The sequence below is a fragment of the Styela clava genome, chromosome 12 (genome assembly GCF_964204865.1).
Source record: "Styela clava chromosome 12, kaStyClav1.hap1.2, whole genome shotgun sequence".
NCBI classification, from domain to species: domain Eukaryota; kingdom Metazoa; phylum Chordata; class Ascidiacea; order Stolidobranchia; family Styelidae; genus Styela; species Styela clava.
The window spans coordinates 43,479-115,567 of NC_135261.1; the positions used below are offsets into that span (position 1 = coordinate 43,479).

Sequence of the window (72,089 nt, forward strand, 5' to 3'; positions counted from 1 at the left end):
AATTGTTATATTTAGAACTGTCCTTCGATTCTGGCAAAATATCAAGGTATAGGTAGCACATTTTTAAGCTACCAATAATGGTGGTCGAATATTCTTTTTCAGAATTAAGCCTACGTTAAATGCAGACAACCTAATTGGCATTTTTCCTCGAGGTACGCTTCAATAATATCATTGGCATAGTTGAACAGCACAAAACCTGAAAGTTTGCTCGAAAAAAAAATCGGAGTTTGTTAGCCTGGACGCGTGTAGCGCAAAAGGGAGTTTTGGTCTAGTGTAGTGAATTGGGTACTGGGTCGGGAGTAGGAAGTATGGGGAGACAGGTCGGTGGGTTGAGGATAGGAAGGCTGAGGGAGATAGGGCAGTGGATCGACGTTAGGAAGACTGAGGGAGATAGGGCAGTGGGTCGAGGATAGGAAGGCTGGGAAGAAAGGAAAGTGGGTGGAGGATAGGAAGGCTAAGGAAGATAGGGCGGTGGTTCGAGGATAGGAAGGCTGAGATAGGTAGGACTCTGGGTCGAGGATAGGAAAGCTGAAGAAGATCGGGCGGTGGGTAGAGGATAGGAAGGCTTAAGAGTGAGTCTGCGAGTGATAGGGCAGTGGGTCGAGTAAAAAAAGCTGAGAGAGGTAGGGCAGTGGGTCGAGGATAGAAAAGCTTAGGGAGATAGAACAGTGAATCGAGAATAGGAAGGATGAGGAAGATAGGGCAGTGGGTCAATGATATGAAGGTTGAGAAAGATGGGAAGGCTGTGGGAGATAGGGCAGTGGGTCGAGGATATGAAGGCTGAAGGAGGTAGGGCAGTGGGTCGAGGATAGAAAAGCTAAGAGAGGTAGGAAAGTGGGTCGAGGATATGAAGGCTGAGGGAGATAGGGCGGTGGTTCGAGGATAGGAAGGCTGAGATAGGTAGGACTCTGGGTCGAGGATAGGAGAGCTGAAGAAGATCGGGCGGTGTGTAGAGGATAGGAAGGCTTAATAGTGAGTCTGCGAGTGATAGGGCAGTGGGTCGAGGATAGAAAGGCTGAGAGAGGTAGGGCAGTGGGTCGAGGATAGAAAAGCTTAGAGAGATAAAACAGTGAATCGAGAATAGGAAGGCTGAGGAAGATAGGGCAGTGGGTCAATGATATGGAGGCTGAGAAAGATGGGAAGGCTGTTAGAGATAGGGCAGTGGGTCGAGGATATGAAGGCTGAAGGAGGTAGGACAGTGGGTCGAGGATAGAAAAGCTAAGAGACGTAGGAAAGTGGGTCGAGGATATGAGGGCTGAGGGAGATAGATCAGTGGGTCGAGGATGGGAGGGCTGAGGGAAATTTAGAAGTGGGTCTAGAATAGGAAGGCTGAGTGAGATAGGTCGGTGGGTCGATGATAGGAAGGCTGAGCGAGATAGAAGGATGGGTCGAGGATAGGAAGGCTGAGGGAGATAGGGCATTATGGCCTAACCCCTCAACAAGTAACACTTACTACGTTCCAATGTCCGCCATCTTGGTTTGCATACTTCAAGAGCACCAATTTAAGTACTGTACAGTACAGTATAATGTTCCGACTTAACACCGAAACTCGGATTCATTCCGTTCGGTTGAAATTCTCAAGAACGGAACAATCGTCGATATGATGTGTATATCTGCGGGTTCAATCTATATGCGGTTGCTAAAACCCATGGGTTAGGGTTAGTATGGGTTCAAATATCTCTAAAACAAAAAATTCCCATAGCTGCAACAGTATGCAGGTGCAATTGTCGTGGGTTCAGTTGTACGTGGGTTCAAATATACCTGGGTTCGAATGTAATGGAACCTATGCCTATATGTGTGCTTGAGGAGTATTCATTTCAAAATGTCTTCTGTTTTTTTGAAATGAATTTAGGCATACACGTTGAGAGTTCTGATTTCGATAAATGTAACCAAGAGTTCACTTATCTACAGAGTATAACGATGAATTACTTATGTCAGATACGCATACTATTAATTAGTTAATAGAAACATGACCACACTGTATTCGGGGTTACTGATAAACTGAATAACCATTTAGGATTACGATAATTATCACTGATAAGTTGAATAACCATTTAAAATCACGATGTCGTTTAATCGTTTTACTATTTGTTTTTTATTGTAGCACTTACATAAGGCAGGGTTAGATCTAGATTACAAGAATCAACGATTTCAGCCGAGTTTGAGCTGAAATGTGATGCAAGTTTTCCGTTTTTATCTGCCTGAGATACTCCATGCCAGATTTAAGAGAATGAATTTATCTTTGTTAATATATATGATGACAATATGATAGCTTCAAGACAACAATAATCCGTCAGTTAGTTATAGGATATATATTTTATATTTTCACCAGCTTTATGTGGCTATGAGTTTAAAAGTTGATTGAGCACAAAAAGAAATCAGTACCAATATGTTTATTCAATTAACAAAGGATTTACAATTGATTATGGAAATTTATTGCTAATTCAGTAGCGTAGTTTGGCTGGGATATCATGTTGATCAACTACAATATGCATGCTACAATATGGTAAAGGTACCCACTTTTGACTAAACCACATAACAGCATAACGCGGTACCAAGTCCATGTTTTACAACCTATAGGTAAACCTACTGATTCACTTTCATATACACAAATTCTATCTTATGCAACCTGATAAAATCAAATTATTATGCTGCTATTTGCGGTACCGGTACCCATGCCATAACTGTAAATTAATCTGCTGGCACTCAGCCGAGCAGTTGCTGTGTTTATCTCGCCTCGAAGGTGCTTGGAGTCTCTCTTTTGCATTATCGAGCGTCTTGCCCGCAATACGTTGTTTAAAAATAACAATCTGGCAAGCGAGTACGAATTTAATACTTGTTGTAATTTATTTTAGATAAAGCAGCTCACAGCAATATTTGCCTCCAAACGTGAAACGTTTTGCACTGATAGACAGATGCGCAGCATTTTATATTTGCAATGACACGTTTCGTAAATATTTACGTTCCATTAAAGTGCTATAAACGTGTCTTAAAATGCGCAAAAATGAAGAATATTTTTAAAATCAACATAAACTTAACTTATAAATACAGCCAACGATGCCCTCTTCCAGGGTTCATCAAGAAAGTGTCATAGGTTTTGACGCAGCTTACTGCAAAACAAGCGATGTACAGCGGCACGTGGTACCCCATAAATCCATGGAGACAATTATGAATTCAGGAACAATTTTTGTTTTCTGCATTAATATTGGAATCGTTCGAAGGCCACAAAAATTAGTTCGTGGGCTGCAGTTTGTCGACTCCTGTCCTAAACTAAGTACTATTTTAAATATGTCTACCTTCTAACTTAATACTTATCATTATGTAAGTGAACGCAATACATATGTCTTACGTTCGTTCCTTCGTCCACCGTATGACGCTTTTGAGGTGGACGTTAGCATTGGTGGGAGTCAGCCGGTTCGCACCGGTTCTATAGAACCGTCTCACGGAATTTTATGAGATCAATGAACCGCTTAGCTTCAATGGTTACTTACTACGCATTACGTACTTACATAAAAAGAATAAGGACAGAAACGTAAATGGCCAACTAATCCCATTCCCGACATGGAATGGTAACCGGGCATTAGGCCGTGGTCAGCCACATGGTTAAGCCGATTTTCCTCTCTTCCGGTTTAAATATGTTAATCCTATTCTAACGTCCACCATGAAAGCGTCATATGGTGAACCGAGAGAGCGGGCATCGGTACGAAGATAGAAAATTGTTATATTTAGAACTGTCCTTCGATTCTGGCAAAATATCAAGGTATAGGTAGCACATTTTTAAGCTACCAATAATGGTGGTCGAATATTCTTTTCCAGAATTAAGCCTACGTTAAATGCAGACAACCTAATTGGCATTTTTCCTCGAGGTACGCTTCAATAATATCATTGGCATAGTTGAACAGCACAAAACCTGAAAGTTTGCTCGAAAAAAAATCGGAGTTTGTTAGCCTGGACGCGTGTAGCGCAAAACGGAGTTTTGGTCTAGTGTAGTGAATTGGGTACTGGGTCGGGAGTAGGAAGTATGGGGAGACAGGTCGGTGGGTTGAGGATAGGAAGGCTGAGGGAGATAGGGCAGTGGATCGACGTTAGGAAGACTGAGGGAGATAGGGCAGTGGGTCGAGGATAGGAAGGCTGGGAAGAAAGGAAAGTAGGTGGAGGACAGGAAGGCTAAGGAAGATAGGGCGGTGGTTCGAGGATAGGAAGGCTGAGATAGGTAGGACTCTGGGTCGAGGATAGGAAAGCTGAAGAAGATCGGGCGGTGGGTAGAGGATAGGAAGGCTTAATAGTGAGTCTGCGAGTGATAGGGCAGTGGGTCGAGTAAAAAAAGCTGAGAGAGGTAGGGCAGTGGGTCGAGGATAGAAAAGCTTAGGGAGATAGAACAGTGAATCGAGAATAGGAAGGATGAGGAAGATAGGGCAGTGGGTCAATGATATGAAGGTTGAGAAAGATGGGAAGGCTGTGGGAGATAGGGCAGTGGGTCGAGGATATGAAGGCTGAAGGAGGTAGGGCAGTGGGTCGAGGATAGAAAAGCTAAGAGAGGTAGGAAAGTGGGTCGAGGATATGAAGGCTGAGGGAGATAGGGCGGTGGTTCGAGGATAGGAAGGCTGAGATAGGTAGGACTCTGGGTCGAGGATAGGAGAGCTGAAGAAGATCGGGCGGTGGGTAGAGGATAGGAAGGCTTAATAGTGAGTCTGCGAGTGATAGGGCAGTGGGTCGAGGATAAAAAGGCTGAGAGAGGTAGGGCAGTGGGTCGAGGATAGAAAAGCTTAGGGAGATAGAACAGTGAATCGAGAATAGGAAGGCTGAGGAAGATAGGGCAGTGGGTCAATGATATGGAGGCTGAGAAAGATGGGAAGGCTGTGGGAGATAGGGCAGTGGGTCGAGGATATGAAGGCTGAAAGAGGTGGGTCGAGGATAGAAAAGCTAAGAGAGGTAGGAAAGTGGGTCGAGGATATGAAGGCTGAGGGAGATAGATCAGTGGGTCGAGGATGGGAAGGCTGAGGGAAATTTAGAAGTGGGTCTAGAATAGGAAGGCTGAGTGAGATAGGGCGGTGGGTCGATGATAGGAAGGCTGAGCGAGATAGAAGGATGGGTCGAGGATAGGAAGGCTGAGGGAGGGCAATATTGCCTAACCCCTCAACAAGTAACACTTACTACGTTCCAATGTCCGCTATCTTGGTTTGCATACTTCAAGAGCACCAATTTATGTACTGTACAGTACAGTATAATGTTCCGACCTAACACTGAAACTCGGATTCATTCCGTTCGGTTGAAATTCTCAAGAACGGAACAACGTCGTAAGTCGAGGACTCCCTGTAAGTATATGATGTGTATATCTGCGGGTTCAATCTATATGCGGTTGCTAAAACCCATGGGTTAGGGTTAGTATGGGTTCAAATATCTCTAAAACAAAAAATTCCCATAGCTGCAACAGTATGCAGGTGCAATTGTCGTGGGTTCAGATGTACGTGGGTTCAAATGTACCTGGGTTCGAATGTAATGGAACCTATGCCTATATGTGTGCTTGAGGAGTATTCATTTCAAAATGTCTTCTGTTTTTTTGAAATGAATTTAGGCATACACGTTGAGAGTTCTGATTTCGATAAATGTAACCAAGAGTTCACTTATCTACAGAGTATAACGATGAATTACTTATGTCAGATACGCATACTATTAATTAGTTAATAGAAACATGACCACACTGTATTCGGGGTTACTGATAAACTGAATAACCATTTAGGATTACGATAATTATCACTGATAAGTTGAATAACCATTTAAAATCACGATGTCGTTTCAATCGTTTTACTATTTGTTTTTTATTGTAGCACTTACATAAGGCAGGGTTAGATCTAGATTACAAGAATCAACGATTTCAGCCGAGTTTGAGCTGAAATGTGATGCAAGTTTTCCGTTTTTATCTGCCTGAGATACTCCATGCCAGATTTGAGAGAATGAATTTATCTTTGTTAATATATATGATGACAATATGATAGCTTCAAGACAACAATAATAAAGTGGGTGGAGGATAGGAAGGCTAAGGGAGATAGGGCGGTGGTTCGAGGATAGGAAAGCTGAGATAGGTAGGACTCTGGGTCGAGGATAGGAAAGTTGAAGAAGATCGGGCGGTGGGAAGAGGCTTTAATGGAACGTAAATATTTACGAAACGTGTCATTGCAAATATATTATGCTGCGCATCTGTCTATCAGTGCAAAACGTTTCACGTTTGGAGGCAAATATTGCTGTGAGCTGCTTTATCCAAAATAAATTACAACAAGTATTAAATTCGTACTCGCTTGCCAGATTGTTATTTTTAAACAACGTATTGCGGGCAAGACGCTCGATAATGCAAAAGAGAGACTCCAAGCACCTTTGAGGCGAGATAAACACAGCAACTGCTCGGCTGAGTGCCAGCAGATTAATTTACAGTTATGGCATGGGTACCGGTACCGCAAATAGCAGCATATTAATTTGATTTTATCAGGCTGCATAAGATAGAATTTGTGTATATGAAAGTGAATCAGTAGGTTTACCTATAGGTTGTAAAACATGGACTTGGTACCGCGTTATGCTGTTATGTGGTTTAGTCAAAAGTGGGTACCTTTACCATATTGTAGCATGCATATTGTAGTTGATCAACATGATATCCCAGCCAAACTACGCTTGGAAAAATGACCGTGTTTTCACGCATTCCCTGCACTGAATTAGCAATAAATTTCCATAATCAATTGTAAATACTTTGTTAATTGAATAAACATATTGGTACTGATTTCTTTTTGTGCTCAATCAACTTTTAAACTCATAGCCACATAAAGCTGGTGAAAATATAAAATATATATCCTATAACTAACTGACGGATTATTGTTGTCTTGAAGCTATCATATATATTAACAAAGATAAATTCATTCTCTTAAATCTGGCATGGAGTATCTCAGGCAGATAAAAACGGAAAATTTGCATCACATTTCAGCTCAAACTCGGCTGAAATCGTTGATTCTTGTAATCTAGATCTAACCCTGCCTTATGTAAGTGCTACAATAAAAAACAAATAGTAAAACGATTGAAACGACATCGTGATTTTAAATGGTTATTCAACTTATCAGTGATAATTATCGTAATCCTAAATGGTTATTCAGTTTATCAGTAACCCCGAATACAGTGTGGTCATGTTTCTATTAACTAAAAAATAGTATGCGTATCTGACATAAGTAATTCATCGTTATACTCTGTAGATAAGTGAACTCTTGGTTACATTTATCGAAATCAGAACTCTCAACGTGTATGCCTAAATTCATTTCAAAAAAACAGAAGACATTTTGAAATGAATACTCCTCAAGCACACATATAGGCATAGGTTCCATTACATTTGAACCCAGGTATATATTGAACCCACGTACATCTGAACCCACGACAATTGCACCTGCATACTGTTGCAGCTATGGGAATTTTTTGTTTTAGAGATATTTGAACCCATACTAATCCTAACCCATGGGTTTTAGCAACCGCATATAGATTGAACCCGCAGATATACACATCATATACTTACAGGGAGTCCTCGACTTACGACGTTGTTCCGTTCTTGAGAATTTCAACCGAACGGAATGAATCCGAGTTTCGGTGTTAAGTCGGAACATTATACTGTACTGTACAGTACATAAATTGGTGCTCTTGAAGTATGCAAACCAAGATGGCGGACATTGGAACGTAGTATGTGTTACTTGTTGAGGGGTTAGGCCATAATGCCCTATCTCCCTCAGCCTTCCTATCTTCAACCCATCCTTCTATCTCGCTCAGCCTTCCTATCATCGACCCACCGACCTATCTCACTCAGCCTTCCTATTCTAGACCCACTTCTAAATTTCCCTCAGCCTTCCCATCCTCGACCCACTGATCTATCTCCCTCAGCCTTCATATCCTCGACCCACTTTCCTACCTCTCTTAGCTTTTCTATCCTCGACCCACTGCCCTACCTCCTTCAGCCTTCATATCTTCGACCCACTGCCCTATCTCCCACAGCCTTCCCATCTTTCTCAGATTCCATATCATTGACCCACTGACCTATCTTCCTCAGCCTTCCTATTCTCGATTCACTGTTCTATCTCCCTAAGCTTTTCTATCCTCGACCCGACCTGTCTCCCCATACTTCCTACTCCCGACCCAGTACCCAATTCACTACACTAGACCAAAACTCCCTTTTGCGCTACACGCGTCCAGGCTAACAAACTCCGATTTTTTTTCGAGCAAACTTTCAGGTTTTGTGCTGTTCAACTATGCCAATGATATTATTGAAGCGTACCTCGAAGAAAAATGCCAACTAGGTTGTCTGCATTTAACGTGGGCTTAATTCTGGAAAAGAATATTCGACCACCATTATTGGTAGCTTAAAAATGTGCTACCTATACCTTGATATTTTGCCAGAATCGAAGGACAGTTCTAAATATAACAATTTTCTATCTTCGTACCGATGCTCGCTCTCTCGGTTCACCATATGACGCTTTCATGGTGAACGTTAGGATAGGATTAACATATTTAAACCGGAAGAGAGGAAAATCGGCTTAACCATGTGGCTGACCACGGCCTAATGCCCGGTTACCATTCCATGTCGGGAATGGGATTAGTTGGTCATTTACGTTTCTGTCTTTATGCTTTTTATGTAAGTACGTAATGCGTAGTAAGTAACCATTGAGGCTAAGCGGTTCATTGATCTCATAAAATTCCGTGAGACGGATCTATAGAACCGGTGCGAACCGGCTGACTCCCACCAATGCTAACGTCCACCTCAAAAGCGTCATACGGTGGACGAGGGAACGAACGTAAGACATATGTATTGCGTTCACTTACATAATGATAAGTATTAAATTAGAAAGTAGACATATTTAAAATAGTACTTAGTTTAGGACAGGAGTCGACAAACTGCAGCCCACGAACTAATTTTTGTGGCCTTCGAACGATTCCAATATTAATGCATAAAACAAAAATTGTTCCTGAATTCATAATTGTCTCCACATGGATTTATGTGGTACCACGTGCCGCTGTACATCGCTTGTTTTGCAGTAAGCGGCGTCAAAACCTATGACACTTTCTTGATGAACCCTGTAAGAGGGCATCGTTGGCTGTATTTATAAGTTAAGTTTATGTTGATTTTAAAAATATTTTTCATTTTTGCGCATTTTAAGACACGTTTATAGCACTTTAATGGAACGTAAATATTTACGAAACGTGTCATTGCAAATATATTATGCTGCGCATCTGTCTATCAGTGCAAAACCTTTCACGTTTGGAGGCAAATATTGCTGTGAGCTGCTTTATCCAAAATAAATTACAACAAGTATTAAATTCGTACTCGCTTGCCAGATTGTTATTTTTAAAGAACGTATTGCGGGCAAGACGCTCGATAATGCAAAAGAGAGACTCCGAGCACCTTCGAGGCGAGATAAACACAGCAACTGCTCGGCTGAGTGCCAGCAGATTAATTTACAGTTATGGCATGGGTACCGGTACCGCAAATAGCAGCATATTAATTTGATTTCATCAGGCTGCATAAGATAGAATTTGTGTATATGAAAGTGAATCAGTAGGTTTACCTATAGGTTGTAAAACATGGACTTGGTACCGCGTTATGCTGTTATGTGGTTTAGTCAAAAGTGGGTACCTTTACCATATTGTAGCATGCATATTGTAGTTGATCAACATGATATCCCAGCCAAACTACGCTTGGAAAAATCACCGTGTTTTCACGCATTCCCTGCACTGAATTAGCAATAAATTTCCATAATCAATTGTAAATCCTTTGTTAATTGAATAAACATATTGGTACTGATTTCTTTTTGTGCTCAATCAACTTTTAAACTCATAGCCACATAAAGCTGGTGAAAATATAAAATATATATCCTATAACTAACTGACGGAATATTGTTGTCTTGAAGCTATCATATTGTCATCATATATATTAACAAAGATAAATTCATTCTCTTAAATCTGGCATGGAGTATCTCAGGCAGATAAAAACGAAAAACTTGCATCACATTGCAGCTCAAACTCGGCTGAAATCGTTGATTCTTGTAATCTAGATCTAACCCTGCCTTATGTAAGTGCTACAATAAAAAACAAATAGTAAAACGATTGAAACGACATCGTGATTTTAAATGGTTATTCAACTTATGAGTGATAATTATCGTAATCCTAAATGGTTATTCAGTTTATCAGTAACCCCGAATACAGTGTGGTCATGTTTCTATTAACTATTTAATAGTATGCGTATCTGACATAAGTAATTCATCGTTATACCCTGTAGATAAGTGAACTCTTGGTTACATTTATCGAAATCAGAACTCTCAACGTGTATGCCTAAATTCATTTCAAAAAAACAGAAGACATTTTGAAATGAATACTCCTCAAGCACACATATAGGCATAGGTTCCATTACATTCGAACCCAGGTATATTTGAACCCACGTACATCTGAACCCACGACAATTGCACTTGCATACTGTTGCAGCTATGGGAATTTTTTGTTTTAGAGATATTTGAACCCATACTAACCCTAACCCATGGGTTTTAGCAACCGCATATAGATTGAACCCGCAGATATGCACATCATATACTTACAGGGAGTCCTCGACTTACGACGTTGTTCCGTTCTTGAGAATTTCAACCGAACGGAATGAATCCGAGTTTCGGTGTTAAGTCGGAACATTATACTGTACTGTACAGTACATAAATTGGTGCTCTTGAAGTATGCAAACCAAGATGGCGGACATTGGAACGTAGTAAGTGTTACTTGTTGAGGGGTTAGGCCATAATGCCCTATCTCCTTCAGCCTTCCTATCCTCGACCCATCCTTCTATCTCGCTCAGCCTTCCTATCATCGACCCACCGACCTATCTCACTCAGCCTTCCTGTTCTAGACCCACTTCTAAATTTCCCTCAGCCTTCCCATCCTCGACCCACTGATCTATCTCCCTCAGCCTTCATATCCTCGACCCACTTTCCTACGTCTCTTAGCTTTTCTATCCTCGACCGACTGTCCTACCGCCTTCAGCCTTCATATCCTCGACCCACTGCCCTATCTCCCACAGCCTTCCCATCTTTCTCAGCCTCCATATCATTGACCCACTGCCCTACCTCTCTCAGCCTTTTTTACTCGACCCACTGCCCTATCACTCGCAGACTCACTATTAAGCCTTCCTATCCTCTACCCACCGCCCGATCTTCTCCAGCTTTCCTAACCTCGACCCAGAGTCCTACCTATCTCAGTCTTCCTATCCTCGTACCACCGCCCTATCTTCCTTAGCCTTCCTATCCTCCACCCACTTTCCTTTCTTCCCAGCCTTCCTATCCTCGACCCACTGCCCTATCTCCCTCAGTCTTCCTAACGTCGATCCACTGCCCTATCTCCCTCAGCCTTCCTATCCTCAACCCACCGACCTGTCTTCCCATACTTCCTACTCCCGACCCAGTACCCAATTCACTACCCTAGACCAAAACTCCCTTTTGCGCTACACGCGTCCAGGCTAACAAACTCCGATTTTTTTTTCGAGCAAACTTTCAGGTTTTGTGCTGTTCAACTATGCCAATGATATTATTGAAGCGTACCTCGAGGAAAAATGCCAATTAGGTTGTCTGCATTTAACGTAGGCTTAATTCTGGAAAAGAATATTCGACCACCATTATTGGTAGCTTAAAAATGTGCTACCTATACCTTGATATTTTGCCAGAATCGAAGGACAGTTCTAAATATAACAATTTTCTATCTTCGTACCGATGCTCGCTCTCTCGGTTCACCATATGACGCTTTCATGGTGGACGTTAGAATAGGATTAACATATTTAAACCGGAAGAGAGGAAAATCGGCTTAACCATGTGGCTGACCACGGCCTAATGCCCGGTTACCATTCCATGTCGGGAATGGGATTATTTGGCCATTTACGTTTCTGTCTTTATGCTTTTTATGTAAGTACGTAATGCGTAGTAAGTAACCATTGAAGCTAAGCGGTTCATTGATCTCATAAAATTCCGTGAGACGGTTCTATAGAACCGGTGCGAACCGGCTGACTCCCACCAATGATAACGTCCACCTCAAAAGCGTCATACGGTGGACGAAGGAACGAACGTAAGACATATGTATATATGTATTGCGTTCACTTACATAATGATAAGTATTAAGTTAGAAAGTAGACATATTTAAAATAGTACTTAGTTTAGGACAGGAGTCGACAAACTGCAGCCCACGAACTAATTTTTGTGGCCTTCGAACGATTCCAATATTAATGCAGAAAACAAAAATTGTTCCTGAATTCATAATTGTCTCCATGGATTTATGTGGTACCACGTGCCGCTGTACATCGCTTGTTTTGCAGTGAGCGGCGTCAAAACCTATGACACTTTCTTGATGAACCCTGGAAGAGGGCATCGTTGGCTGTATTTATAAGTTAAGTTTATGTTGATTTTAAAAATATTTTTCATTTTTGCGCATTTTAAGACACGTTTATAGCACTTTAATGGAACGTAAATATTTACGAAACGTGTCATTGCAAATATAAAATGCTGCGCATCTGTCTATCAGTGCAGAACGTTTCACGTTTGGAGGCAAATATTGCTGTGAGCTGCTTCATCTAAAATAAATTACAACAAGTATTAAATTCGTACTCGCTTGCCAGATTGTTATTTTTAAATCCGAGTTCCGGTGTTAAGTCGGAACATTATACTGTACTGTACAGTACATAAATTGGTGCTCTTGAAGTATGCAAACCAAGATGGCGGACATTGGAACGTAGTAAGTGTTACTTGTTGAGGGGTTAGGCCATAATGCCCTATCTCCCTCAGCCTTCCTATCCTCGACCCATCCTTCTATCTCGCTCAGCCTTCCTATCATCGACCCACCGCCCTATCTCACTCAGCCTTCCTATTCTAGACCCACTTCTAAATTTCCCTCAGCCTTCCCATCCTCGACCCACTGATCTATCTCCCTCAGCCTTCATATCCTCGACCCACTTTCCTACCTCTCTTAGCTTTTCTATCCTCGACCCACTGCCCTACCTCCTTCAGCCTTCATATCCTCGACCCACTGCCCTATCTCCCACAGCCTTCCCATCTTTCTCAGATTCCATATCATTGACCCACTGACCTATCTTCCTCAGCCTTCCTATTCTCGATTCACTGTTCTATCTCCCTAAGCTTTTCTATCCTCGACCCGACCTGTCTCCCCATACTTCCTACTCCCGACCCAGTACCCAATTCACTACACTAGACCAAAACTTCCTTTTGCGCTACACGCGTCCAGGCTAACAAACTCCGATTTTTTTTCGTGCAAACTTTCAGGTTTTGTGCTGTTCAACTATGCCAATGATATTATTGAAGCGTACCTCGAGGAAAAATGCCAATTAGGTTGTCTGCATTTAACGTAGGCTTAATTCTGGAAACGAATATTCGACCACCATTATTGGTAGCTTAAAAATGTGCTACCTATACCTTGATATTTTTCCACAATCGAAGGACAGTTCTAAATATAACAATTTTCTATCTTCGTACCGATGCTCGCTCTCTCGGTTCACCATATGACGCTTTCATGGTGGACGTTAGGATAGGATTAACATATTTAAACCGGAAGAGAAGAAAATAGGCTTAACCATGTGGCTGACCACGGCCTAATGCCCGGTTACCATTCCATGTCGGGAATGGGATTAGTTGGTCATTTACGTTTCTGTTTCTATGCTTTTTATGTAAGTACGTAATGCGTAGTAAGTAACCATTGAAGCTAAGCGGTTCATTGATCTCATAAAATTCCGTGAGACGGATCTATAGAACCGGTGCGAACCGGCTGACTCCCACCAATGCTAACGTCCACCTCAAAAGCGTCATACGATGGACGAGGGAACGAACGTAAGACATATGTATATATGTATTGCGTTCACTTACATAATTATAAGTATTAAGTTAGAAAGTAGACATATTTAAAATAGTACTTAGTTTAGGACAGGAGTCGACAAACTGCAGCCCACGAACTAATTTTTGTGGCCTTCGAACGATTCCAATATTATGGAAATAACAAAAATTGTTCCTGAATTCATAATTGTCTCCACATGGATTTATGTGGTACCACGTGCCGCTGTACATCGCTTGTTTTGCCGTAAGCGGCGTCAAAACCTATGACACTTTCTTGATGAACCCTGGAAGAGGGCATCGTTGGCTGTATTTATAACTTAAGTTTATGTTGATTTTAAAAATATTTTTCATTTTTGCGCATTTTAAGACACGTTTATAGCACTTTAATGGAACGTAAATATTTACGAAACGTGTCATTGCAAATATATTATGCTGCGCATCTGTCTATCAGTGCAAAACGTTTCACGTTTGGAGGCAAATATTGCTGTGAGCTGCTTTATCTAAAATAAATTACAACAAGTATTAAATTCGTACTCGCTTGCCAGATTGTTATTTTTAAACAACGTATTGCGGGCAAGACGCTCGATAATGCAAAGGAGAGACTCCAAGCACCTTCGAGGCGAGATAAACACAGCAACTGCTCGGCTGAGTGCCAGCAGATTAATTTACAGTTATGGCATGGGTACCGGTACCGCAAATAGCAGCATATTAATTTTATTTTATCAGGCTGCATAAGATAGAATTTGTGTATATGAAAGTGAATCAGTAGGTTTACCTATAGGTTGTAAAACATGGACTTGGTACCGCGTTATGCTGTTATGTGGTTTAGTCAAAAGTGGGTACCTTTACCATATTGTAGCATGCATATTGTAGTTGATCAACATGATATCCCAGCCAAACTACGCTTGGAAAAATCACCGTGTTTTTACGCATTCCCTGCACTGAATTCGCAATAAATTTCCATAATCAATTGTAAATCCTTTGTTAATTGAATAAACATATTGGTACTGATTTCTTTTTGTGCTCAATCAACTTTTAAACTCATAGCCACATAAAGCTGGTGAAAATATAAAATATATATCCTATAACTAACTGACGGATTATTGTTGTCTTGAAGCTATCATATTGTCATCATATATGTAGGCGCCAAATCGGAGTCGCTATCTAGCGCCAACACACGTTAACGGACGGTTGCTCTATGAATCGTTTCGAGACTCCACAATAAATATACGCGTACAAATTGCCTTTTGAAATTTCTTGTTGTCACGAAAAAGGTACGTTTAAAATGCAGTGTACGTACGATTGAAATTCAATTACATTTGAAAGTACGAATCAGTATACAGTTGTCAATTTGTACGGTTTTCTAAACAGAAATGAAAAACAGTCTCAAAATATGTCACACAATAAAACTTACCAAATATCTAACTAATTAGCACTTAAAAAGCACAATATTTATCAATTTAGAATCACAAATTGATTGAAAAAGCCAAAAATACAGCACAATTGTTTACCTTAATATTGTAGTTTCATATCACTAAATAAAGCATGAAATACGATAAATCAAAGACTTACTTGACGATGTAGCCTTCAACTCAACGAACAACCAATTATTTGACTGGAAGCTATTATTTTAACTAGCTCTATATTTGATCAGATCTAAAAATAAACACACAAAATATCATGAAATAACTACTTGCAACTGTTTTCCTAGCCTACTGAGAATAACGAACATCTAAACGCGAATAGAGCTGGGAAAGATTCAAAGGTAACCTTATACTAAATATATGACTTAAAAAACCCGGTTCCTTGAGACCTCAAACAGCTAAAAATCTAACAAAACTGGAGAGCAGACAATCACTGCCAACACTCCCGCCCAAAAAGCAGCGAGCGAAAGAACGAGCGTTGCCAGAAATAAGCAACAACACAAAGAGAGCTGGCCTAGCAACACAGGACAAATTAGCATAATTCTATGTTCTAATTCGTTAACAGTCTGCAAATCGGGGTAGGTTGTCATCAGAAAAATATCATAAATTACACTACTACTAAACCCTACTTGAGCAGCATTACATATGCCCAATACAAACCTAGAAATAATTACAAAACAATACTAGAAACATGGCAACATCAATGTGTGAGGTTATGTTGCAATCGCAGAATACGCAAATCACAAAATCAGTCAAGTGTGAAACAAACGAAAACAAATGCGAGGCGGTTTCATCCCGGCCCCTTGGAAATTTGAAATTTGCATCTACAAATTTACAAGATTTCCACACACTCAAAACACATCAAACACACTCAACAACCATGCTAGAAAGAAATTCTTTAAAACGAAATTGAAAAGGTATCAAATCATGCTTCATCACACTCACGCAGAAGTACAAGTTTTGTCACAGGGCGTTGGAATATGGAATATTTGGTTTGAACACCCACGGAACGAACCCTACCCTTGCTATCCTGGTAAGTTTCAATGACTCGTCCCAGCAACCAAGTGTTTCGTGGTTGATTCTCATTCACAACAAGTACAATGTCATCCTTTTGAAGATCTCGTTGCACTTTGTTCCATTTTTGTCGACATTGAAGAAGCGGAAGGAATTCCTTTCTCCAACGTTTCCAGAAAACATCCGCAAGATATTGGACTTGCTTCCAACGCTTTCGAGCATACATGTCCTTGGGGTCAAACACACCTGGAGGAAGCATTGGTTCCTCTTTCATCAGTAATAAATTATTTGGACTTAATGGAGTTAAATCTTTAGGGTCGTTCGATACTGTAGTTATCGGTCGTTCATTCACAATATTTTCGCATTCGCACATAAGAGTTCTTAAACTCTCATCTGTCAACACTTGTTCACAGCAAATAGCATTAAAAATTTTCCTTATAGTTCTAATCTGTCTCTCGAACACACCACCATGATGAGATGAAGCAGGCGTTTGAAATATCCATTTGATGTTTTTCTGTAACAAATAATCATGAATTTGGTTTTTGTTCCAAGATTTAATCGCATCTCTGAGTTCTCGTTCACCAGAGGGGAAGTTAGTGCCATTATCAGATCGCATCTCAATAACTTGACCTCTCCTTGCTATGAATCTTCTAAGAGACATAATGAAAGCACTAGTGTCCAGACTGTTTGCTATTTCCACATGTACAGCGCGCGACACTAAACAAGTAAAAAGCACACCATAACGTTTAACCTCACTCCTTCCTTGCTTGATCAAGAATGGACCGAAACAATCCACTGCAACATATGTGAAAGGAGGTTTATCCGGTATCAAGCGATTCTCAGGTAAGTCCGCCATTAATTGAGATTCAGGAGGACGTTGTCTCTTCCTGCAAGGAACACATCCTCTCAAAACACTTCGCACCAAAGCATTACCTTTTACGATCCAATACTTTTGATTTATTTCAGCTAACAAATATTCACGACCGTTATGACCAGTTGTTCTGTGGACATAATCTATTATCAAAGAAGCAATTTTACTTTCTTTTGGAATAATAATTGGATGCTTCGCATTAAACTCAACATTTGCTGCTCTGATCCTACCTCCTACACAAAGTAGTCCGTTTTCCAAGAATGGTTGTAAATTACATAAAGAGCTTGATTTTGGAATTTGTTTTCCTTTGAACAAAACATCAATTTCTTTTAAAATGTATTTTCTTTGTTCATGCTTTATAATTTCCACCTCAGCCAGAATCATTTCTTCTACAGTTAAAGATTCAACAGGTCCAGATTTCAAATTGCAGTTTGATCCCACAATTAACTTTAATTTGTTTATGTAACGTAACATCCAAGCAATTATTTTCTTCAAGTGATACCAATTTGAATATTTAGCAACGACATCATCAAGAACACATGGTTGATCTTTCACAGCAGCAAAACATTTTTCAGGCAATTCTTTCTTAATTTCCAAATTTCCATCAGACACAGAATGTAAGAAATCAGGTTGTTCAGGCCACTCATCATGACATTTCCATAAAAAACTTGGACCAGATTTCCATTCCGGATAATTCAGGAAAGCATCCACTGACATAACTCTGGAGGCAACATCAGCCGGATTCAATTTAGATGGCACATAATACCATTGGTTAATTTCAGAAACTTCCTTGATTAGATTTACTCTGTTAGCAACAAAAGTTTTAAATACTTTATCCTCATTAGCCAAATAGCGTAACACCGTCGTACTATCTGTCCAAAAATAAGATGCCAAAATTTCAATTTTGAGCTCATTTCTGAAAAATTTATCAGTGCGCGCAGAAATCGTTGCTGCACACAGTTCGAGTCTAGGTATTGTCGAGCCTTTCAATGGTACTAGCCTAGATTTTCCACAAAGTAACACACAGTGTATTTGTCCAGATGAATTCAACATCCTGAGATAAGACACAGCGCCATATGATTTTTCAGACGCATCCGAAAAATGATGAATTTGAGTTTCTACAACTTCACCGTAATCCACGGGTACAAAACATCTTGGTACATTAAATTCCTTCAGTTTAGGCAACTCAGAAAGCCATTTTAGCCATTCTTGTTCAACTCCCGGCGGTATTGGGTCATCCCAACTGAACTTCTGTCTGCAAAGCATTTGCATTAAAACCTTCACAGGCTGAAGCACTGGCTGTACCAGGCCCATTGGGTCAAAAATAGAATTCACGACACTTAACATGCCACGTCTATTACAAGGTCTCTCTTTAGGATTAACAGAGAAACACAAGATGTCTTCATCAACACTCCAAATCATACCTAGAGCATGTTCAAGAGGTAAAGCGTCAACAGCTAAATTTAAATTTTTCAAATTCTTTGATCTCATATCTTCAGGAATTTCGGCAATAACATTGCGATTATTACTGATCCATTTTAAAACTTCAAATCCGCCCTTTGCGCAGACAGCAGAAATATTTTTCACAAGAGAAACGGCACTTTCTGCATTTGGTCTTGAATCGAAAAAATCATCCACATAGAATGAATCGTTAATTGCATTTATAACACTTATATCAAAATCATGTTTATTGTCTTCGGCAGATTGTTTCAATGCATAATTACAGCAACTTGGGCTGCAAACCGTTCCAAATGGATAAGCTGTCATGCGAAATTCTTTCATGGGTTTATTTATGTCGCTGTCTTCCCACCAGAAAAATCTAAGATAATTTCTGTGTTTTTCGGGTACCTTCACTTGTAAAAACATTGAGCGAATATCTCCCTGTACAGCAACCACATTTTTGCGAAACCTTGACAGAACACCAACCAAGTTATTGGCCAGGTCCGGCCCCTGTAACAGAACGTCGTTAAGGCAGATTCCTTGAAATTTAGATGAGCAGTCAAATACTACACGAATTTTCTTCTTTTCAGGGTGATAAACGCCATGATGATTAATATACCAAATTTGACCTTCACTTTCAGTAGAATCAGAAACTTCTTCTGCATAGCCCATAGTTAACATATTTTCCACAAAATCTTTATATTCGGAATAAAAATTTGGATCCCTAATAAATCGACGCTTGAGCGATTCGGTTCGCTGTTTCACTTGCAAATAATTTGAAGGTAATTTCGAATTTGGATTTATAAATGGCAAATCAATTTCATAGTGTCCGTCATCTTTCAACTTAATAGATTCGCTCACCCTATCAAGAAACATTTGTTGTCGAGGGGAGATTTCTTCCTTTTCATTATTAGCCGAATCAATGAAATCCGTGCACATTTGCCACAATGGATGCACTTCATTTTTCACAAAATAATTACATGGATTACCTTGATTGTCATTCTTCTTAGGGGGACAACTAATCCAGCCAACAGTCTCAGATGCAAAATAGTCATGAGGGCCATAGGCAACTTCCAATGGTTTGTGCAATTTAGGATTATCCTTGCCAATTAAAAGACCCACTTCAGATTTAATATTTGGTATAACAACATTCTTAAATTCAATAAATTGATCCACGTCCTTTTGAGAGGGAATATCAGATTGCTCAACACCAATTTTATCGTTTGAAAATAATGGCGTCAATGGCACATATTCAGATTCATCAAAGTCCGAAATTTCAAGACCTTTCACAATGATACTTTGTTTACTTTCAGTTTCATTATTTATTGTACGAACATTCAAATTTATCTTGAGACCATCAACATTTAACTTGTGCATAAGAGACTCACTTATGAATGAGCAAGTGGAACCATTATCAAAAAATGCGTTTGTCACAATAGCATTTTTGTCACCATTAACACGTACTTTAACAGGAATCACATTGAGCAAAATCTTTTCATTTTTAGATGTATTAACAAAAGCATTAAATTTGGTTTCAGTTTCAGGTGTTTGAGAGCCAAAATTTTTCAAAACAGGAGATTCATCACCTTTTGTCCCAGAATGATTAATTTGAGTTTTGGCTGGAGGATGAAGAACCGTTGTATGTCTTCTCTTGCATCCTTCAACCTTACAAGGCTTTGTTTGCTTACAGTCTTTGCTCCAGTGACCAGGTTCGAGGCATGAAAAACAAAGATTTCGGTTCCTGACAAACTCAATTTTATCTTCATAGCTCAATTCCCGAAATTTAACACACTGATTCAAAAAATGATCTTTATTGCATTTAACACATTTTCGTACAGGCCTATCAACAACTGATATAGCAAATGTTGATCTATAGGGTTTCAGACCTTTCACAGGGTTCGATTGCTTTGGAGATGAGTTCTAATCATTAGAAGGCAGATTCGTGTTTTCACGAGTTCGTTTTCGAACATAATTCGCCAAATGTTCAACTGTTAAATTCACCTTCTTTTCATTTAAAACGTCATCAACTACAGACAGCCACCCTGCCCTCCAAGAATGAGGCATTCTCATGGCCATCTTATCAATTGTCATAATAGATACATTATTATATTCAATTCCCTATTCATACAGGACATCAGCTCTGCGGCAAACATTGTTAGGGCATCTTTATCAGCCAATTTTAAATTAGGACCACAGGAAACTGAATTTATACAAGCTTCCCCTATTTGATATTTTCGTCCATATGTTTCATCAAGCAACTGAATTGCTTCATTATAACATTCAGATCCACGATGCTGGCAACCTTTGACCAGTGCATGAGCAGGACCTTTTGTATATTTAAGCAAATACACCATTTTTTCTTTAGGGCTTTGAACTCTACTTCCAATTACAGTGTCAAATATATCCAAAAAATATCTGTACTCCGCAGCATCTCCAGAAAAAGTAGGGGGTTCCGAAGGTGGTAAACCAAACTGAGGTTGGGGTACATAAATTATTTGAGGGTATGACAAAACTTGATTAGGCATAACAGGCATTTGGGTCACACCTGTTAAAGGGACATTATTTGACATAGTCACTACCGGTACAGAACTTGTTTTAGGAGCAGTATAGATTGGAATCTGACTAGCATTTGAAATAGGTGAGGTGAATGGTAAACTCACACTCATTTCAGGTATTCGAGTCACATTGTTCATAGTACACGCACTCACCCGGGGAGCTACGGTACTATCATTCAGCATATAAGAACAGGTAGTAGCCACTCCTGAACTAACACTCAACACATTTCTGGGATTCAATGACCCAGTAGTACAAATTATTTGTTCGGGCACATGAGACACATTCTCAACTGCGACATCACCACCCATAGTCACACTAACATTTTGTGGATTGCAAATTTCAATTTCAGAGGCAGTAATAACCGACTCACCATTTTCCCCGGCGATTGTCCTCCTTCTACTCATGGTACTCAACATATTCGTTCTGGTGACTTGTGTGATCTGCGGTTGTGAAAATTGTGCAGTTGTTACAGGTAACATTACAGGTGATTTTTTATATCGGGTTCAGGTTCTGATGGTGTAGTTACAGAATTTTGTGTCGATTGTTGATTAGTAGTATCATTAGCAATAACAGCAGATGGGGATTTATTACCAATTATCCCACTTTCTGCTAAAGTTTCATTAAAGTCCATGTCCAATCCCAGCAGTTCTCGTCGACTTCTGTCTTCGATTTCTTGCAGGGTTCTTTGTTTACGTCGATCGAATGTAACGTTTTCGATCGTTCTTTTTTGTTGTATTTCCTGGCGACGACGCATAAATGCTTCTCGCTTACGTTGATTTCCAATTCTAATTTCTTCCTCTTGACGTTGACTTTCGTGCCTCAATTCTTCTTCTTGACGTTGCTTTTCTTTTTTCAATTCTTCTTCTTGACGTTGTTTTTCTTTTCTTAATTCTTCTTCTTGACGTTGTTTTTCTTTTCTTAATTCTTCCTCCTCAACTTGTTGTTGTTGCAGGAGTTCTTGCCACTCCTTTTCCAGTGTCAAGTCTTCAATTTGGTTATTTTCTTCCCAAATTTCTTTTTCTTGTTGCAACCGGTTACCGAGCTGTTGTTTCTCTAGCTCAGTTTTTCTTTGCTGACTTATTTTTCGTGCTTCATAGATGTTTTCTATTTGCGACTCACTAAGAGCTGATTTATGTGACTGGACAACAGATGTTGATCGATAACTTGCACTACGAAACGTTTTCAAGCTTCGTCTATTTGAATTTCTTGACAAACAATCCCGAGTTAAAACAGTTGATTTCTTTTGTTTCACTTTTGATCTTGTGGTCATTACATGTGTGTTTGTTGACATTTCTTCAGCAACACAAGATGCTACAGACTTCTCTTTATTAGTGCTCTTTCGCGAACTTAGGTGAGAAACTGAATCCACATCAGGTATTCTTAGGAACAATTCTTTAATCACACCACTAGAATGATCACTCACAACATTTTCACTTGCCAATGCAAGACTTGATTTAGGTTGTGTTTCAACTGACATTGCAATTATTGTTGTTTCATGAACGTCTGATTTTGCAAAACCGTCATTTGTTGTTGAATCATCTTCATTGTCCTTGACATTTAAGTGAGCATCAGCCGTTGCCATTTTTATTTAACTTCAACCAGGCAACTTCAGAATTAATGTCCAATTTTCCTTTCAGCTTTTGTGCAAACGTCAAAAAACTTATGTAGGCGCCAAATCGGAGTCGCTATCTAGCGCCAACACACGTTAACGGACGGTTGCTCTCTGAATCGTTTCGAGACTCCACAATAAAAATACGCGTACAAATTGCCTTTTGAAATTTCTTGTTGTCACAAAAAAGGTACGTTTAAAATGCAGTGTACGTACGATTGAAATTCAATTACAGTTGAAAGTACGAATCAGTATACAGTTGTCAATTTGTACGGTTTTCTAAACAGAAATGAAAAACAGTCTCAAAATATGTCACACAATAAAACTTACCAAATATCTAACTAATTAGCACTTAAAAAGCACAATATTTATCAATTTAGAATCACAAATTAATTGAAAAAGCCAAAAATACAGCACAATTGTTTACCTTAAAATTGCAGTTTCATATCACTAAATAAAGCATGAAATACGATAAATCAAAGACTTACTTGACGATGTAGCCTTCAACTCAAAGAACAACCAATTATTTGACTGGAAGCTATTATTTTAACTAGCTCTATATTTGATCAGATCTAACAAATAAACACACAAAATATCATGAAATAACTACTTGCAACTGTTTTCCTAGCCTACTGAGAATAACGAACATCTAAACGCGAATAGAGCTGGGAAAGATTCAAAGGTAACCTTATACTAAATATATGACTTAAAAAACCCGGTTCCTTGAGACCTCAAACAGCTAAAAATCTAACAAAACTGGAGAGCAGACAATCACTGCCAACACTCCCGCCCAAAAAGCAGCGAGCGAAAGAACGAGCGTTGCCAGAAATAAGCAACAACACAAAGAGAGCTGGCCTAGCAACACAGGACAAATTAGCATAATTCTATGTTCTAATTCGTTAACAGTCTGCAAATCGGGGTAGGTTGTCATCAGAAAAATATCATAAATTACACTAGTACTAAACCCTACTTGAGCAGCATTACATATGCCCAATACAAACCTAGAAATAACTACAAAACAATACTAGAAACATGGCAACATCAATGTGTGAGGTTATGTTGCAATCGCAGAATACGCAAATCACAAAATCAGTCAAGTGTGAAACAAACGAAAACAAATGCGAGGCGGTTTCAATATAAATTAACAAAGATAAATTCATTCTCTTAAATCTGGCATGGAGTATCTCAGGCAGATAAAAACGGAAAACTTGCATCACATTTCAGCTCAAACTCGGCTGAAATCGTTGATTCTTGTAATCTAGATCTAACCCTGCCTTATGTAAGTGCTACAATAAAAAACAAATAGTAAAACGATTGAAACGACATCGTGATTTTAATTGGTTATTCAACTTATCAGTGATAATTATCGTAATCCTAAATGGTTATTCAGTTTATCAGTAACCCCGAATAGAGTGTGGTCATGTTTCTATTAACTAATTAATAGTATGCGTATCTGACATAAGTAATTCATCGTTATACTCTGTAGATAAGTGAACTCTTGGTTACATTTATCGAAATCAGAACTCTCAACGTGTATGCCTAAATTCATTTCAAAAAAACAGAAGACATTTTGAAATGAATACTCCTCCAGCACACATATAGGCATAGGTTCAATTACATTCGAACCCAGGTACATTTGAACCCACGTACATCTGAACCCACGACAATTGCACCTGCATACTGTTGCAGCTATGGGAATTTTTTGTTTTAGAGATATTTGAACCCATACTAATCCTAACCCATGGGTTTTAGCAACCGCATATAGATTGGACCCGCAGATATACACATCATATACTTACAGGGAGTCCTCGACTTACGACGTTGTTCCGTTCTTGAGAATTTCAACCGAACGGAATAAATCCGAGTTTCAGTGTTAAGTCGGAACATTATACTGTACTGTACAGTACATAAATTGGTGCTCTGGAAGTATGCAAACCAAGATGGCGGACATTGGAACGTAGTAAGTGTTACTTGTTGAGGGGTTAGGCCATAATGCCCTATCTTCCTCAGCCTTCCTATCCTCGAACCATCCTTCTATCTCGCTCAGCCTTCCTATCATCGACCCACCGCCCTATCTCACTCAGACTTCCTATTCTAGACCCACTTCTAAATTTCCCTCAGCCTTCCCATCCTCGACCCACTGATCTATCTCCCTCAGCCTTCATATCCTCGACCCACTTTCCTACCTCTTTTAGCTTTTCTATCCTCGACCCACTGCCCTACCTCCTTCATCCTTCATATCCTCGACCCACTGCCCTATCTCCCACAGCCTTCCCATCTTTCTCAGATTCCATATCATTGACCCACTGACCTATCTTCCTCAGCCTTCCTATTCTCGATTCACTGTTCTATCTCCCTAAGCTTTTCTATCCTCGACCCACTGCCCTACCTCTCTCAGCCTTTTTATTCTCGACCCACTGCCCTATCACTCGCAGACGCACTATTAAGCCTTTCTATCCTCTACCCACCGCCCGATCTTTTTCAGCTCTCCTATTCTTGACCCAGAGTCCTACCTATCTCAGCCTTCCTATCCTCGAACCACCACCCTATCTCCCTCAGCCTTCATATCCTTGACCCACTTTCCTACCTCGCTTAGTTTTTCTATCCTCGACCCACTGCCCTACCTCCTTCAGCCTTCATATCCTCGACCCACTGCCCTATCTCCCACAGCCTTCCCATCTTTCTCAGCCTCCATATCATTGACCCACTGCCCTATCTTCCTCAGCCTTCCTATTCTCGATTCACGGTTCTATCTCTCTAAGCTTTTCTATCCTCGACCCACTGCCCTACCTCTCTCAGCCTTTTTTACTCGACCCACTGCCCTATCACTCGCAGACTCACTATTAAGCCTTCCTATCCTCTACCCACCGCCCGATCTTATTAAGCTTTCCTATCCTCGACCCAGAGTCCTACCTATCTCAGCCTTCCTATCCTCGAACCACCGCCCTATCTCCCTTAGCCTTCCTATCCTCCACCCACTTTCCTTTCTTCCCAGCCTTCCTATCCTCGACCCACTGCCCTATCTCCCTCAGTCTTCCTAACGTCGATCCACTGCCCTATCTCCCTCAGCCTTCCTATCCTCAACCCACCGACCTGTCTCCCCATACTTCCTACTCCCGACCCAGTACCCAATTCACTACACTAGACCAAAACTCCCTTTTGCGCTACACGCGTCCAGGCTAACAAACTCCGATTTTTTTTCGAGCAAACTTTCAGGTTTTGTGCTGTTCAACTATGCCAATGATATTATTGAAGCGTACCTCGAGGAAAAATGCCATTTAGGTTGTCTGCATTTAACGTAGGCTTAATTCTGGAAAAGAATATTCGACCACCATTATTGGTAGCTTAAAAATGTGCTACCTATACCTTGATATTTTGCCACAATCGAAGGACAGTTCTAAATATAACAATTTCCTATCTTCGTACCGATGCCCGCTCTCTCGGTTCACCATATGACGCTTTCATGGTGGACGTTAGAATAGGATTAACATATTTAAACCAGAAGAGAGGAAAATCGGCTTAACCATTTGGCTGACCACGGCCTAATGCCCGGTTACCATTCCATGTCGGGAATGGGATTAGTTGGCCATTTACGTTTCTGTCTTTATGCTTTTTATGTAAGTACGTAATGCGTAGTAAGTAACCATTGAAGCTAAGCGGTTCATTGATCTCATAAAATTCCGTGAGACGGATCTATAGAACCGGTGCGAACCGGCTGACTCCCACCAATGCTAACGTCCATCTCAAAAGCGTCATACGGTGGACGAGGGAACGAACGTAAGACATATGTTTATATGTATTGCGTTCACTTACATAATGATAAGTATTAAGTTAGAAAGTAGACATATTTAAAATAGTACTTTAGGACAGGAGTCGACAAACTGCAGCCCACGAACTAATTTTTGTGGCCTTCGAACGATTCCAATATTAATGCAGAAAACAAAAATTGTTCCTGAATTCATAATTGTCTCCATGGATTTATGTGGTACCACGTGCCGCTGTACATCGCTTGTTTTGCAGTAAGCGGCGTCAAAACCTATGACACTTTCTTGATGAACCCTGGAAGAGGGCATCGTTGGCTGTATTTATAAGTTAAGTTTATGTTGATTTTAAAAATATTTTTCATTTTTGCGCATTTTAAGACACGTTTATAGCACTTTAATGGAACGTAAATATTTACGAAACGTGTCATTGCAAATATATTATGCTGCGCATCTGTCTATCAGTGCAAAACGTTTCACGTTTGGAGGCAAATATTGCTGTGAGCTGCTTTATCCAAAATAAATTACAACAAGTATTAAATTCGTACTCGCTTGCCAGATTGTTATTTTTAAACAACGTATTGCGGGCAAGACGCTCGATAATGCAAAAGAGAGACTCCAAGCACCTTCGAGGCGAGATAAACACAGCAACTGCTCGGCTGAGTGCCAGCAGATTAATTTACAGTTATGGCATGGGTACCGGTACCGCAAATAGCAGCATATTAATTTGATTTTATCAGGCTGCATAAGATAGAATTTGTGTATATAAAAGTGAATCAGTAGGTTTACCTATAGGTTGTAAAACATGGACTTAGTACCGCGTTATGCTGTTATGTGGTTTAGTCAAAAGTGGGTACTGTTAGATCTCCAGCGCCGGTAGTGTATATTTCTTTATTGCTGACACGTTTGCATCTTTTCGTTTGTCAACGTCGCAAACGTCTCAATTCATTACTCGCATTTGATGTGTTTCTTTATTATCTGTAGACCGAGCCGAGAAGGTTTCTGTCTGTCTACTGCAATTTGCGTGTTTACATCGTTATTGTATCGCCTGGCGTTAGAGCCGAAATTATAAATGTGCACAGCTAGTTTGCTGTTGCAATGCGTTACTTCTATGGCGATTTATCGTTAGGAAAGCTGTATCATATTATTTATAGTGGGCTAATTATGGTTCTCTTTGTTTCATGCTTATTTAACTTGCTAATAGTTTAAAATTTGCTGCATTGAATTCTGGAATATTGAACTGCAATTTGTGAATCTGCCCTGCGTTTTGATTGTTTTGTGAACAATTCTTTGTGAGTTTTCTGTATTTCATTTCATTTGGCTTGTTATGTAGTAGTCCTATTTGGATGACATACTGTTGGTATTATATATATTTATTGCCACAATTAATGCTGTAGGGTTAAGTACTGTTACTGTAGTGCTTATTTGTTCGTGTTTATTTCAGTGTTCTGCAGTTACATAAAAGATTCGATATATTGTTGACCTTGGCTAAAAACAGTCGGTAAGCGATATAATTTGATTGCATGTTGGGTATTTATGCGCAAATTCATAGTATTTATAGTGTATTTTGTTTTCTTTAGAAAACCTCTCTCTCTCTATCTCAACTCAATCTATCTGTATTCGTCATCTGTTTCCGTGATCTATTTGGCTCCATCTGACATCTCGATTTTATAATTTATGCTGAGCAAGTGCTTGATATTTCCACGAAATATTACAATTCTCCTGTGTTTGAAGTTGTGTATTGTGGGCTTGTGGACTTCAGCTTGCTTATCTCAGTTATAAGGCAGAGATAATTTGGAGAGGATTGTCGGGACCGAACATAGACTGATATTGCTGTATTGTGATAGACTACTAGAGCGTTTAGACTGGAAAATATTGGCGCACGGTTCAGCGCCCTTCGTCTTTGTGTAGCAAGCAGGGTGCATAAGGTCACACCCCGTCAAGCTTCTACATAAAAAGTTTTCGACTGTGTTTTCGACTTCTGCAAGTTTTCGACTTTTGCCTTTTTGCTGATTGCAAAAAGTTCAGACTATTGCCTTTTCTGCTGGGTGCAAAAATTTTTCCACTAGTGCCTTTTTGCTGGGTGCAAAAAGTTTTCGACTCATTTATTGTGTCTTGCAACAAGACGTCGATAATTAACAAGATACTGTTCAAGGTTGCAAGACTTTCATCGTTCAAGCTATAATGGAATCCAAGGCCAAGCAGCAGTTGGACATTTTGCGATCTGCTTTGCAGGAAAAGTATTTGATAGCTGAACGTTTGATGCTTCTACGTGAAAACGCTGAAAAGTTGTCAGTAGTAAGGCTAGAAGTTGATGAAGTGTTCCAGCAGCTAATCTCTTTAATTGACATGATTCCTGAAAGTGCAGGTAAAGAGATTACTGACTTTCCTGTGACTAATGATTTGAAGCGTGAAAAATCGGAATTTGATTCACGCATCTCGGAATGGTTCGAAAAATTGAAAACGCATTCAACTGTGCAACCAGAAAATGTATCGTCAAAGTATGCGGGTAGTATTTGTTCTGACAATACATCGAGAGCTTCCTTCAAGAGAAGATTGCAGTGCAAAGTGAAACGCGATCTAGCAATTGTACAGCTTCGTCACACGGATGAAAAGCTAGAGGAGGAAGCTTTGAAACGTAAAATGGATCTTCGTGATGCACAGCGTAAAGTGGAATTGACTGAAGTGGAATTTTTATTGTGGGATACGAAATCAACTGGTGATTCAATGAAAGGTGATGGAGATTTCAATAATTTGAGTCCTATTAATGTGTTGCCAGGTACGAGCAGGGCAAGTGATAAAAAGCCTTCAGTGCCATTGGCGAGCCGCAGAGAAGAGACTGCAAGTAATGAGCAAAAACCTTCATCACCCAAATTGGTGAACTCACTTCAGGTTGGTGATAAAATTCCTTCTACAACTGTGCATAAAAATGTAATGCAAGCTGATGTTTCATCATTGAACAGGCGTCGATCTGCTTCGCTACAGAATGAAGCCACACATACTAGAATAAATACCAAACATGATGGCTATGCTGCCTCTGATTCGTGTCATGAACGAGTACGTTTTGCAAGGTCGCATAATGTACACACATATTCTCAGACTCCATTGAGAAGAGATGATAATGCTGTTCCAAATAGAACTGGAAATGGTCAAAGCTATAACTTTCAGCCTGTGAATCGTGCGATGGCTCAGGATTGTTCATTTGCGGCTGAACCAGATGGAATGGCTGGCCGTGAACACCATCACGTTTTCCGAATAAATGAAAGTAGTGTCAATGAGTTTCCAGATGTGCAGACTCGTGGATATAGGACACTTCAGGAAAATCGTGAGTCGGTTAATGATTATGTTTATGAATCTGGGCCACAACATTATTCACAGCGGAGAACAAGAGAATCATCTCCAGTTATACAGCATCACCATTATCATGGACGTGAAGAATTCTTCTTTCGGAAGCCTAAGTTACCTGTGTTCAATGGAGATCCTTTGAAGTATATGTCTTTCATAACAAATTTTGACATCCACCTGGCACCGAAACTAGAAACAAATAGCCAGAAGCTTGTGTGTTTGTTGCAATATTGTGAAGAGAGAATTCGTGCACAATTAGAATACTTCACAAAGAAGCCTGAGAATGGATACAAGCTTGCTAGGCAGAGGCTGTTTGAAGAATATGGTCAGCCTCATATTATCGCTGGTGCATGTGAAAGAGTTCTAAAAGAGTTTCCAAGTGTGCGTGATGACAAGCCAGAGCAGCTATTGCAAATATCACAAGTAATGGAGCAATGCCTGTGAACTCTAGAAGACATTGATGAGTTTGCAAATGTAAACACCCTGGACACTATGGGAATGCTGATGGCTAAACTTCCTGAAGATGTTCAGGATGGCTGGCCACATGAAGCCCTCAGAATTCAAAGAAAGACTGGTCGTCAGGCAAAATATTGTCACTTGGTCGATTATGTTTGTAATTGGGCGGATGTGAAAAATTCAATGTATGAGAAAAAGCTTAATGAGATTCGTCACAAAAAGATTCCTGTGAGTGTGAGGAGAAACAGAGCTGCAACCTATAATATTGATGCTGAGGCCAAAAGGGAACACATTGATCAAAAACGGGATTTGGGATGTGTATGTTGTCTCAAACCGCACAATTTGTGGAACTGCCCGGAGTTCCAGAGTAAATCGCATGAAGAAAAGGTCAGTCTTTTGAAGGAGCAGAAATTGTGTTTCAAGTGTCTGTCTCATGGTCATCTTGCTCGTAATTGCAAGAAGGCCAGTCAGTGCAAAGTACATGGATGTAAAGGAAATCGACATCACACACTGCTTCATAGATTTATTGAAATTCAGGAGAAATCGAAAAAGCCTGAAGAGGGACCTGCTGTATATTCATTGGCAAAGTCGTCAAAGTGCAATGGGAAAAGTATCGGGCAAGATGTTTATTTATGTGTGGTGCCGGTCAATGTTCGAAATGGTGAAAAGGCCGCTCAAACATACGCCTTGCTGGATCCGGCATCTACAGTTACTCTGTGTAGTGAACGTTTGATGGAATATCTCGAAGTAACAGGAAATACAAGAGATATCACATTACGCACAATTGGACAGAGGCCAATAAAATACAAGGGTATATCTGGCAGTTTAGTTGTATCGTCGCTAGATGGTGGTGCTGAACATGAAATCACAGATGTGCTCTCGGTTGAAAAAATTCGTGCTAAGCCGAATAAAGCGCCCGACCAAAGGTTCCTCAAAATCATGCCGCATCTTCAAGATGTAAGATTGCCTATCTTGGAAGGAGGAACAGTGAATCTTCTGATTGGTGCTGACAATGCGGAACTCGTCTGTTTCCAAGATGTTCGAAATGGACCGAGGAAATCACCTAAGGCAGTGAAGACTGTTCTTGGCTGGTCGCTGTTCGGACCCAGTTTTGAGTCGCCATCAGATATCAGAGAAGTTCATTTTGCATCTGATCATTATGTCAATTTCGTCAAGTGTAATGATTTGGAAACACAAAAGGAAATTGAAACTCTGTGGACAACAGATTTTGGCAATGAAACTTCAGTTCTTGATATTCAAAATTCTCGAGAAGATCGAGCAGTGTATGAAATTATGCAAAATTCGGTGAAACATATTGGTGGTCATTTCCAACTTCCTTTGCCATGGAGAACCGGGATGCAGTATCTACCGGATAACAAAGAGATGGCAAAGAAAAGACTTTGTAGCCTCAAAAATAGACTGATGAGAGATTCCGATTTGCATAAAAGGTATGTCGAAGTTATTCAAGGATATATCAAGGCAGGATATGCCAAAAGAATTTCATATGCCGAAATTGATACGTCCAATACAGTTTGGTATCTTCCTCATTTTCCTGTCATGAACCAGCATAAGCCTGGAAAAGTTCGTGTAGTTTTTGATGCTGCAGCCAAATATGGAAATGTGTCTCTGAATGATTGCTTAATGTCCGGACCAGATTTGGTATCGTCACTCGTGGGTGTAATTTTGAGATTTCGCAGGGGACGAGTGGCATTAGTGGCAGATGTAGAAGCAATGTTCCACCAGGTTAGAGTGGCACCTCAGGACACGGATGCACTAAGGTTTTTATAGTGGGATGACGGGGACATTTCAAAGGAACCCGTTCCACATCGTATGCGAGTTCATATATTTGGGGCTGCATCGAGGCCGTCTTGTGCTGCATTTTGTTCGAAACAGGTGGTGGAATTTGGAAACGAACACAAACCTAGAATTTCAGAAATTGTTAATGAAGATTTCTATGTCGATGACTGCTTGACAACTGCTGAATCGGTCGATGAAGGCATAGAGATTGTCAAGGAATTGACACAATTGATGTCAAAAGGAGGATTCAACTTGACTAAATGGCTCACCAATAATGATGAATTACTTACTGTCTATGACTCCAGAAGAAAAGAGAGCTAAATGTGTTCAAAATCATGTCATTGATGGCAATGTCAAAGAACGAGTTCTTGGTATTCAGTGGAATGTGGCAAATGATGAGTTTGGGTTCAAGGTTAATATTGTTGACAAACCAAATACCAGGAGAGGTATACTTTCAATTGTAGCATCTGTTTTTGACCCACTTGGTATAGTGGCTCCAATAACGCTACTTGCCAAGTTATTGTTGCAAGAACTTTGCAAGCAAAATTTGGGATGGGATCAAGAAATTGCAGATGATGATGATGTTAAATGGCGAAACTGGCTACATCAACTGCAAAGCTTAGAACAGGTGAAGATACAGCGATGCTATCAGCCATTTGATTTTGAAAAAGTTGTTTCCTATGAACTACATCACTTTGCTGATGGATAAGAATTAGCATATGGAGCTGTTTCATATCTACGAATAATCGATAAAAATGGCCAAATTCATGTGGCATGTTTGGTTGGAAAGGCAAGACTTGCTCCATGTTCTCGTGTAACTATACCCAGACTTGAATTAACAGCTGCAGTTCTCGCTGTAAAGTTGGATCTTGTCCTAAGGAAAGAACTGAAGATGAATGAATGCAGTTCAACTTTCTGGACTGATTCCACAGCCGTACTTCAAAGTATAAGAAATTCGAAGAAACGATTCTCCACATTTGTTGCTAATCGTTTAGCAAAAATTGATAGAAATACTGATGTATCACAGTGGCGCCATGTTCCAACGAAGATGAATCCAGCTGATGATGCTACGCGTGGTCTTAGAGTTGATGCATATTTAAAGTCAGGACGATGGATCAATGGGCCCGAGTTTTTGCGTCTTTCTGAAGACAAGGGGCCAAAGATGCCGGACTGTTTTCCTGATCCACCGTCTGAATTTTGTCCAAAGCCAGTTCCAGAAACAAAGTCGGCATTTGTAATAAAGGAAGAGTCTTCTGTCATGGACAGGTTCATAGGATTCTTTTCTACATTCTACCGTTTGAAGAAAGCAACTTGTTGGCTCATACGATTCAAGAAATATTTGTGTTCTCATAAGAAGTCAATAGACAAGCTTACTGAATTGCCAGCAAGACTGACTGTGCAGGAACTGAGCTATGCTGAAAGAGATATTATTGAATATGTTCAAAGACAAAGCTTTCGTGGAGAATTGAAATGTATATTAAATGGTAAATTTATCAGTAAAGGTGATTGCTCTCGCCGGATGTTGAAACTTAATCCTGTTCTAGAAGATGGTTTGATGAAAGTAGGAGGACGCTTGGAAAATGCACCAATTATGCATTCATCAAAGCATCCCATCATATTGCCTCATAAATCACATCTTACGGATCTAGTCATCAGGGATCATCACAACAAAGTTGGTCATTCAGGTATGGGTCATACATGGACCTCATTAAGAGAAAAGTACTGGATTATCAAAGGTGGAGTTGCAGTAAGAAGGGTCATCGGAAATTGTGTTTCTTGTCGAAAGCGAAATGCCCGCCCTGGAAAGCAATTTATGGCAGATCTACCTTCCTGTCGACTGAAATCAGATGAACCAGTGTTCAGTCATGTTGGTGTTGATCTATTTGGACATTTTCTTGTTCGACAGGGAAGGAGTGATGTGAAAAGATGGGGTTGTGTGTTCTCGTGTATGACAACTCGTGCTGTTCACATCGAGGTGGTAAATAGTTTGTCTGCTGATTCTTTCATATTTGCACTCCGACGATTTATTGCTCGAAGGGGTCAGTGTACTCATATATATTCGGATAATGCTGGGAATTTTGTATTAGCAGAGAAAATATTTGAAAATTCCCTAAAGATGTGGAACGATTCTCAAGTTCATGGATACTTACGTCAAAAGGGTATAACATGGCATAAATCACCGCCTACAGGTTCAAATCATGGAGGTGCATGGGAACGAATGATTCGGTCAATTCGTCGAATTTTCAATGCTGTTACTCAGGGTCAAACTATGACAGATGAAGTTTTTAGGACCGCCTTGATCGAGTGTGAATCATGCTTGAACAGTCGTCCAATAATTCCTGTAACATTTGACCCAAGGGATGAAGAGCCTTTAACACCGAATCACTTGTTATTACTTCGGTCAAATCAAAATATGCCTCCTGGAGTTTTTGACAAGAATGATTGCTATGTTAAACGTCGATGGGCACAATCTCAATATCTTGCAAATGAATTTTGGAGAAGATGGATTCGAGAGTATCTGCCTACGATTATTGAGCGACACAAGTGGTTTCAGAAAGAGAGAAATTTCAAGAAAGAAGATGTTGTCCTGGTGGTAGACGATTCTCAACCTCGATCAAGATGGGCAATGGGAAGAATCGTGGATGTATATCCAGACAAGACGGGACTGATACGAACAGTGCTTGTTAAAATTCGTAATAGCTTGGTAAAGCGTCCCATCACCAAGCTAGTTCTTGTTGTTGAAGGCACTAAATGACTATTGAGGCTTGGAGATCATGTTGTGTTTTGAAATTTATTTCCTATGTACATAAATTTGTGGGGGGGAATGTTAGATCTCCAGCGCCGGTAGTGCCTATTTCTTTATTGCTGACACGTTTGCATCTTTTCGTTTGTCAACGTCGCAAACGTCTCAATTCATTACTCGCATTTGATGTGTTTCTTTATTATCTGTAGACCGAGCCGAGAAGGTTTCTGTCTACTGCAATTTGCGTGTTTACATCGTTATTGTATCGCCTGGCGTTAGAGCCGAAATTATAAATGTGCACAGCTAGTTTGCTGTTGCAATGCGTTACTTCTATGGCGATTTATCGTTAGGAAAGCTGTATCATATTATTTATAGTGGGCTAATTATGGTTTTCTTTGTTTCATGCTTATTTAACTTGCTAATAGTTTAAAATTTGCTGCATTGAACTCTGGATTATTGAACTGCAATTTGTGAATCTGCCCTGCGTTTTGATTGTTTTGTGAACAATTCTTGGTGAGTTTTCTGTATTTCATTTCATTTGGCTTGTTATGTAGTAGTCCTATTTGGATGACATACTGTTGGTATTATATATATTTATTGCCACAATTAATGCTGTAGGGTTAAGTACTGTTACTGTAGTGCTTATTTGTTCGTGTTTATTTCATTGTTCTGCAGTTACATAAAAGATTCGATATATTGTTGACCTTGGCTAAAAACAGTCGGTAAGCGATATAATTTGATTGCATGTTGGTTATTTATGCGCAAATTCATAGTATTTATAGTGTATTTTGTTTTCTTTAGAAAACCTCTCTATCTCAACTCAATCTATCTGTATTCGTCATCTGTTTCCGTGATCTATTTGGCTCCATCTGACATCTCGATTTTATAATTTATGCTGAGCAAGTGCTTGATATTTCCACGACATATTACAATTCTCCTGTGTTTGAAGTTGTGTATTGTGGGCTTGTGGACTTCAGCTTGCTTATCTCAGTTATAAGGCAGGGATAATTTAGAGAGGATTGTCTGGACCGAACATAGACTGATATTGCTGTATTGGGATAGACTACTAGAGCGTTTAGACTGGAAAATATTGGCGCACGGTTCAGCGCCTTTCGTCTTTGTGTAGCAAGCAGGGTGCATAAGGTCACACCCCGTCAAGCTTCTACAGGTACCTTTACCATATTGTAGCATGCATATTGTAGTTGATCAACATGATATCCCAGCCAAACTACGCTTGGAAAAATCACCGTGTTTTCACGCATTCCCTGCACTGAATTCGCAATAAATTTCCATAATCAATTGTAAATCCTTTGTTAATTGAATAAACATATTGGTAGTGATTTCTTTTTGTGCTCAATCAACTTTTAAACTCATAGCCACATAAAGCTGGTGAAAATATAAAATATATATCCTATAACTAACTGAAGGATTATTGTTGTCTTGAAGCTATCATATTGTCATCATATATATTAACAAAGATACATTCATTCTCTTAAATCTGGCATGGAGTATCTCAGGCAGATAAAAACGGAAAACTTGCATCACATTTCAGCTCAAACTCGGCTGAAATCGTTGATTCTTGTAATCTAGATCTAACCCTGCCTTATGTAAGTGCTACAATAAAAAACAAATAGTAAAACGATTGAAACGACATCGTGATTTTAAATGGTTATTCAACTTATCAGTGATAATTATCTTAATCCTAAATGGTTATTCAGTTTATCAGTAACCCCGAATACAGTGTGGTCATGTTTCTATTAACTAATTAATAGTATGCGTATCTGACATAAGTAATTCATCGTTATACTCTGTAGATAAGTGAACTCTTGGTTACATTTATCGAAATCAGAACTCTCAACGTGTATGCCTAAATTCATTTCAAAAAAACAGAAGACATTTTGAAATGAATACTCCTCAAGCACACATATAGGCATAGGTTCCATTACATTCAAACCCAGGTACATTTGAACCCACGTACATCTGAACCCACGACAATTGCACCTGCATACTGTTGCAGCTATGGGAATTTTTTGTTTTAGAGATATTTGAACCCATACTATCCCTAACCCATGGGTTTTAGCAACCGCATATAGATTGAACCCGCAGATATACACATTATATACTTACAGGGAGTCCTCGACTTACGACGTTGTTCCGTTCTTGAAAATTTCAACCGAACGGAATGAATCCGAGTTTCAGTGTTAAGTCGGAACATTATACTGTACTGTACAGTACATAAATTGGTGCTCTTGAAGTATGCAAACCAAGATGGCGGACATTGGAACCTAGTAAGGGTTACTTGTTGAGGGGTTAGGCCATAATGCCCTATCTCCCTCAGCCTTCCTATCCTCGACCCATCCTTCTATCTCGCTCAGCCTTCCTATCATCGACCCACCGCCCTATCTCACTCAGCCTTCCAATTCTAGACCCACTTCTAAATTTCCCTCAGCCTTCCCATCCTCGACCCACTGATCTATCTCCCTCAGCCTTCATATCCTCGACCCACTTTCCTACCTCTCTTAGCTTTTCTATCCTCGACCCACTGCCCTACTTCCTTCAGCCTTCATATCCTCGACCCACTGCCCTATCTCCCACAGCCTTCCCATCTTTCTCAGCCTCCATATCATTGACCCACTGCCCTATCTTCCTCAGCCTTCCTATTCTCGATTCACTGTTCTATCTCCCTAAGCTTTTCTATCCTCGACCCACTGCCCTACCTCTCTCAGCCTTTTTATCCTCGACCCACTGCCCTATCACTCGCAGACTCACTATTAAGCCTTCCTATCCTCTACCCACCGCCCGATCTTCTTCAGCTCTTCTATCCTCGACCCAGAGTCCTACCTATCTCAGCCTTCCTATTCTCGAACCACCGCCCTATCTCCCTCAGCCTTCATATCCTCGATCCACTTTCCTACCTCTCTTAGCTTTTCTATCCTCGACCCACTGCCCTCCCTCCTTCAGCCTTCATATCCTCGACCCACTGCCCTATCTCCCACAGCCTTCCCATCTTTCTCAGCCTCCATATCATTGACCCACTGCCCTATCTTCCTCAGCCTTCCTATTCTCGATTCACTGTTCTATCTCCCTAAGCTTTTCTATCCTCGACCCACTGCCCTACCTCTCTCAGCCTTTTTTACTCGACCCACTGCCCTATCACTCGCAGACTCACTATTAAGCCTTCCTATCCTCTACCCATCGCCCGATCTTCTTCAGCTTTCCTATCCTCGACCCAGAGTCCTACCTATCTCAGCCTTCCTATCCTCGAACCACCGCCCTATCTCCCTTAGCCTTCCAATCCTCTACCCACTTTCCTTTCTTCCCAGCCTTCCTATCCTCGACCCACTGCCCTATCTCCCTCAGTCTTCCTAACGTTGATCCACTGCCCTATCTCCCTCAACCTTCCTATCCTCAACCCACCGACCTGTCTCCCCATACTTCCTACTCCCGACCCAGTACCCAATTCACTACACTAGACCAAAACTCCCTTTTGCGCTACACGCGTCCAGGCTAACAAACTCCGATTTTTTTTCGAGCAAACTTTCAGGTTTTGTGCTGTTCAACTATGCCAATGATATTATCGAAGCGTACCTCGAGGAAAAATGCCAATTAGGTTGTCTGCATTTAACGTAGGCTTAATTCTGGAAAAGAATATTCGACCACCATTATTGGTAGCTTAAAAATGTGCTACTTATACCTTGATATTTTGCCAGAATCGAAGGACAGTTCTAAATATAACAATTTTCTATCTTCGTACCGATGCTCGCTCTCTCGGTTCACCATATGACGCTTTCATGGTGGACGTTAGAATAGGATTAACATATTTAAACCGGAAGAGAGGAAAATCGGCTTAACCATGTGGCTGACCACGGCCTAATGCCCGGTTACCATTCCATGTCGGGAATGGGATTAGTTGGCCATTTACGTTTCTGTCTTTATGCTTTTTATGTAAGTACGTAATGCGTAGTAAGTAACCATTGAAGCTAAGCGGTTTATTGATCTCATAAAATTCCGTGAGACGGTTCTATAGAACCGGCTGATTCCCACCAATGCTAACGTCCACCTCAAAACCGTCATACGGTGGACGAGGGAACGAACGTAAGACATATGTATATATGTATTGCGTTCACTTACATAATGATAAGTATTAAGTTAGAAAGTAGACATATTTAAAATAGTACTTAGTTTAGGACAGGAGTCGACAAACTGCAGCCCACGAACTAATTTTTGTGGCCTTCGAACGATTCCAATATTAATGCATAAAACAAAAATTGTTCCTGAATTCATAATTGTCTCCACATGGATTTATGTGGTACCACGTGCCGCTGTACATCGCTTGTTTTGCAGTAAGCGGCGTCAAAACCTATGACACTTTCTTGATGAACCCTGGAAGAGGGCATCGTTGGCTGTATTTATAAGTTAAGTTTATGTTGATTTTAAAAATATTTTTCATTTTTGCGCATTTTAAGACACGTTTATAGCACTTTAATGGAACCTTAAATCTATACGAAACGTGTCATTGCAAATATAAAATGCTGCGCATCTGTCTATCAGTGCAAAACGTTTCACGTTTGGAGGCAAATATTGCTGTGAGCTGCTTTATCTAAAATAAATTACAACAAGTATTAAATTCGTACTCGCTTGCCAGATTGTTATTTTTAAACAACGTATTGCGGGCAAGACGCTCGATAATGCAAAAGAGAGACTCCAAGCACCTTCGAGGCGAGATAATCACAGCAACTGCTCGGCTGAGTGCCAGCAGATTAATTTACAGTTATGGCATGGGTACCGGTACCGCAAATAGCAGCATATTAATTTGATTTTATCAGGCTGCATAAGATAGAATTTGTGTATATGAAAGTGAATCAGTAGGTTTACCTATAGGTTGTAAAACATGGACTTGGTACCGCGTTATGCTGTTATGTGATTTAGTCAAAAGTGGGTACCTTTACCTGTTTACGGTACTGTAACAGTGCTGCAGAGCGAAAATTGGTAAAAATTAAGGATTCCTAAGTATTCCTAAACGTACATGAATTATCTGTACATAAATATTAAAACACAATCGTGCCTCGTTAGGCTGATACCATTGGTGAAATCCGTGTTTACCACTGATGTACAAGCCTGAACCGAATGTAATTTTTAACATATTTTTAACAGAGTTATTATGAAGAAATTCCACCCCTACCGGTATTCGAATAAAGAAAAAAATCTAAAAAAATGTCGTGATTCATCGAATCTGCACGTCAAACATCGGATTCCGAAAATGCAGCAAAATTCGGTAAAACTACCGGTATCATTCGAGATGTTGAAATGTTAGACCTTAACATAGCGGATAATTTTCAAAAGAACCAATTACTGGTCATACTTGGTACCAATGTTCTTTTATGCAAAGATTCGTTAAATTTTCTACAATTTTTTGTGGAAGGAAATTCACAAAAACCTGACAATACAACATTAATTATCCAATGGGGTGGCCTACAGGAGCTAGATCATCACAACAAAAAAGGTGCAAGGAATGCAATTTCATTTTTAAATAGACAATTTCAAGCGAATAAATCCATTGTACGTGGACAGACTATAATGGAAGCTTCAACTGTCATAGATGGATTTAATATTAAAAACCATAATGATAAAATTCTTCAATGTTGCTTCTCTACGAAACAATCATCTAATTCTAACAATATCGTATTAGTCGCTCAAAAGAAAAACCTGATGAACAAAGCATTGGCATATCATATTAAATGCATAGACGATGTCAAAGACATTTATAACGCATCGCTAAAAACTTCAAAACCTGCAATGAACAATAACAATCTATCAAGTGTTTTAGCAGAATGTGAATGCAGAAATATAAAACAACACAATGAGGACCAGAATGTTGAAATGGAAACTGATTAGGCTATTCCAAATTCCATAAATTTTGCATGTTGTTCAGTTGTTAGATGCAATATATTTTTATGTTTTTATCTACATGTGTCAAGCTTTGATTTTAAAATTGATTTCACCTTTCACTTTCACACTTATGAATTTTTAGAATACAGTCTGAAATCAGCTAAACGACTGGGCATTGCTAAATAAGTTTTTGATAAATACTTGGTAAAGCCATGCAGGAATCATGCTGTTTAAGTGCGGCGTTCTAACCCCACATTTGTGATGTTCGTATCCAACTTGATTTACTTGTTAAACATTTTTACTGTTTGTCACACAGTTGTTCTGCTTGTACAACACTTGTTCTGTTTGTCGTATAATCTCCAAGTTGTTCTTCTTTCGTCGCATATTCAAAGTGTATATCTACTTAATTTAGAATAAAGACGCTCTGTATATTAAGCTGTGCTGAAGTGTCCATTAGTAAAAATAAGCAAGTGCTTAGAGAACCAATGAAAATGGGAAAAAAATTTTCCTATACGAACCGGAATGAATGCATGGCTGAATGAGGCTGTTTGACCATAGCCTTCACATTGATTAGTTGATATTTCATCTGAATCCGGGGAAATATGACGCGTCTCATAATGAATAGAAATTTACATAGCACGCGCAATTTACTACATTTCATCTTTAGTGCCTGGGGTAGCATGTTTTACCTGTCGCGGGGCTATTCAGATAAAACTTACGGTGTTCTTCATTTTGTTAGTGTGCGTGATATCGTTTTAATCGCGCCAATTTTGATTTGAGTTGTAATATAAATTTACAAAGGTAAACCAGTGATACGAAGGCCAGTTAGCACAAAAGACAGAAATGATCAAATTAATATTACTCCACTAACAGTCAGAAATTTGGTTTGCACATTCACTAATTTGAACTATCTTCGCATTTTCCCTAAAAACTAATCTAAACTGAACCACAAAGTTAAAATGGGATATTCACACGTTGAATAGTTAAAGCAGCGCACACGATAGTCCCAGATGAACGCTTTCAATTGAATTATGAATACGCCTTCTTCGAATCAACGAAGCATGTTCCATGTAATTTCTAAGGATAATTGGCCTCGTCATAGGCTGCCAACGTGACGTCGTTAATCAAGTAAGATTCTAATCAACCCGATCCTGGCCAGTAGCTCTAGCTCAGGGGAAGCGTTGGAACATGATCAAACATTAGGATCGTGTTTTGAATCCCACATATGGTGGATTGAGTTGAGGGGCAAAAGAGCATGAGTTGAGGGGCAAGAGAGCAGGCGAGAGCAGAGATGGAAAGAAAATAGATCAAGACGGAGGGTAACGGGTCAGATGAGAGCAGCAGCCAAAGAGAGCAGAGATGTAAGGGCACGAGATCAGAGGGAAGGCCAGGCAATCAGGGCGAGGAGACAAATCAGAGTGAAACCAGCGAGGCTAAAGTAACGAGCGAGTGTTAAGAATGGTGGTGGCCTCGAACCCCACAGAGAAAAGAACCAGCTATGGAAAGGAAATTATCATGTATTATTAGGTAGGCCAGAGCAGCAAAGCCACCAGTAAGCAGAAATAAGATCAGCGACAGCAAGATAAGAAGAGCGAAAGTTTTCTGCTCTCAACGCTGATGGAGAGAGGCCCGTACAAATTCGCGACGGGCAGGGCCCCTCCCAATGTCTTGACTGACTGGAGCGGGAGTTTTGAGGCCCAACGACTTCAGTTGGCAGCTATCTGAGGTAAGCGCGCCAAAACAGTTTCTTACCATAAGGCAGGGATGCCATCTAAGCATGCTGTTATACGCGATAAGCGTAGATCCCCCTGACAAGATCCGTACAGGTGAATTCCAACATTCACGTTATAAAACTAAGTGTATGAGAACACAAGCTGGACCTATACGCCGATGATATCACCTTTTCTATAAGCTATAAGCGATAATCTATAAATGGAGTATTCAAAGAACTATACAACTTTCAACTGGCATCAGGACAAAAGATAAATCAGGAAAAAAACAGAATTTCCATGTATAACGAAAACCTCCCATAATTCAATATTCAACTCTCCATTTAGGCAATTTATTAAACATGATGTTAAACTACTGGGTGTACATTTCGGACAAAAGCCACTAGACAAAATGTGGTATGAAATTGTGACCAAGCTGATTCGAACTCTAAACTACGTAAAAACTAGGCAATTAACATGGTATGGAAAACTTACAGTAATCAACTCACTAATCATGAGCATCATAACCTTTTAAGCAAAAGTCAAACCAATATCCCTGGAAAAAATTAAAACCATTCAAAGATCTATATTCAAGTTCATCTGGTACCCGGAAAAAATAGAGTCTATCGGATGAAAAAATCTATATCTATCTTGGAAATAAGGGGGAATTAATACAGTTGACGTGAAAGCAAAAATTGAGGCTTGTCAGGTTGAAAAAATGAAGAGTTTTCTTAACGGAGGAGAGAAGGACCAGTTTTGGCACTACAAAGCACTCTATGCTTCAGGCTCTAAAATGAAGCTCGTAAATGAAAATCACTACAGCAATGCAATGCCACACACCGCTTTAGTCCCGCCATATTGGAAATATATATCGCACCATCGTTAATAGTCTCGTGGCTATGCGAAGGTTTTATTTGGTTAGCGTGCGTCAGGATTACTACATCTTGTAACTTGTTCTTTTTCTTGTTTTAGTATAGTAGTAATCTTTAAGTTAATAAAAGCCCAGAAAACAGTCTAAATGAGTTTTCCTCGAATGGTTTCACTACAATTTTATTAACTTAAAAATTAGCTTCGATTTTACCACTGCAAAGCGTGATGGCTCAACAATTGGAAAAGTTTATCCGTGTACCAGTCTTGGACACTCCGCCGAATTCGCCATATGCTCAAAAGGTTTTCAGTCATTAAGAACGCAGAATCAAGAGCTTTTTGAATTCTGCAGAAACTGCTAGAGCTTCGTCTCCGACGACAACAACATTGCCTGTGATTGACAAATTGGCAATTATTGTGGGCTACATGTCTCCTGATGTGTTTGTTTATATTGAAGAAATAACAACATATGACACTGCTATGGCCAAATTAGAGAAGTTGTACAAGAAGAAGAAAAATGACGTTTTTGCCAGGCATAAATTGGCGACGAATAAGCAAAGAAGTGGCGAATGCGTAACAGAATTTTTCCAACAATTGTCTTCGTTAGCTATAGACTGCAACTTCGAAGCTGTATCTGCTGATAAGTATAGAGAAGAAGCTATAAGAGATGCTTTCATAACTGAATTGAAATCCGCCGAAATTCGTCAACGGTTGTTGGAGCACGAAGTATTAACACTTGACAAAGCTCTTCAGATTGCAGATTCATTAGAGAGAGCCGAAAAGTTTGCTAACTCCTATCAAGAATGTGCGAATGACCACATTGTCAGAAAAAGAAACATCTGAAGCTGTATCAGACACAGAAGAAAGACGTGATGGCAATTTCAAATCTATAGCAGTGACATCGAGAACTTCAAACTTCGATTTTGCTTTCAAAGGTGCGGTTATTGTAGAGGTGTGCATAGTTTAAAGCGTTGCCTTGGAATGTTTGCTTACCAGTGGCGGCGCGTCAATAGGGCCAATCAATGCCCCGGTTGTTTTTTCGGTATAATAAAAAATATTCGAAAAATACCTCAATATCGGTTGCACAGACTGTCTACACTAGCCATATTCTCCCGACATGGTTCATTTTTCGCTCGCAAAGCCTTCGCCGAACGTCGACGGGGCGACGCCGATTTTGCCCCGGTTGCTCATTACATATCGTATTCTCTCTTTTATCTTCCACTCGCAGCGTTTGTCTCGTTTGTTTTCTGTTTCTTTTACTAAATCATCGGGGCTAGCCCCGAAATTATGACGACACAATGCCGACGTTTCTTACAACAACGTGTTGACATATTCACGCATTCCTTCTCGTTCGTTGGTTGCTTGAAGAGTTGATAGTTTCCTCGCCTTCGTTTTTGTCGCTTGTTTCGCTATTTGAATCAGTTGGAGACCTTTAGTCCATTTGCTTTCGATTTTCCACATTCCTTTTGAGCTCCTCACTTCTTTCCGGCTTCGCATTTCTTAGCCTTAGACCTCATAATGAATAAGGTTGATGCACTACTTCGCACTCCGTTTTCGCAGCTGTCGCTGGAACAAAAATTAGAGGTACAAGGTCTTGGGCCTTGTCAACCAAAAAATTGTTCACTGGAACAATCCCATGACGGAGGAAAACGTCGGCGTACATTCTGCGCAGAAACTTTGTATAAAAAACACGAATGGTTGTGTTACAGCGAGGACAAAAATGCACTTTTTTGTTTTTATTGCCTACTTTTTGCTACCGCCCGTGACTCACGTTGGTGTAAATTTGGTTTTAGAGATCTTAAACATCTTTCCGAGCGTGCCAGGGATCATCAATCTTCTATGGAGCATCTGGACAATGCAGTAAAATACCGAACATTTGGAAATGTTAATATTGCAGCACAGTTGGATGAAGGACGCGCGGTTTCTATTCGTCGGCACAACCCTAACGTCGAGAAAAACCGCCATGTTCTCGGTCGATTGATAGATGTTTTGAAGTTCATTGGTTGTCACGAGCTGTCCCTCCGTGGGCACGATGAACGGGCTGGCTCTTCTAATAGAGGGGTATTTTTGGATATGGTGGAATACACCGCATCCCTAGATACAGTATTGAGAGATCATCTTGATGTCGCAACTGTTTCGAAAGGGACATCTAAGGATATCCAAAATGATTTGCTCGACTCAATGTATAAAATTTATTTACAACATTTGGCTCTGGAAATTGAGAATTGCCAGTTCCTTTCGATTCAGTCTGACGAGACAACTGACATCACGTGCGTTTCCCAAATGGCTGTGATTTTTCGGTTTGTGAAAGATGGTACACCTACCGAGAGATTTCACAGCTTTGTACCAATCGTTGATCGCACGGCTTGCGGGATATCGGCTGTACTGAAAGAAGTGTTACAGCCTTACAACGCGAAGTCAAAATTGATAGCTCAAACTTATGACGGCGCGGCAGTCATGAGTGGGTCGAAACATGGTGTTCAAGTTTATATAAAAGAAGATTTTCCTCATGCGCATATTTTACATTGTTATGCACACCAATTTAACCTCGTTATTAAAAATATGTGTTATGATACCCCTCTCGTCCGTATATTTTTTGCAAATGTTTCGGGGTTTTCTTCAATTTTTTCCGTTTCGCCGAAGCGCTCTGACCTCCTTCGCCAGATATGTAGCCGCCGTCTCCCAGCTTGTGCACCAACACGTTGGAACTTCCAATCACGCGTGGTGCAGGGCGTGTCCGAAATTAGGTCTGAGCTCATTGAGTGTTTCAATGGCATTCAGAGCTCTCCGGTTTGGGACGAACGCTCTGTGAGGGAGGCGGCAGGTCTAAAGCGTCTGCTAGAAGATGGTGAGTTTTCATTTTTTCTCGCTTTTTTCTCCACAATATTCTATCACGTGGATGTATTATACGGCGCATTGCAGTCAAGGCTAATGGATGGAGCGTCTGTGCAGTCGTGTATTTCAGACTTCTGCGATGCTGTATCTCGTATCCGGGAAACAATAAAATACGACGACACATGGAGTGCTTCTTTACGCCGCGGGCAAACAACGCAGCGTTTGATTTTGTCTGCAATGGAATGCTGTGACATTCTGGTGAATCAAATAGGCGATCGTCTGCGCACTGAACACCTTGCCGCGTTCTTTTTGATGAACCCCAAAAATTTTTCAAAATTTGCACGTCAATTTCCCATCCATTTGTTGGCTACTGTCTCCAAATTTTACCCCATGATAAACGTGGGTAAATTGGAAAATGAATTACGATGTATATACACCAATCAAACTTTTTTGAACATCACATCAACTTGCGCGCTCTATGGGTTCCTCATAGATAACACTCTAGTAACTACCTTTGCGGCGTCTACAAAATTTCTGGACATCATTTTGACGACGCCTATTTCTTCCGCCGACGCAGAGCGAACATTCAGCACGCTGAAGCGTATTAAAACGTATCTCAGAAACAAAATGAAGCAAGATAGATTAAATTCCTTGGCTGTTTTATCCATCCACAGAGACGTTATTTCTGGGATGCATGACTTTAATCAGCGCGGTATCAGTAAATTGAGAATTTGCTATAGAAAATAAATTCATTTTTCCATTCCATTTTGACTGAATACAAAATCATTTGTCTAATTATAATTAAATTATGGGCTCCATAAACGAGTACTTATGAATTTTATACTTGTTAGATTATAATATAATCTAGTTTACACTTGTCTCAAAATAAATTCTGTCATGTACAGAATATAATCGTTAGAACACCTGTTCTGTTACTATAATTCAGTGAGACGTCGCGGGTCGGACTATAAAACTCCGCGGGTCGTAGTTTGCCAACCCCTGTGACCTAGCCCTTTAATGAAAGTTAGATCATTTTACCTTGTCGGCCGATATGTGTCCCGTGACTGCATCTTCACTTATAGAAATCACTGATACCTTCATGCATAGACTAAGTTTAATATGAAGATATCAAATATAATTGGCGTTATAACTGCAAGCTCTCCCTTAACAACGAAACATTGCGATAATCTTAAGTCCTGAATGAGCAACTTAAAAATACGATTTCGGTCTAATCATTGCTAGTGAACGGTTTAACACGCATTTGCATGTCCTTAGATTGCTGTAGTATTTCAGTCCACTCAAAGGCGATCAACGATTAACATAATTGAATTGATAGGTTAGACATTTTTTAATTCTCTGGTTGGCCATGGATTCAATATTTTACGCAACAGAAATCTCGTTATCCACTGACAAATACGTTTTTCAAGGAGTGGCCTAATCGGGGTGAGTGTTGCTTGAGAATTTTCTATTCTAAACCCCCTTCCTTGTATTAAACCATGTCTGCGCCCCTGGTTATAGATATTGTAGTGAAACCATTCGAGGAAAACTCATTTAGACTGTTTTCTAGGCTTTTATTAACTTAAAGATTACTACTATACTAAAACAAGAAAAAGAACAAGTTACAAGATGTAGCAATCCTGACGCACGCTAACCAAATAAAACCTTCGCATAGCCACGAGACTATTAACAATGGTGCCACGTTGGCCACATTAGGTGGCGCTAATTCAATTTCATCACAATCACCCCACCCAGAAAGATCATGTATATATATAACAAAATATGAAGTATGCACGAAAATTACAAAATGAAAATAGCACTTCGTAGAATAAAGCTAAGAGATTCTATCTCCGTACCAATCCGGGCTCTTACGTATTCTACCAGAGCGACAAAGTTGAGGGCTTTCAGTATCTTCTACGGGAGTTTCCGAATTTTCATCCGAAGTAGAATTTAATTCATCCTGAGCTTCTGGCAAAGCATCGTCATTCAAATCATTTGGAGTCTCGGTTGGTTTAGCTTTAGATTGGTCGGGACATGGCGCCAAGTCTTTCACAGAAACTGTAGTTTGTCTTCCATCTGAGTGGCGTACCAGTGTATATTTGGAATTGGCATCCAATAGATCCACCACGTCGCAGAGAGGTTCGGTCTTTGTCCGAACCAATTTTCGAAGCAACACACTACCCCTTGAAAGTAGCCAATCGGGGAGCGATTGGCCCAGCATCGATCGTCGTTGAAAACCAAACAACCGTTCATGTGGAGGCGAGTTAGTAGACGTACATAATAAAGATCTTACGTTATGCAAGGCATCAGGTAAGACAACTTCCCAGGCAGCCTCTGGTAATTTTTGAGAAGCCAGAAGTAGCTTTATAGTCTTCCATAACATTTGATTGATCCTTTCAGACTGAGCATTTCCTGTTGGATGGTACGGAGTGTAATTGCTGTTAGCAACGCCCCTTCTTGCAAGAAACGCCGTAACATCTCTTGATAAAAATGACCGGCCTCTATTGCTATGTACGTATTCAGGTAATCCCACCAGTAAAAATAAGGAAGAAAGGCACTGTATCACAAATGCAGAAGTCATACGTACGAGGTTGGACAATGTGTCGAGCATGGGTACGTTGAGGGAGATAGGGCAGTGGGTCGAAGATAGGATGGTTGGTAGAGAAAAGTCGGTGGGTTGATGATAAGAAAGTTGAGGGGGATAGGGCAATTGCTCGGCGACAACTAAGTTGAGGTAGGTAGAACAGGGGGTCAAGAGTAGGAAGGTTGAGGGAGATAGGACAGTGGATCGAGGATAGAAAACTTGAGTGATATAGAGCAGTGAGTCAAGGATAGGAAAGTTGAGGGAGATAGGAAAGTGGGTCTGTGATAAGTAATTCGAGAAAGGTAAGACAGTGGATCGAGGACAGGAAAGTTAAGGGAGAATGGCAAGCGGGTCGAAGATACAGGGAGATAATGTAGTGGGTCAAGGATATGAAGGTTGAGTGGAGATAAAGCGGTAGGTCAGGGATAGGAAGGTTGATTAAGATAGGGCAGTAGGTCAAGGATAGGAAGATTGAGGGAGATAGGGCAGTGGGTCAAGGATAGGAAGGTTGAGTGGAGATGGAGCGGTAGGTCAGGAATAGGAAGGTTGATTAAGATAGGGCAGTAGGTCGAAGATTGAGGGAGATAGGGCAGGGAGTCGAGGAAAGGAAAGTAGAGGGAGATGGAGTAGTGGTTCGAAGATAGGAAAGTTGAGGGGGGGGGGTCGAGAATAAGAAGGTTGAGGAAGATAGGACAGTGGTTGACTTTGCTTAACTTCCGATCTCAGACTTGCACGGGTTTAATTAACGTAACCTATTCGCGGACCTCAGTCGATGCTTCTGTTTGGTTATTTAAATCAACCAGCGACATTCGTTCAACAGCTGAGATATTTGAAGCTTAACGTTGTAAACATCACGTATTTATCATAAATACAAGTATCTATTATTTAAGTAAGAATATATTCGGTATGACCGGGACACTGTTTTAAGCGACATACATCCCAGATGTAATCAGTCCTCTAAATCAATTTTAATAAAAATAAAAAACTCTAATAAATTTCATGATAGATGATACCATATTCAAATTACCGTCTGATTGCCACATTTCGACACTACCTAGTTAACATGTTTGTTAGGTGTCAAATTTACAGCCTTAATAAATATAGATTTCAATGATGTAATTTAGATTTTTTCTAGCTTGTATAAACCCCCTTAAGGAGGTTTATTATTTAAATTGAGTGAAGTAATTTTAATTTACTCAAAGACAATTAACAGTAATCACTAATGTTTTTTTTTTCTTTATTAAATCCATTGTGGGGCTCCGTGAATATTAGTCAAGCTCCTCACGGGATCCGAAAAACCAAAAGTTTGAGAACCTCTGTCGAAGCCAGGGCTATTCAGGCTAAGCGTTTGTTATCCCTAATCATAAATACTTTATTAGATTGAAATTATTGATTGATAGAAAGTTTGCAAAAAAGACGAGGATCCAACATCAGACGATACCAGGTGGTCACCCATGCTGAACTTCCGATCTAAGACGTTCACGGTTTCAATCAACATAACCTGGTCGCGAAGCTCGGTCGATGCTACTGTTTGGTTATTGTAATTAAGCCACGGCGTTCGTTCAACAGCTGAGACCTACAAAGCCTAACGTTGTAAACAACAGGTATTTATCATAAGTATAGGTAAATATTATGTAAATAAGAGTATATTCGGTCTGACCGGACACAACATACATCCTAGTCGAGTGGGATTCTTCAGCCAAGTATATTAGAAAACCTCTATTATTTTATATGTTCTTTTGGTAAGCAATTACAGCCGCCTAGAATTTGGGACAGTGAATGTGCCTTCCCAATAAAATTGAAATGAATGAAGCAGGTGTGTGAAAAGCAAGACAAGTTTGCTACAAACATCACAGATGTGGGACAAACGAGCAAAAATGAACCCAGCATGAAATCGGCGTATCTTAAATGAGGAAGGTAGCGTAGTCTAGCCGAATTCATGCTGTAATTTAAATATTTTGTTAATCACGCTGCGGCGTTTGTTCAACAGCTCAGACATTTGGAGCGTAACAAGCGTTAACAACAGGGGTCGGCAACCCACGGCCCGCGGGGCGGATCCGGCCCGCGGAGCAATATAATCCGGCCCGCGACGCTCCACTGAATTATAGTAAAAAATTATAGCTGTTTTGTCGATTATATTCTTCACGCAAAAGAATTTACGTGTAGACTAAATTATATTATAACGTAACAAGTATATAATTCACAATTACTCGTTTAATGAGCCTATAATTTAAATATAATTTGGACAAATGACAACAAAACGCAGAAAAGTTGATACTAAGTGCAAATGGTTTTATGGCGCAAAAATATTCGAATGGACAGTCTTCGCGCGCCGCTTAAAATTTAACTTCTGATCTGTGTGATAAAATGTGATTCGTCGGTCATCCATTCGAGTTTTAACATTCTAAAAATATGTGCGGCCCGCAAATGACTTGCAACCTTTAATTTTGACCCGCGAGCGACAAAAGGTTGCCAACCCTGGTTTACAAAATAATTTGTAAGATGAACAAATTATAGGTGTTGTTATACATGAGAATAATAAAATTAAAGATCAACCAAGAGTGAAATATTTGTATTATTATTAATCGAACTAAGAAACAAACTCAATCATATAATCTGCTGCTCGGGGCGGCCACTCCTCTAAAGACATGACTCTGGATGGGGCATAAAAATTGAATTACCTGATGATGGTGATCTGCGAGGGCAACACATTTCAGTCTATCCAAGGCTATCGGCATATAAAAATTGGTAATCTGACAGGAAGTAAAAAAAGTCGTCTCAACCTTTTTAATGCCGTGCAGGTCCCGGTAACGTAAGGCCGGTCGAGGATTTCGTGAAAGAGGAGAGTGGGGTTTTTCTGAAGCCAAGATTGATTATACTGTCGCGGTGGGACCTGCGCTAATTCTAGGTGTAAATTAAACCAGGGGTTCTTAAACATTCTTCAGGTGCAACCCAATTTAGAGTGAACATCCCGCGATCCAAACATTCGAAAATGTTTTTCTCATGTTAGCTAAGTTTAGACAAAACACGGACAACCAGTTTTTCTACACAGTACTATTGAACAACGATCTCTTGATCATTTATACAAAGCCCGCTTCACTAATGCAAAAATGTGAGATTTTAGAAAAACACCTCCGCCGTAATTATGTAGCTGAGGATTTGAATTTCTAGCGCAATGGAAAATTACTAGATTTTTTTTTTTTTTGAGTGTATGTAATATTATCAACTCAATATTATAAACTTCATGTGCAATTTCCGCTATCGTTCAACTAAATTTCCGCTGTATCGTTCCTGTGTAACACCATGATTTCAAAGTAACGCATTTCCAAATCACATTCGTGATTATACGAGATCATTATCGTCTAAAAAATCGTGGTAGCTCACGTCAATCATTTACTTTCTGTTCAAACAGCGTGACGCTAAATATATTAGTAAGATATTTTGATTATAATTTTACTCGAAGCCCTTACTATATTTTCCAAACACTGACATATCTTACGTAGAAATGCATTGAAATACCGCGATTCATGGACATAAAACACGTTGGATATTTTACCCCATTGAAAACTTACAGGGTTTGTTCTTTATCACGTGATTTAAATCTCCAAGAGTCGGAATCGCAAACTTTCACGGGCGATAAAATAACTCGAAACTTCCTACTAAATCTCAAAAAACAATATTTCGACCGTCTGTTAGTTTTTTTTTATATAGGGCACTTATTCACGCCGTTTACTCTAAACAAGGCTTAGTAAGAGCTACCATTGATATCTAACGACATGTGAAGAACTACTATTATTCGGAAATACCGACATTTTTCCGGCTCGGCATTGCCTCATCAATTTATCACAGCCTGGGTTAGGAGGTGGGTATGAAATTTGGACCCGAGATTTGAAACAGATTTGACCACCAGGCCTAGCGCTATGAAGGAGAAATTAGCATTGCTGTGTGGGATAACTGTAGTTATGGAAACTCAACGTAATCAATTTAGACATCTGCACAATGCTAAGTTGAAATTGGGATTGGACAGCGGGGAGAATTTTATTCTGAAATTTGCGAAGAGGTAAATTAGAGAATAAAGGCCGAGAACTTTTGGTATAAAAATATACAGAGATGAACGAACCAGTGCGGAGGTTAAAATTCGATAACAGCAGACGAAAGCGAGATAGATTGCTGGATATTTTTTGTATTGATAATTTTATTTGCAATGGTTAGAATGTGAAAAATCTGATACCAGGATTATGCCAGTTCAAAAAGGCAAAAATTTTTAACGATCATATTCCGGAAGCTAATGGTTTATTGACGTAAATCGTGTAGTTATCGTTTGGGTTTTTTGATTGAAATGAAGTTAAAATAGTTTTTATGTCGGTTACTCACTGTTGAATCAGGCAATGATCACACACTCGGGAGTTTTGGCTTTGTGACAAAACAAGCAGGCGCCGCTATAATGTTTCAAACAACATTTTTGAGAGAAATATCCCTTGTGTAGAAATTATGGCGTCAATTTTATCCCGATTCCCACTTGTTAGGACTAGAAACCATTATGAGCGACCTTTTATAGCAGAGGTAAATTAAATTGTTAATTGATAGTCAAAATACTATAAAAACCCGACATAATAGGAATTAAATTATATTTTGCGTCAAATATGACCCAACGCTTGCCAGGGTGTTTGAAATTCCCACACAAGGTGGATTTCCCACAAAAATATTGTCCGCGTGTGTTTGATACATGGGTAGGCCAATTACGGCCCGCGGGCCATCGAAGTGTTTTATCCGGCCCACTCGTGTCTGCTTAAGTTACGACTATAGTTTTCATGAACATAAATTTTAATTTGAAAATCCTTAGTTTGGTAAATTCTCATTGCTCACAAGATTTTAAAATACCGTTTGAAATTCAATATTTTTGTCACCGACACAACTTGCCGATATACCCAGCAAGCATTGTCGTATTTTCCCTCCCTCATCTAGTTGAAAATCTGTTTGAATTCGCCAAATTTCTTTTCAAACTCATGTTTACAAAATAACTGCAGATTGGTAGATTAGCAAATGTGAGGTACAGACGGGTAATTACTAAATTTACTGATATACAGACATATTTAGACTGCAAAGCACATCCTCCAACTTCTCTCAGCTAGCCATAACACTAGTCAATTCATTGACATTGGTGATGTAAAAATATATCAAAAATTTTATGACGAAACAACACCAAATGCGGCCTTTTATTACTCTTCGAATGCGACTCGGGCCACAGATTATGAAGCGGCGGGTCACATTCTTTAAATAGATCAGACACGTAACTTTCGGAACGCCAATTGCAATTTTGATTGTTTTTTTTCTGTCAGCAATGAATATTCGTCCGCAACGCTCAACCAAAATGATGCATTGGGTTTTGGATTGAAATCAATCATTAAAGATTTATCAGAATCTTTTCATATTGCGGGCCCTGTGCAGACAGTTTGCGGGCTCTGTGCACTCAGTTCGGAAAATCGTGATTTAATGCCTATTTTCCTTATATTGTAGTCGGAGTCAATTTTTTCAACCCGGATTTGTTGGCCGATTATATATTTTTTCGATTTCACAGCCCTTGCTTCCAGTGACGAAATAACTCATGTGAGCAAAAGATCTCTTGTCGGCAGATTTCGCTAATGATAATTGCTTCAAATTAAGTTCTTTCGTGACAGATATTACTTGAAATTAAACCAGACACTGTGTGATGGGCAAGGAAATACGTTTCCGCCGTGTTTTTCCTATGTCACCTTTCTTGCGACTCTCGTTTTTTTACGAATTGTTATATTAAGTAATTTAAAAACTTGCGTGAGCAAGCTTACTGCCAACAATTTAAGAAAACGACTTATAGGCCCATTCCGTGTTCAATAAATAAGTTTCAGTGATTATCCTTAATAAAGAAGGTTTGATACTTGAAGACGAAAAACGAGGAACTTTTTGAAGTTTAATTCGTCTGGTGAACTCGTAATATTTTAATAAACACCGATAAACTATATAAAATTCTGCTCCAAAATTTCTGTTGTGCCCTCTTTGCTTGGTGCCCTAAGCACGTGCTTATATTGTTTAATGGATAATCCGGCGTTGGGCGTACCCAAATAAGAACTCACAAATATAATTATAAAGAGCATACGAAATAATAGTGGATAAAAACAAAACGCGAATATGAACTAGGAAATCTTGAAATAAGTGCTATAACTGCAGCACATTTCACGTTATTCGAGTGCGAACAGAATTGTGGCCAGCAGCTCATAATCTGTGGCCCGCGTCGCATTCGAAGAGTAATGAAAAGTCGCATTTGGTGTTGTTTCTTTATAGAATTAACCAGGAAAATCTTTTGATATATTGTTACATCAGTAATGAAACATAATTGACTAGTGTCACTGAGATGTGATCACGGAACAACGGCACGCAATTTCTAATTTTGATGACGTCACGTCACAACATCTCGAAGTGAAGAAACGAACCCCACAGAGCTTACAGATATTTGTGAAAAAAATGAACAATCTCTCCACTAAAACCTCAAAGCAATTAGTCCAATAGTTGAAGAGAGAAGCGACAACAACATCATATTTACAAAACGTTTAAAAGGTTCATTTCGGGTCCAATAAGAGCTCGTACGAGACAAGTTTGACTGAAAAGATAAAACGTCTGTGTCTCAATAGGGTTGGGTGAAGCCGCTGGTAACGGGTTTGACGCTGCTCGATAACCATCACTGGTTTATCATGTCTCCCACCACTGGAATTGCATTTTTGTTTATCCTCCTTTTATGTTTGTACAGTGTGTACTTTCGGTTTGTGATAAAATGAACTACTGACTGTCTGGTCGTTTGTCCATTGACAGTATATAAGTGTGTTTATTTATCTTAGAATAAAACATTATCTGTAAAAAAAACAAGTACGAGGCATTGTTAGCTTACGAAAGGGATAGTCAAAGTCGGGTCCAACAAAGTCTTTTGTGCGCTACATACTATGACGTAGTTTAATAGAGCTTTTTAAATAGGAAATATACGAAGCAGTTGATAAATGAGAAACTTGTTTGGGATAAAATCTGGTTGAACGGCGATAATTTCTGTTTCTCAATATTGCAGATATCGCTCGCTCATTGGCAGTATGTTTACGTATTTCAAAATGTGACACTACCGTAGTATGTGTACCATGTTAGCGTTAGGCCATAATTTTATTCCGATTCCCCTTATTTTAGTCCTATTACGAGTTTGGAGACTGCCTGTGTTAGCCAAGTGAATATATTCACTGTCTACAGGTTTCAGTCCCTTCACACAGCTTAAGGTAAAATAGTCGAAATTTAGTTACCCCCCGTATTGGTACACATACTTCTGGAACACCCAAAATGTTACACCCTTTTCATATAAAACAAGGCTTCTCAAACTTTTGGGGTTGTCTTAATTTTAATCGTTCGTAATTTGTCCAGAACTTGTGATTTTTTGACGCGATATCTTGCTAAAAAAATAAGTGAGTGCGAAAGAACAACAAATAAAGTTCGACAAATCCCGAGATCGCGAAAATACGACTCCAATTTATTTATAGTTGGCAGACTGCGTATTTTGAGTTTTTTTAAAATGTTATTCTTTTATTTTAGTAATCCTTACAGTGACCTCGAATTAAACGTGAGTAACGATGAGCACAATTAAATTATAACGACAAGACACTTTAAATCAGATTTTCTTAAACTGGGGGGCGCGAGAGGTAACAAAATGGAATCGGATATTTACATGTAACGGCTCCTGAAACGATCTCCGCGTTCGTTAAAAATACCGGCTTTTTTGTGGTATAATAAATTTTTCTGTCTCGTAATAACTACAATAATTCAAAATGTCTCTCTATTTTAATTCATTTGTGTTCAAGGTAACTCGTGGTTGCGGCGACTCATGTCAAAATAAACTCATTACCGATCTAAAATACCACGCCAATCCGCGAACATATTAAAGTGTGATCAACTGCCCGATTATATTTAGTTTTGATATATATTGCACTCATGCGAATGCACTCATGCGAATTCGTTGTCTTCATTAGAAATTTCTGGTATAATATCCCAGAAAGTATACCTAATTTAGTACAATTAAAATACATATTCATCGACTCGAAATCCCCGGGGTACGAATCCTGAGTCAGACCTCGAGATTATGCCACTCGTTATAAGAGCCGACTTTGTCAACGAATATGTAATGGTTTTCGTGTTGAATAAAATATTCAATCCATGACCGATATACTCATTTAAAATGCTTGCTTTATTCATTTAATTGTGATCAATTAAATCTGCGATTGCGTCGATAAAATAAAAGCACCACTACTCCAAAATACCACGGTAATCCGCAACCATAAAAATGTGTGGCAAAGTGCTCGATTTAATTTTGTTTTGATTTGTATTCTTGCCAATTTTACCATTATGAGCTGTCCCTGAGCTGTCCCAACTCCTACTCCGCTCCATCGCAATGCTCGATTAAATTTTAAAAATGTTGCAGAAATTCATGAGTCTGCGATAAAATTCCACGGAGTAAAATTCATTTCAAGTCGGTAGTTTTAGAACACTACTGGTGTGCCGCAGGCACAAGGAATTTATAGGATTTGCAATGTCTAAGAAAGTGTTTTTAATCTGTCGCGGTCCACCCCAAAACAAAACTCATGGTGTTTTACGTTTTATTTTTAGTATTTTATAATCTCGCTTCTACAATAAAGAAATATTCGGTTGCAGATTCACTACTTTATTCTATCTTTAGCATCTCGTCGCTGATGATTATATAATAAAAACTAACTCGTTTCCCTCAGAGGTGTCATGGTTCTATTCGAAAACAAAAAAAGTAATTATAATCGTCTTCGCGACACAAGAATATGTCGAGGGAAATTTCTGATTTAGGGGGAATAAACACCAAAATCAAGATTTTTACGGCATAGCAGCCACGCTTACGAAAACAATCAAGATATAAACAAAATGCAATCGCAAACGCCTTGGCGACTTTACTTTTCAGCGGTCAAGGGCCGGAGAAACGTCCACATGCATAATAACTATTTAAAATGAACTGCTTTTAAGTTTACACAAATCCATTTGTACTTCTCCATTTTGTTTGAAACGTTAGGCAAGCCAAGAAGTCTGTAATTGTTGCTTATTTTTAACACACAGTAAATAATTTGGCATCGCTCAATAGTGATGAAATAAACAATTGATTGAAATTTTACGTGTCTTATGTAAACGTTTAAGCAGAAACAACATTAAAGCATACCATAGGTTTATTGCGTGTTTAGTTTTACCTAAAAATTAGTTTGACTTGCTATTGCTAACTGAGGGGAAAAACGAGAATGTATGATGACCAACCATTATTTGGCTTTATACATACGACAGTGTATGGCGAAGTTGTACTCCGAAGCGTTTCATGCCTAAACCATATGAGCAATGACGCTATGAGACCAACACTCTTATAGCGCCATCTTAATATATAGCAACCTGCCCCTCACAAAAGCATTTTTTCAAAGCAAAAATAATGGGAGGCGAAGTTTGTAAAATTTTTCAAAGGGGGGCGCGGCTCAAAAAGTTTAATACCACTGCTTTAAATCCTCGATCATGGATTGAATATAACAGAAATTTCGTTATTCATTTTTTTTTAATCGCGGAGAATGTTGCGCGCAAATTTCTGATTCGAATTTTGAATCTCCTCCCTCTTAAAAATCCTGGCTGCGCTCCTGCTTATAAACAATTTTCCGCCTCTTTCCATATTTCGAGGTTATATATTTGTCAAATTTTATTAAAGCTGTTATTGCTTCTTTGAACAGTTACAAATTTAGCCAAGTCAGTATTTTGAAAAGTAATCACATAGCTCGCGGAGGGTTTCTCTCGCGGAGCCCTGGGGCTCCGTACGGAGCACTTTGAGAACCTATGATATAGAATAGAAATTAACACAAACTGGTACAAATATAAGGCATTGTCGGTCCGAGACATAGCTTTGTAACTCATACCAGTGATGGGATTCGCGATTTTGGAAACGGGTTTTCTTTTGGATCGAACTAACTAACAACAGGTTCCTTCATTCCGAAAATATATTTGTCTCACTACGTAAGGTGGTAATTGCATTTTGAATAAATATTTGTTTATCAACAAAGTTACACTTACAAGTTGATTATTTCAGATTCTCTTTTGTATCGAGCTCATTACCAGGTTCCCTCATTAAGAGTGTTCTTTTTCCCAACTAGGAGTGCTCCCGAAGGGTGATAGAATTTGAAAGTTCAGGACAGGTTCGTTTTTATGTCGAACTCTGTAACAACGGGTTCCATCACTTCAGAAAACCACGGCGAACTTATAACTACTAAGAGTGTTCCCAAAGGGTGATTGAATACAAAATTTTAGAACAGGTTTATTTTGTGTCGAATCCACTAACAACAGGTTCCCTCAATAAAAGTGTTCTTTTTACTTACTGAGAGTGTTCCCAAAGAGTGATTGAATACACAATTTTAGAACAGGTTTGCTTTTGTGTTGAATTCATTATCAACAGGTTTCCCTTTTAAAAGTGTTCCCAAAGATCAAAATTTAATTTTCTGTGAGTTCGAGTCAAAATTCGATTTACTTGGAGTTCGAGTGATTAAGCTAGTTTCTTAGTTTTCTGAGAAATAAATCTGATCTCTATTGTTTCAGTCCGTGAAAAATAATTTGAACTTTGACTGACAAAATATTTTGCCAAAAAAAAATGATAAGATTCAGAAACACATCTAACAAATAAAATATCTGTATATACATATTGTATATCACACTAATTCACAGACAAGTAAAATGAAAAGCGAAGGAAATGAACTTTTTGCCATGTTTTGAGATCCCCAGGGAGGAGGGGCATAAGAAAGATAAAACTTGAATATCCTATAAAGAGAAGATAATGCTCTAATTTGTTTTAATTTTGATACATTTTTAACATTTCCATATATTATGTTCAGGTTACAATGAAATTTCAAATTATTGTTCAGCTTCTTTAACTATTGAATAACCAGGAAAATATCTTAATGGCGTGGTGCAGAACAATTTAAACATATAAAATAGCAAAAATAATAGAAAAAATCATTCACACACAGGAAAAATAAATTGTAAACAGATGTGTGAGTACTATAACTTGCTCATTGTAAAGCGAAGACAATTCTGTAATGGATTTCAGTTTTGATAACTTTTCGATAAAGTTGAATTTCTTATATTTCCTTCAGGTCACAATAAAACTTTAATTGAATGAAAATCAAAAAATATGTAAATTTTAAACCTAAAATACAAATTGAAAACTCGGACCCAAAAGTTTGGGTAAATAAACCTGATAGTTGTAATAGATTTCTCAGCAAAATTTGATTTTCTAGGAGCTCGAGTGAACAATGCAATATGCTCGTGCTCGGGGATTACTCCTGGAAAATTAACTTATTCAGACAATTTCGATAAACTGTTTTAAAATTTCGACTCTCTAATTGAGCTAATTTATTAATTTTTTGAGAAATAATTTAATCTCTATCGTTTTTAAAGTACATCATAACATACATAGCTTTTGCAAGACAATTTTATTCACACAAAGTAGTAAAATAAAATAAAATCAGATATTTAGAGATTACAGATACTAAGCCATCATGCATAGAGTATTGGACTTTTTTGTAATTTACTGAAATTTCTTGAACATGAAAAATAAAATTGAATAAACCAAATTGACAATATTTCAAGATTATTTACATTCACTCAAAAACAAATTGGGTTAAAATAATACATTCAAACATTTCTTGAACACGTCTAAGAAATAAAAAATAGTTTGTTTGTAAAAAATCTAACAATAAATGCAGTTTTTTTGAAATTTCTAACCAAGAAACAGGTTCAAAACAAGTCAGGCTTTAACGCAAACTCTATCATCGTGACATTTTATAGGCATTCATTCAATACAAGTATCGGTAAATAATACAAATGATAAGTAGTTTTTCCAACTGTATCCCATATAGGGGATTCTACACCGAATGCAGGATCTATTTACTTCATATGCTCGTTCAAGTGTGGGCCGTGGAAAAAGTAAGTTGAGGTGTAAATTAAGCTGTATGTATGGATAACGAATATTCGGAAAAACAAAAACATGTGCTTGTTCAACTGTGGAAATAGTAATTCAAAGTTTTAATAAGTTACTAGGGTGAATAACAATTAATCTTAAACTCAAGTAATTCTACAATTTTGATTTATTGATCATTCAATGGATAGAGTTATGATTCATTTTCACACATGGCTCCGTGATTTAAAGTGGAAGAAGGATAATTCAAAAGCCCTTGATGTATTTCTTCCGCTTTTGATTTGACATCAACAATAACAGTTGTGAACGATGCATCGGAACCCGGAGCACCAGGATACTAAATATTACTCAACAGAGATATAGCTTGGCCCGTCGTTGAATACAGCTGACCGTTCTGTGAAATAAAAAAAATATGTTTTGAGATACATAACAAATGACAGTTTTATATATAGTTTAGTATGGTTGAACCAGTAATCCTTGTGATATGATCTGACAAAGCAAAACAAACTTATTTGGTTTCCAGTAAGGAACTGAGTGAAAAGGACACCACCACGTGATTATTCTGCTCAGTCACACTCCAACGATTACCGTTGATGGATGAAAATTGAATTGAATAGGCGCATAAATAAAATTAGTTTGGTTTAGTCTTCTCTGATTTAGTATCAGAGCCGTAATTAATATTGAAGCATTGCGCTGGTGTTGAAGTCAGTTTGTTGAATTACCCCGAACATTAAATGGAGACGAAAGTTTGTGGTTGAATTTTTAGATAGAAACTGGAAAACGCTGGCAAACAAATTTTTCTAATCCGATAGGATTCGAATCGAAGTTCTCTCCTATGCTACATGATTTAATCTCAAAATAAAATGTAATAGCACATGGCAATGTGGAGACAATATCGGCCATAACATTTATATATAATATTATTAATGACAAATTATAAGGATTTCATGTATGATTCGAACTCTACCAACCTCGTAAGTCATTCCCGTACAAATTCCAATCCATGGCCATCCATCAAGAATCATTGATCGTAAATAATCTTGAATCAGTTTGTAGTGTGTGACGTCATAAATGTTAGCCAATTTGTTTTTGCAAAGAGTTTCAGCGACACTCAACGTGACGTTCTGTGTATTGTAAACGATCGCTCGAAAACATTTTAAATTATATTCAACGCCACATTCTAAAATAAAAATAACAGTCAAAAGTATTTGAAGACAGATATTTATGAAACAATTATTAAGGAGAATATTTATTTCTACGTTTTATTTAAGAACCTGATTCATTTTATTCAGGATAATTGTCTTTTGTAGTTTTACAATAATATGATTGTGAAGCCTTCAATACTTTTGAACACGTCATCAAATTTGCTTCAAGCAATGTCACGCGAACTCACTCAGTGAACGTTTCTATGAGCAGATTACAGGCAGCCACTGAGATATTAAAGCTGGAGAAACATACCAGTGAAATATGGTCTGGAAAATATAGACCTGTGATACGTGAGGTTAATATGAGCAGGAAAAAGCTATAACGTACTGAATATTAGATAACAGGAATTATTAATAAACTTTTCGTCTTCACGGCGCGAGTTTGTAGACAACCGACTCGATAGCCAATGGATGCCGCGATTAATCAACAGTATCAGTGTTTCCTTCAAAGTTTCTTATTCCTATTCAATGTGTAAAAATTTCTCTGGCATTTTGAAAACAATAGGGCCCGTTGGGTTAAGGAAGGGTTGAAACTAATAGGCCTTAACCTATCTTCGGTTGATTCTGTAGAGCCTTGTTCAGAAAGAATAACAGCATCTGCTTACATATCAGTAATTGCTTGTACAGGGCACATTCAGGATGAACGTGTTTTAACGCCTAGCTTTTCACGTCGCAATAGATGTTTGTGTAGAATGTTGTTCAGAGTGAAAGCATAAAAACCGAAGGTTCCGTTCATTTTTGAGTGAGTGTGATGCCAGCAGACCAGCGGTAATGACTTACAAAACATATACGGCCCGAGTTCAGGAGTGAGCACACGCTGAATTTTTGAGAGTACGGAACGAAGGCCGTTTTTTAGTCTGCCATACAGACAGCTGGTTAGGAATAGGGGTAGATATAAGTACCCAACCACCATTTACTTACAATTATAATATAATCGGACACATTGTCCCACATTTTTATGGTGGCGGCATTTTGGAATAGTAATCCTTATATATTTTTAGTCAACGAAGTCGGCTGATAGGCGAAATCCGGTCAATACAATTAAATGAATATGGCAAAACATCTAAAATGCTGGCATCGGCCATGGATTGAACATTTTACACAACAGAAAACATTATTCGCTGAAAAATTCTATTTGAAAGGCTATTTTACCGAGTTGCGTGACCGCGGTCCCCTTCTTCTTGAGCCATTGCACCGCAAATTTCGATTCCTATTTTTACCTCATCACTCAGCGATTTCAACAAAACTAGCGCTGCAAAAATATCAGTGTCATTTTTAGTCTTCAGAAACTTTTAAGAGACGGAGTTTGAAACCCAAAACATGCTGCTGCGCCACTGATTACAATACGTTTATCAATAAATAGTTACTTTAATGATTTTCTCACTACAATCTCGCCCAGGGTGAATTTTCAAAAAGTCGCTAATTTATTATTATTCTTATTCTGCCCTTTTGTTATTTAATTTGGAAGATTTTCACGCTTTGCAGTTTTGCAAATTATTTAAGGATAATCGCGACATTTTATTTTCATTTCAGAATTATAAGATTGTCTTTTAAACAATATAAAATTTGTCTAAATGTAATATTGGGTTCGCGAGTAATGAAGTTTCAGATTTGTATAACTCATGCGGGTTGCCAAAGCCAAAAACCGACTTTCATGGTCAGGGATTGGACTTAAGATTCGTGATCAGACATGAAGTGTCCAGATATCATCCGTTGGTTTCGCAATAAATTATCGAAATGTTCTTTGTTGACGACGCAACAAAAGTATGAAAAACAAGCGGATTCAGTCGAAGTCAAAATAATACACATTTAGTTGTCTTCGCAAATATGAGCTCTTAATTTTAGCACAATGCTGCTTATTCGCCTTTTGTTGTTGCCGCTTGTTTTTGTTCGCCAAGTATTAGCATTGAAATGGGCGCTACCGTAGTATGTGAACCAAGCTGGTGGACATCGGAACGTAGTATGTGTAGCAGGTTAGGGTTAGGCCATAGTTTTATTCCAATGTTTCCTATTTTAGTTCTATTACGAGTTCGGGGACTAGCCAAGTGACTCCCGTAGTATTTGTACCTGAAATTATTGCTCAACCCGAACCTGGTACACATACTACGTTCCGGTGTCCGCCATCTTGGTTTACATACTATGGGAATACCTGAAAATGTAACGCGATGCTTGCAACGCATATAGCCTTGATTCCATACGGGGATGGTTGAATGGTCCTCATCGCTATAAAAAAAAACTTACTTGTGCACACTGGTGTTGTGGACCATGAACCGTCAGCTTTGCATGTTCCCGTCTGCCCCCCTTCCAAATAGTAACCACTGCTGCAAGAGTGACTGATCCTGACTGTATCCTGATCCTGACTGTACAAGTCCTGTTTAGGAGAAATTGTTCCCTTCTCAAGATTTCGATTCGCACATTGTATAGCTACAAGAAAACAAATGATGAAAAAAGTTCAACTTTACTTGCAGAGTATTTGATACATTGAGCCTAACAGCTCCTGTGCGCTCTCAAAGCCTTGTTCAGAGGAAACATGCACAATTTTGTGATCACGATGGCGAATATTAGAATTTGGACGTTGAATATAGGTTCACGGACGTCGAATATGGTATTTCAGACGTCGAATATATGATTTCGGACATCGAATATAAGATTTTAGACATCGAATATAAGATTTCGGACGTCGAAAATAAGATTTTAGACATCGAATATAGCATTTCGGACGTCGAATTCTCGGTTTACTTGCTTCAGAAGCGCAGAAAAAAAATAGCCACATATGAGCACCGCGTCGCCAAATTCCAGTAGTTATGAAATAACGATTTGAATACCTTTTTATTCGCTACACGCAGGCTTGTAAAGTAACTTTAAGCATGATTTTGTTAAAAAATTTAAGTTAAAAGCTAATAAAATGGAAAAATGACATCACTTTAGTTATGCGGTTATAAGTTTCAATAATTTTGACCCAGCAATAAAGTATGCAGCTCTGCGAAGCGACCCAGCATCTTTCATACCTGGTCAGTCCTTGCAATAGGAGACAAAGGTATGATTATGTTTTATTTATCCATCCGCGCAATTTTTGAGCCATTTAAAATTGATCGCGCGCCTTATAGGTGAGTTCCACAAATGTATGTGTCAGGTAACACTGCACTCAAAACCAGTATCAGTACGAGCCAAGCCTTCTAGCCCGATGCGCCTTATGTATGGAAAATGCCCCAGTCCCCGCCTACCCCCTATCAGTACGAATATATCAGTACGATATTCTGATTATGCTTGTAATCGAAGCCCTTTTATATTTTCCAAAAACTGACATATCACACGTAATTGAAATGCCGCGATTTATGTACATAAAACACGTCGGATTTTGCCATGGCTGGTTGAATTTTATTTTGAATTTGCAAAGAGGTAAATTAGGGAAAAAGGGCTGAAAACCTTTGCTATAAATCCCGATAACAGCAAACAAATGCGAGATAGATGGCGGCTTTATTTGCATTGCTATTTTGTTGGCAATGGCTAAAATGTGAAAAATCGGATGCCAGGGTTATGCCAGTTCAAATCGGCATAAATTGTCAACTTTCGTTTCCTGGAAACTAATGGTTTATTGACGTAAATCGTGCAGTTATCGTTTGAATTTTTTGATTGAAATAAAATTAAATTTTTTTTATGTCTGTTACTCACTGTTGAATTAGGCATTAATCACACACTCCGGAGTTAGAAATATCAGTGACTATCACATGTTATGAAACGTTGTTTTTCCTGATGATCTCCCTTAACCCCCAACGCTTCCGTTCTTCTTGAAATATTTACCATAAGCGCAAAATTGCCGCAAATTTTTGGTTCTATGATTTTAAATTTAATTGGCTTTGTGACAAACCAAGCATTCATATTATTTCAAACAACTTTTTTATGAGAAATCTACCTTGTGTGGGAATTAAAGCTTCGGTTTTTATTTCCACTTGTTACGACTCAAAATGGTTATGGGCGACCTTTTATGACAGAAGTAAATTAAAGTGGGAATTTAAAGTCCAAATACGATAAAAACCCAACATAATTAGAAGTAAATTGAATTTTGCTGCCAATATGACCCAACACTAGACAGGGTGTCCGAAATTGTAGGGGGGTGTTTGCCCCTTATGGGAGTGGTGTGGGGAAATCACTGCACTCCACCAGACATTAAACAGCTATTTGCCAATAAATAAAGGAAGCCGTCACTTCAAATGAATATAATGAGATAATTTACTAATTTATTTTCCAATTAATGAACACTATTGGGTATATTTGGGTTAAAATTAGTAAACTAAGTAAAGTGCTAAAGAGTTAGGACCGCTGCGCTAAAGTGATATAGTGGGACTCGGGTTAGAGTCTTCCTTGTAATTCCCACACAAGGTAGATTTACCACAAAAATATTGTTTGCACGTGCTTGATACATGGGTGGGCTAATTACGGCCCGCGGGCCACCGAAGTGTTTTATCCGGCCCACTTGTGTCTTCTGAAATTACGACTATTCTTTTCATGGATATAAATATGCGTTGAAATTATCGATGTAAATTACGTCACGTCAGCCAATCAAATTTGTAATCGGAACCGAATGACGCGGCAATATTTCTGACATACATCGAATATTTGAAAATATAGAAAAAAAACACCCTTGGACGTCAGCCAAATTTAAAATCGGGGTACCGAATGTGACATACCACGAATATTTAAAAATATAGAAGAACTTTATTCCAACTTTTAGAATTTATGCTATCGAGGCGCGATATATGTTAACAAAAAAGTAAATTTTCCACACAACTTACGCTACAATTGTTACGCTATGTGTAGATTGAACCAGGGGTTCTTAAACAATCTCGAGACGCAACCCAATTTAGGGTTTTATGAACATCTCGCAAGCTATACATCGGGAAGATGTTTTCTCATGTTAGCTAAGTTTAGACGAAACATGGCAATGCAATTTCAATAATGCAAAAATGTGAAATTTTAGAAAAAACATCCCCATCGTAAATATGCAGTTGAGGGTTAGAGAGGATTTAAAAATTTGAATTTCTAGCGCAATGGAAAATTACTAGTTTTTTTTTGAGTGTATGGAAATATTGATGGAAAATGTCCTGCGATGAGAACTAGACAATATTATCAACTTTTCTTTGCAATTCTCGCTATCGCTCAACTAATTTCCGCTGCATCGTTCATGAGTAACACCATGCTTTCGAAGTAACGCATTTCCAAAACACATTCGTGATTATACGAAATCATTATCGTATAAAAAAAATCGCGGAAGCTCACGTCAATCATTTACTTTCTTTTCAAACAGCGCAACGCAAATTTAAGGCCAAATATATCAGTGAGATATTCTGATTATAATTTTATTCGAAGCCCTCACTATATTTTTCAAAAAAATGACATATCACACGTAGAAATGCACTGAAATACCGCGTTTCATAGACATAAAACAAGTTGGATTTTGCCCCTTTGTGAATTTGCCAGGTTTGTCCTTTATCACGTGATTTGTAACTCCAAGAGTCGGAATCGCAGACTTTCAATGGCGATAAAATGACTCAAATAAGTTTCTTACTAAATCTCAAAAAACAATAATTCGACCGTCTGTTAGTTATATATATAAGGCTATATATATTCAAGCCGTTTGATATAAACAAGGCTTAGTATGAGCTACCACTGATATCTAACGACATGTGAAGAACTACTATTATTCGAAAATACCAATATTTTTCTGGCTCGGCATTGCTTCATCAATGTATCACAATAGGAGGGGGCTGGGTTAGGAGGTGGGTATGGAATTTGAACCGAACATGTGGAACCAACCAGTATGTTCTCCAGCTTTTTATTTTAGGGGGGAGAGAGGGTTGTTTCCAAAGATAGGGGGTGGTAGATATTTTCCTATTATTGATGAAGCTATTTGCACCTTGGCATATGAGCTACTTTCTGAATATTCAAATTCATTTTTTTTACGTAAACTTTGGTGTTTGAAATTTTATGGAGGTATACACACCCTACAGAGGTAGGAGGTGGGGATTTTTTTTTTCAATTTCGCGATGAGGTAAATTAGAGAATAAACTTTTGCTATAAAGACAAACAGAGGTGAACGAATTAGTGCGGAGATTAAATTCGATACCAGCAAACGAAAGCGAGATAGATTTCTGATTCTTTTTCGCATTGCTTTTTCATTTGCAATGGTTAGATCGTTTTCAACGATCGTTTCCCAGAAGCAGGTTTAGCTGAAAATGATTTATTGATGTACATCGTGAAGTGATCGTTTGAATTTTTTGATCGAAATTAATTTAAAATATTTTCATTTCGGTTACTCACTGTTGAATCAGGCAATGATCACACACTCGGGAGTTTTAGCTTTGTGACAAAACAAGCAGGCGCCGCCATATTGTTTCAAACAACATTTTTTCTAGAAATCTACATTGTGCGGAAATTATCGCGTCAATTTTATCCCGATTTCCACCTTTTACGACTTGAAATAATTACGGGCCACCTTTTAGGGCAGAGGTAAATTAAAGTGGAAATTGAAAGTCAAAATACTATTAAAACCGAACATAATTGGATTTAAATTATATTCAAATATGACCCAACACTTGCCAGAGTGTTTGAAATTTTCGGGGGTGTTCACCCTAGAGCTAAGATCTGAAGCCCGAGCCCGACCCAAAATTCGGGCCGGGTCGGTCCTGAAATCATTACGTTCGGGTCGGGTCGGGCCGGGCTTCTCCATTGCTGGATATTAACAGGGATTATCGTATGAGATATTCACTGAAATCTTTACAGTCGCATAGATCATAGGTTCTCAAAGTGCTCTGTACGGAGCCCCAGGGCTCCGCAGGAGAAACCCAGGGGCTCCGCGGGCTATTCGATTACTTGGCTAATTTTGTAACTGTCCAAAGACGCAATAACGGCAATAATAAAATGTGCCAACTGTAGTCGCAGTCGGTAGTTTTAGAATGCATAAGAGTAACCTAAATCGCGCGCACAATTGACTATGTTTCCATTTCTGTTACTACCGTATAATTTCCAAAGAAAACCTAAAATAACACCAAATTTTGTTATTAACATTGTCCTAAAAAGCTTTTTCAATCTGTCACGAGTCTGCTAAAACAAAACTTATGGTGTTATCTGTTTTAAGTTTTAGTTTTATTATTATATGATGCCGCTTTTCATTCGAATAATTTGGGTTGCGAATACACCCCTTTATTATTTATTCTTAGCATATCGTCGCCGATGATATATAATATACTAACTTGTTTTCCACACTGAACCTATTTTTACACACGAGAACAAAAAGCAATCATCGTCTTCCTCGTCTAACAATTTATGCATATGCCGAGGAAAATTTGTGATTTAGGGAGAATAAACACCGACGTGCAACTGTTTACGGAAAAACATATCAAACTGACGGAAATAATCGGCGATTTTATCAAGATGCAATCGCTCACGTTATTAGCGATTTTTCAGTTTTCAAAAATATCAGAAGGGAGGTTCGACGCCGAGTTTATTAATATGCTTGTCGAGTGTCAAATTTACAGCCTCAATATATATAATTTACCTGTGAAATTTAGATTTATTCATAACTTGTATTAACCCTATTAAAAAGGTTTAGCATTGAAATTGAGTAAAGTGATTTTAACTAACTAAGGAATATTAATTGGTAAGTAACAATTTTAAAATTTATTGTGGGGATCCGTGAATAATAATCATCATGTTCAGGGGCTCCGTAACACCAAAAGTTTAAAAAACCCTGGCATAGATCATTCAGTATTTGTATGTTCGCTTTATTGAATTCTAACATTTCATGCGTAATCGTATTCTGATAATGTAAAGATCGGGGAGTTACTGGAAATTTTCACACGGTCAAATGGTGTGAGTGTGACCGTACAAGAATTTGCTTTTTTTTATTTTTTATTTCAATATTTTGGGGACGTATGATGTATTTCTCAATAAGGTGGGTTTTTCTTGACTGACCCTGCGTACATCCACCCAGTTTTCCGTCACGGGCCACTGTGTTCAAAAAGTACAACTGAATACAACGCAAGATGGCGTGAAAGAGCTTTAAAGAAACGAAAAGAAAATTTTCCGCTCGTTAATTATTCAAGTATCATTGAAATTATGACGTAACATTCACAAGTAGAAATCTCATTGTTTGCTCACAAATAACGCGATAATGGGTAATTAACTGAGACTATAGTACTTTAGGAAAAATCGTTGAATTTACCTTCATTTTACTGTAATTTTGGTTTCGCCTCGATCAGATTGAAATACTGCATTCCACGCTGTGAATGTGATTGATCAAACGCCATATTTTGATTATTTACTGTACTTTTTAATTATATTAACTGAAGTTTTTCATAGTAGAAACAACCCAAACTTCTATTTCTTTCTACGTTGGTTAAGCGAAACGCTGGCAATGACTTTAGTAGACTGTAGTAGTACTGTTAAGGTGCAGATCCAAGAGAGATGAAAGATCCGTTCACCACGTGATAAATCAGAGTAGCTTCGTTATTAACCATGACGTAATATGGCTTATTGATGTGCTTGCTTTTAGTTGCTCCACTTTTAGTTTATTTGATCTCATTTTTTGTTGACCACATCTATACTGGGAGATAAACGCTAGGGGGAAGTAGCGTAAATAAGTTTGAGTCAAGTAATTCTTCTATTTGCCGATAGATTACAAATTAGTAGATATATTTGCTTGAAAGTGAACCATCGATTCTCATTACATTACTTTTTTTGCTCAGGTTAGGATGAGCACAGAATTAACAGAATAACTTATTCTAAAATGAACTAAATTTAAGAAAACTAACCCGGGCCGATATCATGATAGCACCTGATTTTCACGAGGTATCGCCGATCAAGAATCCCAATGAAATCGTTAATCGTATAATAAGGATTTCATATCGGCTCTCCTCAATGGTGGGATTCAGTCGGTTCGCACCGGTTCTATAGAACCGTCTCACGGAATGTTATGAGATCAGCGAACCGGTTAGCATTACTGGTTACTGTCAATCTTCTGTTTGTAACAGAACCGGCTGAAAAATATGACTTTTGTGAAGGAAACGGCTGAAAAAATTTGGATCCCACCACTGGCACTCCTCTTCATCAGGATGAATATGAAATCATACCTTACGACTGAGTCGTCTTATCGACTTCACTTTCCCAATGAGTTTTTTCCTACGATTGAGCCATTTTATCGACTTTCCGCCCCCGCAAAATAGAAGTGATATTCCTGTCTCATAAGTAACCCGTTTTACCGGCTTCGCTATCCTCCGACATAAAAACAATCAAATCCCCATTTCATCTAACCATCGTGGTTGTTGTGACCAGAATCTGGCCGATATTTTCGCCATATGTTTCTAGTGTTGATTCAAGATTATTTATTAATCCAGGATCTATAGATAATCCATTTCATATCTGGCCCACGCAAGGACCCTCATCTATAGGACAAATATCTTAGTACGGCCGACTATGTTCGCTTCATTCAAAACAGACAAATATGCTTACTTTTCATGAAATTTGTAGCGTGGAATGCCGGGAGAGAGTGGTTAGATGCATTGGTATTAGAGCTTCGATATATATAAGAATGAATATTATTTAGAAATTTAAATGTGAAAGTTGCTGGAAGTTGGGTACGTATGCCGTAGCGCTGACAGGGGCGAACTATGGCCCACGGGGTAAATCTCACCCGGTATGTAAATTAATCCGGCTTGTCTGATGCTGCTACAACCAGAGTAAATCCAAATGTCCATGTTTTAGCTATAAAATAGCTCAAGGAATTTATTGAGATTGCGATTAGATTTAGTTTTGGCATGAGGCTTATTGTTTGTCCACCAACTTTTGTAACACTATAAATATTGTTCATAAAATGTAACTTTTTATTTCACAATTACATGACCCGCCAGTATAGGTGGGCAAATTTGTTTTGGCCCCAGATCCAAAAACCTTGCCCACCCCAGGCTTAGATATAAGGATACTTGTTTTGAAAAAAACGTATATAGGAAAAATCACTGGCAGTCGGGTAGGTATGCTGTAGCGCGATCGAAGATGGCTATTCTATGCAATCCAAGAGTCTTGCTGCTCAC

General features: G+C 38.9%; 3 protein-coding genes and 1 long non-coding RNA gene across 5 annotated transcripts; 3 read left to right on the forward strand and 1 right to left on the reverse strand.

Moving 5' to 3' along the window:
* Window positions 1-16,232: 16,232 nt before the first annotated feature.
* Window positions 16,233-20,708, reverse strand: LOC144430402 (uncharacterized). The gene is made up of 2 exons (XM_078118332.1): window positions 20,634-20,708; window positions 16,233-20,552 (listed from the first exon to the last, which is right to left on the reverse strand). The coding sequence occupies exons 1-2, from the start codon at window positions 20,706-20,708 to the stop codon at window positions 16,233-16,235; spliced, it is 4,395 nt and encodes a 1,464-aa protein (XP_077974458.1).
* A 7,009-nt stretch (window positions 20,709-27,717) lies between these two features.
* LOC120334996 (uncharacterized) lies at window positions 27,718-28,287 on the forward strand. Its single transcript, XR_013479699.1, has 3 exons — window positions 27,718-27,850; window positions 28,003-28,059; window positions 28,139-28,287. It is a non-coding gene; the product is annotated as an uncharacterized LOC120334996 (long non-coding RNA).
* Window positions 28,288-30,395: 2,108 nt separating this feature from the next.
* Window positions 30,396-32,147, forward strand: LOC120345588 (uncharacterized). Its single transcript, XM_078118333.1, has one exon. The coding sequence runs from the start codon at window positions 30,396-30,398 to the stop codon at window positions 32,145-32,147; it is 1,752 nt and encodes a 583-aa protein (XP_077974459.1).
* Window positions 32,148-33,362: 1,215 nt separating this feature from the next.
* LOC120346268 (uncharacterized) lies at window positions 33,363-36,356 on the forward strand. Of its 2 annotated transcripts, XM_078118704.1 has the most exons (3): window positions 33,363-35,412; window positions 35,575-35,621; window positions 35,701-36,356. In XM_078118704.1, exon 1 carries the CDS (start codon window positions 33,415-33,417, stop codon window positions 34,909-34,911), a length of 1,497 nt encoding a protein of 498 aa, XP_077974830.1. In that variant the 5' UTR covers window positions 33,363-33,414; the 3' UTR covers window positions 34,912-35,412; window positions 35,575-35,621; window positions 35,701-36,356. The 2 variants fall into 2 exon arrangements, with proteins under 2 accessions (XP_077974830.1, XP_077974831.1); XM_078118705.1 differs by lacking the exon at window positions 35,575-35,621.
* The last annotated feature ends 35,733 nt before the right edge of the window (window positions 36,357-72,089 follow it).

Excerpts from the sequence above, each read along its gene's own strand:
- LOC144430402 (XM_078118332.1), bottom strand. The coding sequence starts at position 20,708 with ATGGCCATGAGAATGCCTCATTCTTGGAGGGCAGGGTGGCTGTCTGTA. Across the intron at positions 20,553-20,633 it reads ACGTTTTAAATGAAAAGAAG|AACTCATCTCCAAAGCAATC; the intron begins GTGAATTTAACA and ends TCTAATGATTAG.
- LOC120345588 (XM_078118333.1), top strand. The coding sequence starts at position 30,396 with ATGGGAATGCTGATGGCTAAACTTCCTGAAGATGTTCAGGATGGCTGG.
- LOC120346268 (XM_078118704.1), top strand. The coding sequence starts at position 33,415 with ATGGACAGGTTCATAGGATTCTTTTCTACATTCTACCGTTTGAAGAAA.